Below are 72,089 nucleotides of genomic sequence, written 5' to 3'. Positions count from 1 at the left end.
CCACAGGTACGTTTCAATTGACCATAGGTGATGTGGGTGGGATGTCCCAGACCATGTTCAGCCGTGTCTTGCGTGATGTTTTAGCAGCCATGTTGTGACACCTTGATGAATTCATCCAATTTCCCACTCCAGAGGAGTTGAGAGATGTCAAGGGTGATTTCTATGCCCTGGGAGGGATGCCCCATGTAATTGGGTCCATTGATGGTACACATGTGGCTTTGGTACCACCACAGGCACAGGAGGTAGCCTATCGCAACCGCAAACATTACCACTCGATAAATGTCCTTGTGGCGTGTCGTGCTAACATGCTGATTTCCCATGTCTGTGCACGTTTTCCAGGATCAGCACACGATGCCTACATCATGAGGCGTAGCAGGGTGCCACTAATGATGCAGCGGCTGCACAATGAACGAGCATGTCTTGTTGGTGGGATAGTCTTTTTGTCCTGTGTGTTGAGGTATCTTTGTCTCTTACGGCATCTCCTGACCCACTTCTTTACATGATGTTTCCATGTAGGAGACTCTGGCTATCCCAACATGCCATGGCTGCTGACACCTCTCCGCAACCCAAGAACAGATGCAGATGACCGATACAACAATGCACACGGGCAGATCAGGCGCGTGATTGAGAGGACGTTTGGACTCCTGAAGAGCTGATTCCGATCCCTGGACAAGACAGGCAGGTCCCTGCCTTATGCCCCGGAGAAGGTCTGCAAAATCTTCATTGTGTGCTCCATGCTGCACAACATGGCCGTTGAGAAGGCAGTGCCACTCATCCTCGATCCATATGAGCAGGAACATCCACCCGTGGAGGATGATGGGCTTGGTCACGAGGCTAGTGATGAGGAGGAGGAGGATGACATCCGGAGTCAGCTCATACGCAACTTCTTCTCATGATGGTGAGTGACTGGGTATGGGTGTGGAAGCTTGTAGCAATGAGTGGCATGTGTTGCAATGTGTGTGTCCAACTGAATGAATGCTAATTGACTTTGATGTGTGTTCTGATGTGTCACTCAAGTGATGATGTCATGCCACACAGTTTGGCGAAGAGACTGTCTTTCAACTGTACATGTGTCAAACATTGTTCATGTTTTGTAAATGTCCATGTGTGCAGCGATAATTGTTTTAGGTGACTTCTTGTGTGTCTGTCATTCACAGGGTTTTGTGCCTGTTGTCTGCTCGTGTCATCGTTGTCCTCCTGCTATTCCTCATGAGTATTTCAACGTGTGCTGAATCAGCGTTCCATGCACGGACATGTGGAAATGTCAGTTTGGGTAAGGATTGCAGCAAGGCTATTTGGTGGTGGTACGGGTTGGGACTATGTGGGCCTGCTTCTGTGCATGTTGTGGTACCATGCATACATGTATTCTCACCATGGACAAAATCACATGTAGCATCACTCCCATGACTTGATAGTCACCCTTCTTGACAGTCATCTGTAGTGGAGTGTGGCGTCTGATGAAGGCATCAATGTGTGTAAAACTTGCCTCTGAAACATTGCGGATGCTACAGGTGGACATAGTGTGGGACCTCACAACAACAGACTCTATGGGGAATTGCATCCTCTCCGTGTGCAGCAGGATATGTTTGGCTCATCCCCTTAATCTTGTGTGGCAGTTCATTGGGATTTACATCATCCGTGTTGTGAAGGTGGTGTCCAGCATATGTCCCATATGTTCTGTCAACTGATCTGTGAGTCTGTTCATATGGATGCATATCCCTTTGTGTGTGTATGTGCAATAAAGGTGTTCAGCACAATCCTGAGTGCCTCCTCTATGTCACTGCAGCTGTCTTGCCAGTTTGCATGCGTCATCTATGGCATAATTGTCACAGATTGAGCATCTGTGTGTATGTGTCCTTCGACAACATGCATGCAGTGCTTCATGGCTAATGATCTCTATTGTGCATGTAGTCCCTGGCTGTGTAGGTATTTCTGCAGGTTGCTCCACACAACGGGACGTGAATGCCTGATGATGTTGTGTCTCCTGTGCGCAGCTCCACATTATGTTGCCTGATCTTGTGGCCTTAATTGTGGTTGATTGTTCATATATTTTCTCGTGGTGACCCATGAGTAGCCTGACACTCCTTCCTTTACATACACCTGTTGCACTGTGCCTTTCTGAACTCCTTGCCTTTGTGTGCTACTTTTTGCGTGAATTCTCACCCCTTCCACCTGCTGCTGCCTCAATGTCCCACCTCGCCAAACAGACCTGGGACTCCCTCCCCGGGCACCTCAACATGACCCATGAGCTCTACACCTTCATGATACTGTTCCAAATTGGTCTGTCTGAGCAGTATTGCAAGCCCCCCATCAGCAGCTTGAGGCCATCACGGGTGAGTATTGTGCTCCATGTCTGTATTTGGTGTTGCATTGTGGACCATGTGTGTCCTCTACCAGACTCAGATCCCAGTGTATGGATGGCTGGAGTTAGTTCCACACTCAGGCATACTTTGACATATCCCCACACGTATGTTGTGGACTCATGCTAAATGATGGAAACATAAAATTTGAAAAGTAGATTTTTTATTTTTGGCTCTGGGGTGTGATTTGTGCAAAGAAAAAGGGGCAATGCAGGGACCATAGAATCCAAAGTTCACAGGGGGAGATGGGATCCTTGGCATTTGAAGTAATCAGAGTCCAGCCCACAGTGTTTGTCATCATTGGTCAGACTGTGACCAGCAAGTCCATGTGGTAGATGATGTCAGTCAATGAGGTGATGCTGTCGCACATGAAGGCCAGGTGCCAGACCAGGTGACCTGGGAGATGTGGAAGGGCGGCTGCCTCTCATGGTCTTTTCCGTGGACGACCCACCTTCCTCGCGGGACCCTCATATGCAGGCCTTGACAATGCATGGGACGCTCCGTTGGACGAATCCTCCTCCTCCTCCCTCCCTGTGGCTGGTGCTGGTCTTCACCTGGTGGCACAGGGAGGGTTGCCCATGTTGTCGGCAATCCAACGGAGTGAATGGCTAATGTCCCTTTGCACCGCCAGGAGCTCAGCCTGTCTTGCCTCCATCGTCCTTGGTGTTCCTGTTGACTGGCTTAGAGCTCGGCCTGCTGTTTTTTTATCTCTGTGAGGGTCACCGCTACCTGGCTCAACACCCTGGTGTCCCGCCGGTATGCGGCCATGATGTCCTGTATGTGTGACATACCGGTGCCTTCAGCTGGCTGGTCAGGTTCTTGCCTCCGCTGTCCTCCACTCCCACCACCCCTGCCCACACGAGCCTGGGCTGCCGTTGTGGGCACATTGGGTCTACGGGACCCTTGAGGGATGGCAGTGGCGGGGTTGTCTGCCTCCTCCTGGGTGCCCGTTGCACCTTGTCCCTCCTGGTCAGACAGGCTCAGTTGTTCAGTGTGGGCAGGGCTCCGCGGGGTCTCCTGGGATGTGGCAGTCATGGGGGTGGTGGTTGGCACAGATGTCCCTGAACCAGGTGCTGCAGGGGCTTGGACACCAGAGGGTCCAGGTTGGTCGGTGTCATCCGCGGAGTGTTGAGAGGCGTTGCTGCCGGTGGGGTCAGGTTTCTCAAAATCCTGTGACTGTGAATCTTCCCCCCCATTGTTGGGGGGATGTTCTTCACGTTGCCCTGTGTGTGAGACAGACAATGTTAATGCTGTTTCATGCAACATGCATGTTTCATACACATTCAAGTTGGCACTGTTCCTCCAGGTAGTTGTATGTGCCTATCATTCTCCAGAATGTTCACTTGTGGATGGGTCTGTTGCGGGGGACAGATTGATATGTTTTCCTGAGTCTTTGACATGTCGAATTGCGGCTTGGGTGCTTCTTCGGCTATGTATTGGTCTTATTGTGTTGCATGTCCCTTGTGACAGTGGGTGAATCCATCGCCTGTCCTGATGGTGTTTTCTTGTGTAAGGGGTGTGTGTGACAGGGCCTGCTGGTGGGTGTAGTGTGATTTGGCACTGGGGCTCCCAGGTGATGTAGCTGTCCCCCCATGGAGCATGCTGCCATGACAGTGAGTGTGAGTTCCTGCCCTAGCTATCTGACCTTGTTGTCTTGGTGTTGGTGTTTGCACAAGTCATAGGAGGGCCTTGTGCTGCCTACACCAGGGCCGAGTGTGCGCTATCTTGTCAGTACTTTCCCAATCTCTGTGCATTGCGCATGGTGCATGGGTATGTAGCTGGGCCATATGGGATGAGGGCAATTGTGTCTGATTAGGATTTCAAACAAGCGTTTTGTGGCACCCACCCTCCCTGCATACCGGACATCCATTCTTGGGTTGGTGCTTCGTGTAGCATGGGACATATCATGGCCTTGCTTTCTCAATGGGGCATACACATGTTATTGTCATTCACATTGTTTTTGACTGTGGTTGTGGTAGGTGATGGCTTGGGGGTAGTTGCGAGCATTTGGTGTAGTTGGGGTGTGGATGGCATTACCCCCCTGTTACGTAAGTTGTTGGTGTACTCACCATGCTCTGGGAGTCCTTGGAGTCCATGTACTCCCACCGGCGGAAGCGTGCCCATCACCTTCTCCTCCCAGGGATGGTAATGTACTGGTCTGCAGGGCGCCCCACCTCCAGTGATGTTGCTCTGGGCGTGCTCCTCTGTCATTTTCCTCTTGACAGCCCTCCGCAGATCGTACCACCTGGTTTGGCAATCGTTCCTGGTCCTTCTGATGGGTGCAACAGCATTCACCCTATCGACGATCCTCTGCCACAGGCGTGATTTTTCAGCTATGCTGGTCTGTCTAACCAATGTTCCAAACAGCTGTGGCTCGACTCTGATAACTTCATTGACAAGGATCTTCAGCTCCTCCCTTGTAAACTTAGGATTCTTGTCTGTGGGCATGGTGTGGGGTGAGGGTGTGGATGGTTGTGGGTGTGTGTGTGTGAGAATGTGACGGTGTGGGTCTGAATGTGAAGAGGGGGTATGTGTGAAGGAGGTTGTGTGAAGGTGTGTAAGTTAAGGTGGATGGGTGCAGTTGTTTGTGTGGTGTCTCTCAGCAGTGGGTCTGTTGCAAAGACTCATGGTTTGTGTGTGTGGGCCCTTTTTATTGGTCAATTTGTGGGTGGGGCTCAGTTTGAATTTTTGGTGGGTGTGTTATAAAGGGTGGGTGTGAGTTTGCCCCTCTGTTTGCCTGTTTGGTTGTGTCCAGGTCAGTCCTTTCCATTTTTGGTGCAGTGTAGACATGCTTTGTGGTGTTGTGCGAGTCGAATGGACACTCCTTGTGCTGTTTTACAGTGTCCGTGGTTCAGTACGGTACAAGGGTACAAGTCGTACAGGCACACCCCCCATGCATTGTGTATGTATGGTGCGTACCCCGCCATTGCTAGGTACGGCGCGTACACCGCCATCGCATATGTGCGGTGCGTACCCTGCCATTGCTGGGTACGGTGTGTACCCCGCCATCGCTTATGTGCGGTGCGTACCCGCCATTGCTAGGTACGGTGCCTACCCCGCCATTGCTTATGTACGGTGCGTACCCCACCATTGCTAGGTACAGTGCGTACCCCGCCATCGCTTATGTACAGTGCGTACCCCGCCATTGCTAGGTACGGTACGTACCCCGCCATCGCTTATGTGTGGTGCGTACCCCACCATTGCTGGGTACGGTGCGTACCCCGCCATCGCTTATGTGCGGTGCGTACCCCGCCATTGCTGGGTACAGTGCGTACCCCACCATCGCTTATGTGCGGTGCGTACCCCACCTTTGCTGGGTACGGTGCGTACACCGGCATCGCTTATGTGCGGTGCGTACCCCGCCATTGCTAGGTACGGTGCGTACCCTGCCATCGCTTATGTGCGGTGCATACCCGCCATTGCTGGGTACGGTGCGTACCCTGCCATCGCTTATGTGCGGTGCGTACCCGCCATTGCTGGGTACGGTGCGTACCCCGCCATCGCTTATGTACGGTGCATACCCCGCCATTGTTAGGTACGGTGCGTACCCCGCCATCGCTTATGTGCGGTGCGTACCCGCCATTGCTGGGTACGGTGCGTACACCGGCATCGCTTATGTGGAAGTCATTCCCCGTGTACGAGACGGACGTTTTCCTTACGAATCGTAATTCGGTAACCCGGTTCGGATCATACTTGTACGTTCGGAATCTATTTTTACAAATTGTATGTAAAAGTGTCCGGGTCCGTGTCGTACTACTTTTCCAGACTCGAATTCGTAAGGATGGGGCAGATTCGTATGTATTTTTCACATACGAATCGTACTTCATAGGTCGGACGGGACTCGTACGATTCGTATGTAAAAATTTACAGATGCGAGTCGTACGGGGGAATAAAATACAGGATTGGAATCGGCCCCATAATATATTATATGTATATGTTTAATTTATTTTTACATTATATATATTACTTATCATTTTTAAACATTTTAAAATATTTGTAACTATGTTTATTTTAAATCTATGTATTACTTGCTTTATTTTACATTATTTTTTTAACTTAAATAAAAACGATATTTTTAACAACAATATTTTTGACATCGATATTTGTTCCCGATGTTTATGTACTTACCATAATGTAGATAGGATGTCGATATTCTTGACTTTGATACCCTTGCGTCAATATTTCTGTAGGTCGATATTCTGACCTTCGATATTCTGTCAGTGATTCATTGCAATAGCCCTGTTGCCATCTTCAAGCCACTTCCATCGCAAGCTTAACAGTCTTTTATACCTTTTGCTAAAAATTTGTTATGTTTCTCTTCATAGGTCCTTTTTGATGTACTGCTTGCTGTAACTTTTCTTAGGTACGTCTTGTGTTCTATTTTGTTCTGTACTCATGTTTTGACCCCTTGCCATGTACCCTCCTTTGTACAGCGTCTGATACCCTTTTTGGGTCATGTCCGCGCTATATAAAACTGTTCAAATAAATAAGATAGATAGATATATAGACAGACATACAGACAGACAGACAGACAGACAACGAAAGAGAGGGAGATAGATAGATATATACTGTTGGAAATGTGGTGTTACAAGATTTCTCGCTGCACAGGTATGTGATGTTTGCCTCACAAAGAGGCCGACATCACGCACCTGCAGGGAAAATATTCTGATTGAAACATGCCATGAAATTGAATGACAGAAAGCACAAAATGGAATAATATAGGGGCCGATTCTGATCTGGGTCGGAAAGCTCTCCGACCGAGCCGGACCCAGAGTGTTTTCCGAACGAGCCGGAGTCCTGCAGTCCGACCGAGCGAGTACGATGCGGCCACATGCTGCCGGACTCGGTTCGGTCGGACTCCCATAGAAGTCAATGGGAGCCGGTCGTACGACGCGTACATGGGCTCCCATTGACTGAATTGGTACGTCTCGCACAAGGGCTCCCCCTACAGTGGGTACGCTTCGGTGCCATCCGCACTGTACATGCCTGTGTTGCAGAGACCCTTGGGTCTCCCCCTGTGTCCGAGTCATAAGGCTGCGGGTCACAGAGGGGTCCGACGTGGACCCCCAAAGGCAACTTCCCAGACGTTTTCGGAGCCGGAAACTTCGGCTCATACCGGCTGTCTGACGCGTGCATCGTACTGGCTCGGTCGTAAAGTGCATCCATTGCACAGCACGGTTCACTTACGGACGAGACGTGCGGAGCGGTTCGGACCCAGAAACGGCTCAGTCGGTGAATTTCACGTTGCTCGCATCGTACTTGCTCGCTCGTACAGCTGTACAAGTCAGGCGGAAAACACGCGTACGGCTCGTACTTTTTACGGACGGATCGCATTCGGTGCCCTTCCGAGCGAGATCGGAATCGGCCCCATAGTGTCCTGAAGAAGGAGAAAACACTCTCAAATGTTGTCAGACCCCGTTTATGGAGGCCACAAGGAAGGGGGCATGGGAGTCATGGAATGTCTTCTTCTGCTGTTGCAACCGCCCAGGCCGACTGGCTTTACTCAGGGACAGCGTGCAGTTGCAGCCTGTATGGCTGACCAGGCTCTACACAGCAGCACCTTGTATTCTTTATGGCATAGGCACTGGCTTGTAGCTGTAAGCAAAGACAACCACACTCAATTTTGTATAGGTATTTCTTAGGAAGCACTGTGCTGAGAGACAGGGAGACTGACTCTTGTAATGAGTGGATCCTGGCTTCACTCTCCAAAGCAGGCCGCTTTCTCTGGGTGTTCTTCATGCTGAGAACATAGGGGGTTCCTCCTGAGCAGTCTCTTCTCCTGCAGCGCTACACACACTCCTTCCCTCTCTCAACAGGCAGACATGCTTCAAAGAACTAGGCAGATCTTTCACCATAAAGGTCATCATTAGTTGCAGAGCAGACTTAGGATGTATGCTCCAGGAAAGACATTTTGTTCTTCCAATCAAGGCTCATACTTTATTCAGAGGAACCATAAGCACAGACTGGGTGGACAAACTTTCTAATTTCTTGTATTAAATTATGGAATTCTCTGCTGAAATCTTTGAGAGACCTGGATTTGGAGAAATCTTTTAAACATGTTATAAAAACATATCTGTTCAGGGAATTCTAAAAAACCTTATACGATTGCTTGCTAGTTGGGCGCTGGTACATTTCCTTGAAAGGAGCTGTGTGCTTTATAAAGGACTTCCCATTCATATAACTTTAGCTTTTCAAGCAGAATCTAAGTTTGTCTGCTCACCCCTTGAGGAGACTGGCTGTCAGGAAGACATCAGCCCTAGTTAAACAGCTGCTCTTTAAGTACTCTGCGGAACACTCCATTCCTTGGTCAAGACCAACTTGGGACTGGAACATGGTGTGGTGGTGTGTACCCCGCTTTTACCTATATTTCTTGATAGGAGATGTGGCTCCACTGTCTTATGCCACAGAAGCAGTTTGGGTTAGTTCCTCCATCAAGTGTCCTTCTCTAATTGCTCTTCAGATGCACCTTTTGTGTAGATTGATGCTTCTCACAGATCGCAACATTGGGCTGTCTTCAAGCAGGAACATCTATTACATGGGAACAAGGAAGTGTGCGTTATGTGAACCTGCCTGCCCTCAGCCTTTCAGAAAAAGTGATCAGGGACAGATGAGATAGCAGACCTGGAATAGAAACGTCCTCACTTGAAAACAGAATCTGCAGTTCCATCCTTCAGCCTTACCATCTACCAAATGGCAGTGATCATGAAGGACTAATCGCCGCGGGATGCCATAAACATTGGGACCTGTGCTGAGGAGGACTCCAAGCCCCAGAAGTCAACTTGTCTGCCCTGGAAGAGGGGTTCCAAGCGCTTAAAAGCGCCAATGCACACCCGCAACGCGGGACGCCACAAACATCAAAACCTGTGCTGAGGGGGGCTCCAAGCCCCAGAAGTCAACTTGCCTGCAATCAAGGAGGGGCTCCAAGTGCTTAAAAGCGCCAATGCACACCCGCGACGCGACGCTGGAGGCCAACTAATCAGCAGCTCCTTGCTAACAAAGTCTTCATGACATTTCTACAGATTGTATTTTCTCCATCCTCCACACTTCAGTTTCTGGCTCTCCACCATCCAGCCACAAGAATGCAGGCAGTACACTGGCACTGTTGTGAGAAGCTGTCCTAATTCTCCACCTTGTGCCATGCTAAACCATGGGCATCTAAAATGGATCCCACTGGTTTTAGTACTCAGACTTACATGCACACACACACACACACAAACACACACATACACATGCACACTTTCCTCCTACACACACATAGAATCTTACTACCACACATTTATCACAGGCTCACTGTATATACACACTCACTTGACATTCACACTTGATGTCTGTGCAAAAGTTGCTTGTTTCACATAACAATGGAACATTACACCAGAAAGGTTGGTAGGCCACTCTGTCACAGATAAAGGTTAAAATGTCTGGCACCCTTTAAATTACAAAACACGGTACACTGCCACCACTGCTTCTGTGATACACATAGGAAAGGAACAATAGTCCTCGCTCTACCATGAGGGCATGGTTGGTGCATTCCTCTAGGTCACAGGACAAATACTGGATCTTTCATTGTTAGGGGCAGCCCTAGGCCGCTGCACACACACCAAGTAAAAGGCAGTACACCAGATTCACATGCAGTTGGCCACTCAGGGAAGGATAACAGAGGCCATCCTCAAGATTTAACCTTGTCTTGCATAAGATACATTCTTGTGAATGTTTTTAAAATGTGGTCAATTGTATATCAGTAAATTAACAAACTAATATATAAAAATGCAATCGTTTTTTTATCATATCAGTTAACCATGTTGTGTAAGATATATATTAGCAAGAAACTTGAATAATTAAACTAACTGGTGCATCCTCAGACAGTGAAAGCAGAACTGTCTATGTCTACTATATCCTCGGACTTGATAAAGTGCTACTGAAAAGATTGTGTTATCTGGCAGTCTATCACTCTGAACAGCTGCATCTTTTAGCTACCCAGGTCCTGTCTCTGAAACCATGAGGCTGCTACACAAATATCTTTCTCTGAGTGACATGTGAGTAAGCTCTCGTTTATGAATATAGCCCGATCTGGTGGCTCATTAGATTAATGAGCCCACTGCAGGAACCTGTGTTCGAACTCATGGTCACAAGTTTAAATCATGGTGGGTCCACTCAGCCTCTCACCCATCTGAGGTTGATAAAATGAGTACCGTTGGATAAAAATAGACGTCTGTTATTGAGTGCCAAGATGCCGCCTGGTGAACGTGTGCTTTACAAATACATATGGTATGGTTTACACCTGTATCTCCAGGACTAAAATGCTCCTTTAAACAAAAAAAAAAAGATTCTTATTGGGAATTAGTCGTATGGCAATGTGCGTTCTGTGTCTGTCAGTATCCCAAAAAGATACATAAGTGGTACTTTAAAACGTCTAATGGGGCAATTTCCAACATTCATAGATTTACACCTTCTCAATATCTCTTTTTGTGCCACCTCAACATGCCTAGAAAATATTGCAGATGAAGTACCATTTTGAAGTGGGTGAGAACACCATCCTAGCAGGATTCCTAATCTGTAAGTGTCCCCATTGCGCCAAGAAGTCCTTAATGTCTGAAATATCTTGGAGTTCAACAGGCTGAGATTTCCAGAGGTCGTGAGCAATTTCATTTGTTTTAATTGTATTGTATTGGTGTGTGTCTATCACGCTTCACACTCCATTTTGGAGCACCAAAGAGCATTCTTGAAATTGTAGCACGTTACATAATGGGCGAAACCTCGTTTGAAAGAGTTTCATTTGTTGTAAAAATTAGTGGGAAGTATTTAGTTGTCATGGTCGAGTGACCACGGAGGTATTTTAACACTAAGGGGTCAATTAGAATGTCGGGCGGATCGGCCGCATGCCATTTACCCCCCGCCATATTACTATGGTGGGGGGGACCCCGGCAGACGGAAAGACCATCAGCCGGTTTTCCTCCCGGTCGATGAGTCGACCAGGCGAAAAAGGTTTTAATATGGTGGCGGTGTCTGATAGACACCGCCATCAATATTACGATACATGGTAGGATTTGCCTTTCTGTGGCGGCTTTGCTGCCACGGAAAGGCATGCGGTCCTTGCAATTGGGGGCCCGTAGTGGGCCCCCAGGAATTTTGGGGGCTGAGGTGCACATAGGGGGTACCTATGGTACCCCGTGCATTTGCATGCACAACATGGCAGGCACCGCGTGGTGCCTGCCACGCTATGCATGCAAATGTACAACATTCATTTTTGGCATTGTGGCAGGTGGTGCTGAAAGCACCGCCCGCCGCAATGTTAAAAATGCAGGATGCGCCCGCCAGTGTAGCGGGCGCATCCTAATCACCCCCATGGGACCGCCGCACTTATGGCGGGCGGTCCCTTTTTACGTCGGGATGGCGGGCAGACAAAGTCCATCCGCAATCCTAATGATGCCCCTAACGTTATAGAAATATTTGTGTCTTCTTTATGCATTCTCATCAGCACTGCTTAATCTGGAGATCAAAGTACATGACCACCAATGTTTGATATTTTCTGCTATCGGTATAGTCTTATATTTACACCACCATTCATGCTTTCATTTTTTTATGAAAAACATGTGTGTGATTTGTTACATTTGTTTTTTACAATATACAGAACAATTACTTTCTCTCTAGTGCAGTAACCGAGGCATGGGTTGCTGGTCCTAGCAATTATTGCATGATTATGACCATTTCTTATCACCAATACAAGTCACGTGTGCTGCTTATTGTGTTTTACAGATTGATTGTTATCTGTCTCCACATGTATTTTGGCACCTGATTGTGTTTGACATGGGCATTTGCCAGACAGTTCATTGGCATTGAATCATTCTTGGATCGTGTCATGACTGGTCAAGGTGTCTCGTTTCAGATACGTTCAAAGTTGATTATTGCCTAAGCCATTCACATGGCACATCGCTAGCTTTATCCTAATCAGATTTCCTCTTGTCAGTTTCCTTGTTGGTCTGTACCTTTGAGCTACGCTTTGCTGCTTTCTCTCTGATTAACAAAAGTAGCAAAGTACATTTTTCTGAAAACGCTGCAGCCACGCCTACACAGTGATTTGCCTTTTGTAGCAGATGATCGTTTTAGAGTGCTATAATTTTGTGACTCCAGAGTGGAGATTGACTATATATACTGTTGGTATTATATGGCTACAGACAGCTTTAGCCGCTTGTTACAAGTACTAATGTGATTCGTTCATGGCCACGGCTTTTGCAGATTGTTACACTGAGCCCTTTACATTCTGTTACGTTTTTGGTAATGGATCAAAATAGTGCCTTACCACAGGAACAGCCATCAGAGATCTGCAGAACCTGCTTCTCCAGTCCTGGGGGTGGCCGTGCACTGAAGGCTGCAGCCCCGCTAGCTGCACTCGCTCAGTCCCCTCCTACTGAAGGGCGCTCTCTGCAGGTACCTCTCTGCGGAGCTCTTGCCACAGATGTCTTTACTTCTATTTCAGGTCTTCTGTTAAAAGGAAGGCATAAAAATATATCATACAAGGTAACCTCAGCTAAGACTGACTCTCGCGACTGTTGGTTTAATGGACACAATCTAAGATAATTGAACTATCATCGCCTAACCTCATCTAACGCGTGTTCCTTCCTCTCCTATTTCTCCTTGTGGGCCATTTAGTGAGGCGGTTTGGCTTTGCTGAGCACTTAATGGGACAGGGGTGACCATCAACCTCTGGGTCATTATGGACACCTTTTACCTTCTTGAACTTTTGTGCGATAGCTTGAAGCATTCTAGGTGTTGTAGTCTTGTTTTGCTTCTGTTGAACCAATTAGACTCACACTCCTGAAATCAATGATTTGTAAGTGAATGGTCAACCACTGGAGACAGTGCTCTTAAGACCTCAGTCTGCTTCACAAGGTGTTGATGCATTGTCATAAACTTCTCTTGAAGCTAGTCAGTGCATCCAAGCATACTCCACGTGTGCCATGATAAGGAGAACTTTATTATTGTTAAGGAAACTGCTGGATGCATATCTGTATTATTAATTTCCCAAATTAGCTGCAAGTTCTTTTGTTAATACTGCATTGTTCCAAAGAAGGAGTGTGTCATTTTCTGTAGGAGAACTGTTGCAGTTAATACTTTCTGACATCATTCTCACATCTGATCTTATTGAAAAGGAACAAGTAGTTGTGGAGAACCAATGCTTATAAGATTCAAGCAACACTTTAGGTTTAACTTGTCTTTTTGTAATAGTTTTTTTTTAGAATCTATATTTTCTTTTTAATGAGTTTTTTCCATATGCACTTAACGTAGAAAATGCCCTGCCTTTTTACCCATGTTGCAGGACCCTGCCTGCCCATAAAATACCCTGGTATTTTTCTGCATCTTGACCTCCCAGGAGTAGTGTTTTTGTAAGAGGCATCCTCTCACTCATTTCTGCAGATATGCAGGGTAACTTAAATTTTTTTTTGTTAAATAGTGTGAAATAGACCCGGAGGTATGAGAGCGCTTTACATGAGCACCAGTTGCGTTACGGACGGACAAATTCAATTTTTTGTTAGGCACGGGGAGGTTAAGTGATTTGCCCAGAATCACAGGATGTTGAGCGTCCATGCCGAGAATCGAACCTGTCTCCCCAACACCGCCCTAGCCGTTATTCTGAAAAGGCTTCCCCTAACACTAGTTAAGCATTTATGCCGGCCTCACATTTCATGACATTGTTACATATAATGTGCTCCTAAATTATGAATCACTTTACTAATGGAGTTGTCAGCTGAGTGGACGGCAGGGGCCAAGTCAATGATTACCTTAGAAAGGAGCAAAGAGCCCAGTGAGTACGGGTGGGTCTTTATTTTATTTGTTTGCAGTTTTATATAACCAAATCCGACCCACAGGTATTGGAGTGCTTTACATGAGCACCAGCTACATTACACAAGGTCACATTCATGTGTTTTTAAGGCACTGTGGAAAGAAATTCACTGGATGTTGAGCCGATACCAAGGGGCCTATTAGGATGGTGCTGGGACCGACTGCCAGTGGCAGTGGCATCCTCTATTCCCAGCTCACATCACCACCCACCACAATGCTGGGAATGCACTGTGTGCATTGGCATGCACAAGGTGACAGGCACCACCCGGTGCCTGTCACTTTGTCTGTGCCAATGCAGGGGGGTACCATAGGTACCCCACATGTGCCCCCCCACTACCCCAACATCCAGGGGGCCCATGAGGCAACTGCATGCCTTACCGCGGCGAAAGGCTGCTTCCCGCTGCCATCCTAATATAGATGGCGGTGCCTAGCAGACACCGCCACCATTTCAGGCCCCTTTTCAGCCCGGTCACCTGTACTAATATGGAGGGGGGAAAATGGGTGGCGGACGGGGTATGATGTAGGGCGGATCCACCCTACATCATAATAGACCCTCAAGACTCGAATCTTGTTCCTCAGTTGCAAAGTCAGCAGCTCTGGCCGAAACGCCGCATTCTCCCCAGTCTTCCGATGAACACAACTTCAATTAAGGATACATGTTTCTATATGTGGTGTATTCACACGTAAAAGACTGTAAATATGAATAACCTGTAAATAAAATGAAAGCCAGCACCTCCCACACCCTTATCAGTGAGACATCCAAGATCTACTTATCAAAATGTGCATTGCGGGCGGTGCCTTTCACATTCAACAACTGGCAGTGGGGCCTATTTACAACACTACTGTTAATGTCGGATTAAGATGAATGCATTTAAGTGAATAAAAATATTCCTGCACAGCAATGTGTGCCATACAACAAAAAGAGGACATTGGTGAGAGTGTGTTTGCAAGGCAAGAATTTTGAGTTTTTGGTTATCCTTTGACCTTCCCGGTACGTCATTTTAAACACAGCCCTACTCCATCCTGGTCCATCCATTTGTCTGTGGCCAGAAGTTTGGCGAGAGACTGAGATTAAATACTTCTGTTGGGGCCGAAATTTCTCCCTGCATGGTTCAGTAGAGCATGCATCGCTGTCCTGATTTTCCCTGTATCACATCTCAGTACGGTTTTTGATTTTTCACCTCAGCACACACGGCAACCATGAGAAAGCACTGAGGGACTCTGTGAAAACAGGCCCAGAGCTGGGTACTGCAGTCTAGTGACACTCCAAGCATGCCCGTCTTTTATGAAAGTGACCCCTGTCATCTTGCCGGGCTGGGTAGAACTTGCGTTGATGGCAGCAGCAGTGTATATTGGAAGAAGCTGACATTTTTACCTGTTGCCTTCAGTGAAGAGTTATCCTCATGTTTACAATGTTCTTCCAGCTCCTTTCAATCAGGTCTTCACTCCATCATAAGGGATATGGTTGGCACTGATATGTTTGGTGTATGTGGTTGACACAGGGTTTGTATGGAATATGTATGTGGTGCTTACTGTGTGCAAGTAGGAATCCATTTTGGGATTGTTGTATGCGTGAGACTGGCAAGAGTGAGCTTGAGAATGACTCTGCCAACAGGCATGTAAATTGGTAATAATTCAGGGAACATTCTTGAGGTGTGTCAGGCCTATATGAATGGAGGGTGAGGCACAGAAGCCCTTTTTAGGTCTTGCCTACACAGTGTGCAAGCGTTGCTTAGAGAGACCTCTTGGTATCGCTCAGCACTTTTGTTAAAACTCATGCACGTTTGCACTGCTGTCTATGGGCACTCGTGCATGTGTGGCATTTCCCTTGCGGGAGCAAGCAGCGGGGCCATCTGTTAGCAACTATTGCGCCTTGCTGCTCGCTCCCGCAAGGGAAACGCCAGACATATCCTCAGTGTCTACAGGCGCTGGTGCAGCTTCCCGCTCGCCTCTCAAAGGAAATCGCAGTATAATTCAAAGGGCCCGCCCTCTCTCCCCAAGCACACGCATCCTTGTCTGTACCTTGCTGTCGCCACAGTCTGACTGCTCGGCTTGCACTGAAAGTGGAGCATTTCAGCTCATAACTGGGATTCGCGTGCAGGTGACGTCGCCTGTCAGGGATCAGCTCGCGCGCTGATCATTTGTAATTCTAATGGCGCCTTCAACCCCCCGCTGCAGCTGGATTCCACGCCAACACCGGCTCTTGGTACAGAGAGCGGCCCTTGTTCATTATGGACCAAGAAGGAACTGTCAACGAGGACAAAGTTACAAGGAAATTCGCATTACTCAATGCAAATTTTGTGTGGGATTTGGAACAGAAAGCGGCTTGTTGTGCCTGTGAGCTCCAGTGTTTTCCGGATTAGTCCCCTCTATAGTCCGAGATGGGGCAAAACATGGCAGACTTTGCTAACAAAGCAACCATGGGCACGGCCTTACAGGCTAATCACCAACTCACTAGTACACATACCTCACTGACTTTCACCCTAAAACACCGCAACGCAGGCAACTCTACAACACTCCTTAACCCCAAGGTGCCTATGTAACCATAATGACACCACCTTCCCAATATTCTTTACCTACCCTCGTGGGAAAGGCAAACTCTAGTCTCCTCTGGCACTGCTCATATCTGAAGGAATGTGCTCTGGGTCGTCATCTTGGGCAGCCCGGCCTTAGCAATGGTAATCCCTCGCTGCATCACTAACAACTTTTAAGGTCCCAAAGGCGAGACCTATTGGCTATGCCAATGCTTGTTTGAAGTGCACTGACAGGTAGTTCCCTTTTCATTCTCCATTCTTTCCACAGAGGAGTACTGCAGACAGTTTTGTGTAGTTGCAAGGCAAAGAAGGCTACTCTCATCTTGAGCCATCCTTACAACTCTGGTCAGACAACACCCAGATCCTCTGCCATTCTTGCCTCTTTTGCAGCCTATAGAAATTTGGCAGAATGCCCTATGTGACAAAGGACCACTCCTGTAAAACCAGACTTTGCCTAAACAGAACCAGTCTCTGTGACACACATATTTTTCTGGAAACAAGATATGAATACTGAAGAAAAATGATTGAACAATAGCAGAGGTCCCATACAGGTAGAGGAAGATAAAGGCGTTTCACTGCTGCTGCCCTGGGCTGCCCCTGCCTGGACATACCTGCTGATTCTGTCCCGCGCCATTACTCAGCCACTGCAAGCACCTCCCCCCCTCCCGCCGCCGCGTTTCGGATTTCGCGGTCGCAGTGCGGAGGGAAGGTGAGTGCGACTACAGCGCCCAGACTCCCCAGGCTTGCACTGGCCACAGCGTCATCAGCCCAGCGCCCGGAGGCGCATAAAACCAGCGTCATTCCCGACAGAGCGGGTGTTTCACTGCTGCTGCCCTGGGCTGCCCCTGGACATACCTGCTGATTCTGTCCCGCGCCATTACTCAGCCACTGCAAGCACCTCCCCCCCTCCCGCCGCCGCGTTTCGGATTTCGCGGTCGCAGTGCGGAGGGAAGGTGAGTGCGACTACAGCGCCCAGACTCCCCAGGCTTGCACTGGCCACAGCGTCATCAGCCCAGCGCCCGGAGGCGCATAAAACCAGCGTCATTCCCGACGGAGCGGGTGTTTCACTGCTGCTGCCCTGGGCTGCCCCTGGACATACCTGCTGATTCTGTCCCGCGTCATTACTCAGCCACTGCAAGCACCTCCCCCCCCTCCCGCCGCCGCGTTACGGATTTCGCGGTCGCAGTGCGGAGGGAAGGTGAGTGCGACTACAGCGCCCAGACTCCCCAGGCTTGCACTGGCCACAGCGTCATCAGCCCAGCGCCCGGAGGCGCATAAAACCAGCGTCATTCCCGACGGAGCGGGTGTTTCACTGCTGCTGCCCTGGGCTGCCCCTGGACATACCTGCTGATTCTGTCCCATGCCATTACTCAGCCACTGCAAGCACCTCCCCCCCTCCCGCCGCCGCGTTTCGGATTTCGCGGTCGCAGTGCGGAGGGAAGGTGAGTGCGACTACAGCGCCCAGACTCCCCAGGCTTGCACTGGCCACAGCCTCATCAGCCCAGCGCCCGGAGGCGCATAAAACCAGCATCATTCCCCGCGTCGCGGGACCGCGCGCGGGCGGCGCCGGGCTTAGCCCGGGCAAAGGGCGGGCCCTCTGTAGCCCTCAGGAGCCGATGGAGGCCGGGCCGGGCTCACCCCCTTGACTCTTGGTGGTACTGGTCGTTTGTGCGGTTGCTATTATCACTGGCATTAGTGGTTCTGTATACGCTTTGTGTATTTTACTATTATCTTATTGTTGCGTCCAAGTATTTTTAGATTTTATTTACAGGGGTTGTGTAATACTACTGTGACTATCATGACCAGCAATTCCAATGTGGGTACCCTTGATGGTTATTTTTGGAAAGTTAATTCTGGGTCAGACCGAGAAACTACCCTTGGTGAACTAAGGGCGAGGCGTCGTAGTTCCGTAGAGCATATAAAAAATATGTCTTTAACTTCAAATCCTCTTTATGAAGTAACTCCACCTGACAAAAGTGCTCTTTCTCACCATGATATTTTACATCTTTCGGACAATAACGATGTCTTAACACTCCCTGGTAATCCAACTATGGCCGATTTACCCAAAGATGTGTCCTCTTCTATTTTATCTTCTCCTACTGTGGTAATTACTGAACCAGTTGAATTGGATGAATTACAAGTAATGGTACCCTCATCCCAAAATATTATCTCTCCTGGGGCACCTAAATCATCAGGTCCATTACCTAGAAAGAGGAGGAAGCTGGATTCTGAGGCCCATAAAAATAAAAGCAAAAATAAATCCAGCTATAAATCTATTCTGGCTCACACTGACAATGGCCCTATCCATGGCACCAATGATATATCCATCCCTGGTACCTCGGTATCTTGTTCTGTAAATGATATTACGATTGCGGAATTAATGGGCAAAATAGACAAACTATTTAAAATGCAAATGCTACCCATTGTCGACAGTTTAAAAAGCATTGAAAAAAGGCTGGCGAAAGTAGAATCTTTAATGGGTAGCAAAGGAGATTTATGTATGAATCCTGTAAAGCCAATAATGCCGCTCTCCACTGTTACTGTTCCTGCGGTATCATCTACTACACCAGACAGTTAGACTGGGAGATTGTAGTACTAATAATATAATGAATAATCACGCAGGAAGTTCTAACATTCCCAAGTCAATTCAGTTAAAAAAGGACATAGCTTGCCGAGGAGGAAGCATTCCATCACATGAGGTTGCAAAGCTCGATACAAAGAGTAGCTGCTTGGTTTCTATGGCCAAGATGCATGGATCTCTTTCTATCAATCTTCCACCAGAAGCTGTCCCTCTTGTAGTGGTGCTTGCGGGTGCCCCCACTTTGAAGGATGATGCTATAGAGGGATACTCACAACTAAAAAATAAGGTCATTCATTGGTTAGGACAAAACCGCCCCCTCCCTTCTTACATCAATGGGGAAATATTACATGTTAGGCGCTTACCATGGCTGGGTAATATACCAAAAAACATAAATGGAGACATTATCTTGATTAACTTCAAGGACCCCAGAGCCATCAATCACATCTTAAACTGGCACACAAACCACACGAGGTCTTTTATTACAACCTGGGAATTAACTTATTTTTTTCCTAGACCCAGGCCAGTCTCTACCTTTAATCTTGGGGCTTCACCTTGCATTCAATCTAATGTTCCGATTTCGACGAGAAATCGTTTTGAGGTGTTAGCCAACCTTGAAGATGTAGATTGACTCAATAATAATCAGGTTATGTTAGTGAGTCCTGTTGAGCCATCGTTTGATTCATTTCCTTTTGTTAATAAGATAAGAAATCAACAAAAGGAAATAACCACAGATATCTGTTCAAAGCAAGTCCCCGATCCTCCATCAACAGCTAATTGCCCTAACAACTCTCAGGGAGCTACGGGGAGCTTATTGTCCTGGAATATTGCCGGGCTGACTTCTAAACTGGAATCCGTAGACTGGATCTGTTTTATTAATAACTATGATCTATGCATATTCCAGGAGACTTGGTCATGCCAACCTTGTTTTGTTCAGGGATATTTGAATTATTCCGTGCCGGCTATAAAAGGCCCTAGGGGTAGACCCATGGGAGGCCTAACAATATGGGTTCGCCAGTGTTTCCTAACAATATGGGTTCGCCAGTGTTTAAAGCTGGTCATTAAAGTCGTTGACACCAAAAACCAAGATATCCAATTAATCAGATTGGATTTAGATAAATTAGGTAGATTGGATATCTATAACATTTATGTCCGGAGCAACAAGGGGGGGGAGGTCTGATGTCTTAGTTGCTTTAACTAGTCTTCTCGACACCTATTCCTTAAACAACAATATTGTCATCGCGGGTGATTTTAATAGAGCATTTGAACCCTTAATTAACGATGATGACTTATTCGGTGATGAGGAGGATCGACAATGGGGTGTTCCTAAACTAGAGCTTCCACCGGTTCTGCGGTGGACTGTTGATGTTATTGGCTTAAATACTTTATGCTATGAAAAGGGCTTAAGAGCCCTAAATGGTAGGACTAGTGGCGATAGGAATGGGTCAAGTACATTTGACAATGGCCGACATAACAGTAGAATTGATTATGTGTTATGTAGTTTAAAATTATGGCCTATGATTGGTGACATGGAGGTTGTAGAAAGGATCGAGAGCGACCATAATCCATGGTGCACTACTCACAAATGGTGGTCCTATACCATCTTACCTCCATGTTCTTCTGTGACTGCTCCTTCACGGATTGTCCCCACAAATGATATGCGGAGATTAAGGTGGGAAAATGTAGCAATTAACCATCAGGCGATTGCTGAGATCAATGGTCAGGTGGATACAGCAATATCAGCTATAGAGCACCTTAATCCACTTGGTATTGGCTTAGATAAGGTTGAAGGAATACATAACTCTCTCTTTTGTGCAATTAAGGAGCATTTCCTTAAACCCGTGAAAAACAAAGGTAACAGAGCCCCTAAGCCTGCCAAGTGGTATAATGAACAATGTAGGGAAACACGACTAGCCCTAGGTGAAGCTATCAAGGGGGGGCAATCTACTTTAATTCAAGCCGCTAGAAAGAATTATAAAACTAGTATAAGTAAGGCTAAAAAAGCTTGGGATGAGCACCACTGGATCGAGCTAAAGGCAGCCAGTGACAGTAGGGACTCCCGGTTATTTTGGCACATTGTCAGATGTGGAAAATCTGGTTTACCCGAGTCCCCACATAACAATGTGCCTGAAGAAGAATGGATAAAATTCTTTAAAAACCAGTATGCTGCTCAAATCAATGATAACATGGCCCAAGAATTTAGTGTAGACCTTCCCAAAGTGAATCTTTTTGGTGCAGCTGAGATTATGTTGGCCTTGAACACAGTTGCCTGCGGACGCGCCCCTGGTCTTGATGGTGTGCCAGCTGATCTATTTGTAAATGACAAGGATCGCTGGTGTCAGTATATTCATCTTCTCATCAATGCTATTGCCTTGGGTGCTGCGATACCAAAATCTTGGAAGGGTGCAGTCATCATTCCTATTTTCAAGAAGGGCGATCGATCCCTTCCGGGTAATTACAGGCCAATAAGCCTCATAGATACCATTCAAAAGGTCGTGGGACGTGTGATCGTCAATAGGCTCCTGGATTGGGTGGATGAGACTAATGCTCTTTCACCATTCCAGGCTGGCTTTCAACGATCCACAAGCACGGTGGATCAGGTTTTCCGTTTCACCCTGTTACAATGGAAGACGGTGGCGCTGGGCAAAAGAAGCTTGTATGCGGCCTTTGTCGATTTACGTGCCGCTTTCGACCTTGTCCCCCGATCTAAGCTTTGGATGGCCCTAAACAGGCAGGGTCTTCCTAGCGATTTATTATCTTTGATAATGAGGCTACACGATTCTAACTATGCCAGAATTCAGTGGGGAGGACTCGGCTCGGTAACCACAGACTTCCCTGTAGAGAGGGGAGTCCGGCAGGGATGTTCGATGGCTCCTGTCCTTTTTACTTTATATATAAACGATGTTGTTGCTCGCATGACCTCTGCACAAGTGGACGCTCCTTTTTTAGCTGGGACTAAAATCCCTATTTTAATGTTCGCAGATGACACGCTCATCCTATCTAAAACTCCTAGTGGATTGCAGTGTGCCTTGTCTATCTTTGATCAATTTTGTGGGGAGTATGGATTAGAAGTTAACACCGCCAAAACAAAGCTTATGATATTCAACCCCCACCGTAGCTTTAAATCTAAAATCATTCTAAATGACCGCCCGCTAGAAGTAGTGAATACTTTCACATATTTGGGCATGCATGTATCTAGCGAGAAGAATTGGCGGCATCATGTTGATATTGCTACGCTTAGACATAGGCAATTGGCAGGTGCTATTTGTACAGAGCATAGAAAATCATTGACAAAACCTGTAAAACCCGCTCTACAGGTGTATGAAGCAAAGGCTCTAGGCTCCGCTCTTTACGGTGCCGAGCTCTGGGGCTTTGAGAAGGTTGCTGCTCTCCAAACCTCAGAAAACAAATTTTTAAGGGCTATAACAGGCGTCCCTAAAAGTACTCCATTGTTGCCCCTTAAATATGACTTGGGTAGAAAAGCAATCTCAGACTTGGTTCAGCTTCGCCCTATCCTGTACTGGCGCAGGCTATGGACGACTCCTGCCCTTTCTCATTATGCAGATGGCTTTTTAGACATTATAAGGTTGGATGTTTATCATAAAATAGGATGGCTAAAAGCACTTAGTACATCCCTGTCTGAGCTTGGTCTGTGCTCACTCTGGGATGATCCGGCGAGAGCCTGTTTCCCATCCAAAAGCACTTTAAAGAATATCTATTGGGAGATGGTTGCTCGCCGGTATTGGAATAGTTCGAGTGCTGGCTCTATGACTGCAGACTTCATAGAGGCCAAGATGTATCCTTGTCTAGAACCATATTGGGATATTATAACAAGGCCCATGGAAAGAAAGCTTCTTTTCCAATTGAGAGCAGGCGCACTTCCCCTCAAATTCTTGACATCCAAGTGGGAAGGGAGTTCTTGTGACGGATGTCCCGCTTGTGGCTTCAGCAAAGAAACTATTGGTCATTTTCTATTTGCCTGTAAGTGTTACGCGGTCCCAAGGCGTAACTGGTTGTCCCCGATGTGTAAAAATCTAGGAACAACCAGTGGTAGCGTGGCCTTGCGTATTATACGTACCAGTACTCTGCCCTGGATTTCAGTAGCCACTGCAAAATATCTAGGCTGGGCGTGGTCAATTAGACAGAGACTGCTAGTCGTTTGATTATTCTCATGACCAGGGAGAGACTGCTAGTCTTTTGATTATTCTCTCCTATGTCCTATGTCACTTTTTCTGCATTTCTATTATGGTTTTAAACTATTTTTATTCATTATTTACCTTGTGCTTTTTAAAAAAAAAAAACTCAAACCACTTACCGACAAAAGAACAGTACGTTTATAGGGTCTTATATAAGACAAAAACTGTACATGTATGCTTTGTATTTGATCTTCTGATCATAATTTAATCTTATTCTTAATCATGTAAGAAATTGGTTTTGTAATTGTATTTTTGCTTTTATGAATGATATTCGAATAAAGCATACTTTGAATTGAATTGATAAAGGCTTTGTTGCTTTACTGTTTGGAGTAAATGACTGCCAATTTCCTTTACAAGCTCTGGAACCTGGGAGTCCTATAACCTATCGTAAACCTCTTTTCTAGGAAGGAGAACACTGATTTTTGAGGAGGGGCACTGGAAGTATATAAAGGCTGCCTAGAATAGGAGGGCCTTCAGCATCTAATGAGGAAGAACTGTACATTGGCCTGCTGTAGCCAACAGAAGGATTTGAACTTCCAGGCCTGTGTTGAAGGCATATGACCCTGAACTCCATGAAGTGCACTTGAGACTCCTTGCTCATTGAGACTGTTGTCACAATTGAACTCTTTGATCTCGTCCTGAACAGTTTAAGACAATCTGCAGAAAGCAGTCAGATAGGATCTAGGTGAAACAGACTAGAAGAAGAAGCACCGATGATGGCATGGGCAAAGGAAATCACAGCCACATCCACGGACTTCACAACAACCCCAAACAAAGACTGCTTCTTCAACCTGGTGTGACCTCTTTGTTCGTTTGATTGTGCCAGGGTCTGAGGATGATCTGACCGAGCACAGTGCAGCCTCTGCCAGTGGCGGCTCCTCCGCTAGGGCACAGCAGCATCACCCCACTGCTCAATAGGGAAACTAAAATGATACTAACATATCGTTACTATCATTTTAGTTTTCCTATTAGAGTCAGTGGCTTTTGGGCGGCTGGGGCTGGGCATAGCAGGGAGGGGAGTGGTTTGCAACCCTGAAGTGTGCACGACTGTTTGGCCGGCCCTCTCGGGCCGATTTTACATAATTTGATTTCATACTCTGTTTTATATATATACATTTTTTGTATATGTAGGATCCTTCGAATCCCCGAGTGAGATCAGAGACATTCGAATGCAGTAAAGCATTTTAGCAGCAGCATCACTTGGAAACAAACCTCGAAACAAGCAATTGAAGTATGCCTTTTTAAAGGGATTTTACCCCAAAACTGCACACAATACTTCTAAAAAAACTGCATTTGGAAGACAGATTTAAAGGACATATCACCTTAGTTTCGAGTCACAAAAATGCTATAGGGGGTTTGATGGTTGAATCTCAAACCTGAAATCCAGGTGATTTGGGTTAGGGTGACCCAAGTCAGCTATGACCCCGACTTGCGTTTGGGCCTGGTTTCAATTCGAACATCTGTGTTCCTTCCTGGTGTGAGGCCTGTGCTTCCTCTAGACAAGAGTGAAATATTTACCATGCAGGCTCCGAAACAGAGACAAGTACAATAAAGCAGGCAGGGGTAGGCTTTAAAAGAACTGAGAATGGAGAGTCCAACCCACAGCTGTGGGGTCAGCTTGTGTTTGGATTTCTTTTAATGTATAGCTTGTGAAACACTAACTAAGATAACATGTACTGGAAAGTTGAAAGAGCGATGCTGCATCTATAGTGCTGCATTAGACATTGACAGCACATAAAGACCACCAGGACTGTGTAGACCTCTGACTTCCTTGCCTGATGCCAAAGTGTAGGCCCAATGTAGGTTCTCTTTACAAGTTAGGCTCCAAATGATGGTTCTAGTGCAAACTCCCATTTGTGCCTGAAAAGATTCCAGTGCAAATTGCACACTACAGCGGTTTTGCCTGCGTCGCTTTCACCAGGTAAAATTCTGATGCAAATCAAGCAGATACACAGGGCCGGCCTTTAGCATGGGCGAGCTGGGCCCAGGCCCAGGGCGCCAATATTCTGAGGGGCACCCGGAGCTGTGTGCGTTAGGGTTATGCCAACAGCAGCCCTTGTCCCTGCCTGTTCTTTACGGGCTGATTTGCCAGTTTAAAGTCATTTTAGTCCTTTATTATCAAACAGCGGTAATGTTTTCCACACCCGTTTAGCCCCCTCCTTTGCCCTCCCTTCACTCTCTGACCCCTGCTGACGCACATCAACAAAACCATCATCTGTGTGAGGCAACTAAGCTATCAGTGATTTAGGTGGGCTGGGGGAGGTCCAGGGATGTTTGTGTTCAAGGGCCAGTCCCTGCTCATCCAGGTACTCACCAGTGAACACAAAAGGGACCACCCGCTGCCTCATTAAATTCGGTACCATAAGGGCGCCACATTTCTCTCCGCCCACGCCAGGGCGCTATCTTAGCAAAGGCTAGCTCTGCAGACATACAGCACCAATTTCATGCGTGAGCACCTCAGTACAATGAAAAATGGACAATTAAGGCATTATTTCAGTTTCAGTGGACACTTTTAAATGCACCCGAGCTCGGGAAACAAGTTCCAACCTATGCAGCAGCCTGTGGCCCTTGTAGATTTCGGAAGTTTAATTATAGCGCAAATTGCTGGCGAGAATAGTGCTAAATGCTGTTTTATACACCTCATAATGAGGGAAGATATGCACATGTTTGTTTGTGTTCTCCCTCATTCCCAAGTCTGTAACTCAGAATCAAGTACAAATTGCAAGTCCATCAATTGCAGCACGTTGCACAATTGTGAACAGTCTGCACCCACGATAAGAGGGCCAGTGTAATCAGAACCCTGGTCTCTAGCTCAGCCTATGCTCTGACATTATACATGCTGTGCAAAAACAAAACACTGTCGCCACTAAAGTCACAGAATGTCTTTTCTTGGCACAAATATTAAAACGATAGCTGTTTTTTCTTTCTTGCTACACCTGATCTTAACGTTATTCTTTGCAACTAATAAACCATTTACAAAGGCAGTTGTAGTATATACACATGTACCTTGGTTGTCTCGTGTTTGTATGCCGCGTGTATGTATGAGTTATTAGAGTGGTAGTATGTCATGGGTAGGGATTCTAGGTTCTAGGTTCTAGAGTGTGGGTGAGACGGCTGCTGGAGTTGGAAAGGAGTAGTTGTGTTCCCTGGCGCTCGCCTGTTCCTGTATTCGACTTTCATTTAATAAACAACCTATGTTCTCTCAACCTGCTTCATCTCTTCACTTCAAATGGCGACGATCGGGATTTTGCAGAACCGTGGAATTAAGAAGAGTGGAAGAATCGGCATTTCAACTAACAAGAGTGTGATGGCATTTGTTTTCACACGCTAGTGCTGCGAGAGCTTCGGCACCCGAGGTGGAAAAACGGAAAAAAATATAAAGTAGTACGAAAAGGAAAGTGCAAGACATCGTGATTGAGGTAGGATTACCTTGTCAACAATCTACTGGCTGACGGTTGATAACTGTCGATGGTCGCATCTTTCAAGCTGCAGCCGAGTTCGTGTTCCAAACACGGGCGGATCTTCACTCAGCTTGTGATCGCGCGGTGACAACGTGTGACGCCAGCACGCCGGGTCACGCTACATGACCTTGCGCGACGGCCATTTTGAGCTCGAAAGCACCAATACACGTACGTTGTGATGAGAAGCTGATCGGATGATAAAAAAATTACCGGCATAATGTGCACTTAAAATATAAGGATAAAAAGGAACAGAGATTTTCGTTTTCAAGCTAACGGCAAGAAAAAAAAAAAGGGGGAAAGGAACAGGTGAGGCTGTCGGGGCACAAGAAATATTTAATTATTATTTTTGTTGTTGTCCTTCCTTGGGGTTTATTTTGCGTGACTTATTCAAAAAAAAAAAAAAGGCACACCACACGAAGAATATTAATATAAGGAAGGTAAACAAATATATGGATCAAGGTGATCAAAGTGATTCGGCAACGGAGGAAACAATGGCACAACAGAGTTTAGCATTAGCTCACCCCATCCATTTTGGGTGAGTGGTCCACAGCCTGATATGAAGTGGATTGAGTGGAAAGAGTATTTTATAAATTACGTATGTGCAATTGATGAGGCAGGTAAAATGAAGCCTGATCAGAAAAAAAGAATCCTTCTTCACTCGTTAGGACCAATGGGAATAAAGACTTATTCTCGCATGACAAAGGTGACTGTAGCTGATTTAGATGTTTTTGAATGTGTGCTCAAGGACATGGATAGATACTTTGCCCCAAAAGTGTGTATTGGAGTAACAAGGCACAAATTCTTTCAGAGGAAACAAAATAAAGAGGAATTAGTAGATGAGTGGCTTGATGAATTAAAGAGATTGGCTATAGACTGCAAATTCGGAGATCTCCATGATGACTTAATTAGAGACCAATTAATAGTACACAACAACAACTCACCGATTCAAGATCGGCTATGGGTGAATGGAGATGCTCCTTTGGATGATGTTTTAGCCATTATGAGAAAATCAGAAATGTCGGGCAGGTGTGCCACTGTTTTTAAGGAGTCTGATAAGGATTTAACGAAAGACTCTGCTGGTGTTTTCAAGTTACAAGTTCAACCTAAGGGCAAAACTCAACAGGTTACAGGGTGATGGTCTAACCAAGTACAGAGGAACTTTACAAGCGACAGAAGGCCTGAAACAAGGAGATGTTATCGTTGCGACAGCAGTGAGCATTTAGCTTTTAGTAAAAATTGCCCTGCCTTGAGGAAAAAGTGTGGGATATGTGGACTTTTGGGACATTTTAGTAAAATGTGCCGTAGGCGCAGTAATGTTAAGTATGTGCGTGATGAAGAGTTAGACATTGAAGAGGTTACAGAAAGTGAAGATGTTTGTGTTAAAAACTTGCAAGGGAATTTTGTGTTGAACATTGATGAAAACCATTTGAAGAACAAACCCATTTGTGAGATATCCCTAGGGGGGGTAGTAACAAAGGTATATGCTGACTCGGGGTCACCATATACTATCGTGAATGAAAAGGTGTGGAGAACATGTTTCGTAGATAAGATTGGCAACTACTTAAATGTTTCAGATGTTAATCCTGTGAGTTTCACAGGAGAGAAAATAGACATGTTGGGGTACAGATGGCTTACGTTCCTGTTTAAAGGAAGGTCAGCTAGAGGCAAATTGTATGTTGCTAAGCTTGGACCGTCGGTTTTGGGCTGGCATGACCAAAAAAGTTTACACATTATTTTAGATCCTAATAGTCAAGAGAAAGTTTTGGTTATGGATGAAGGTAGTAAACTTGCTGATGTTTTATGCAAAAAGTACCCTAATGTTTTCAATGAACAGTTGGGAGCACTTAAGGGGTTTGAACACCATATCAAACTTAAAGAACATGCGGAACCGAAAGTACATAGAGTTAGACCCATTCCTATATTAGTAAGGGATGAAGTCAATAAGGAACTCAAAGATTTATTATCTAAAGGAGTTATTGAAGAGATTGATACATCTGAATGGATTTCTCCAGTCGTTGTCGCAAGAAAATCGAATGGAAAAATCCGTTTATGCATTGACTTACGCCACTTAAACAACAATATCGTGGTGGAGAAGTTTCCGCTTCCTAGAATAAATGAAATGGTTTCATCTTTAAAAGGGGCAACATGGTTTTCTACCATTGATCTTTCCAAGGCTTACCATCAAGTGGTATTGGAACCGCAATCCAGGAAGTTTACTGCTTTTATCACCCCTTTTGGTTGCTACCAGTTTCGGCGCATGCCTTTTGGGCTTGCGTCAGCAGCGGCAGTTTTTCAACGTTTGATGCATAAGCTTTTAGGTAACCTAGAAGGGGTTTCTTTTTTTCAGGATGATATCCTCATTGCCACTAAAGATAGGGATGAGCATGATTCCGTTTTACACAAAGTCTTGCACACCTTAGAAGATGCTGGGTTGTCTGTTGAATTATCTAAATGCAAGTTTGCGGAGAGGAGTGTTTCATATTTGGGGCATGTTGTAAGTGAAGAAGGGGTGAAACCGAAGCCTTCTTTGATTAATACCATTATTAGGGCACCTGCCCCCACTTCGAAAGAGGAAGTCAGATCCTTTTTAGGTATGGCAGAGTATTGTGCGAAATTTGTGCATAACTTCGCAGGGAAGGTGTTCAACATTCGTGCACTTTTAAAGAAACATGCTAAATTTGAATGGTCACCAGAGTGTGAAGAAGAATTTTTATTGGTCAAGGCTGATTTACAGCATGTTAGTGCTTTAAGTAGCTTTGACCCATGTCTGGATTGTTTACTAACCACAGATGCAAGTGATAAAGGGCTCGGAGCTGTTCTGTCACAGAGGAAGAGTGAGGGTAGTAAGGAAAAGATTATTTTATTTGCTTCTAGAGCATTATCTCCGGCAGAAAGTAAATATCCCATCATTGAAAGGGAAGCCTTGGCATGTGCATGGGGTTTGGAACATTTTCGTGCTTTTCTATGAGGTAGGCCTGTAGTCATTCGCACGGATCATCGACCTTTAGTCAGGATTTTAACCACGGAAGGCAGTGTGGGAGCTTCTGCCAGACTGGCTAGGATTTCAATGCGCATGAAGGAATATATTTATAAAATTTGTTATGTACCCGGCAGGGATAATGTAGTTGCGGATTGCTTGTCCAGGTTACCAGTTCCGTTGGAGGAATGTGTTGATGATCCTTGGAGTAGTTATAGTATTGCTTTTGTTCAGGACTCTGGTGCACCGGCCATCACAAAGGATGAATGGATGGAAGAATTGAAAAAGGATGGCGATTTAATGTTGGTTTTTGATTTCATATGTAGAGGCTGGCCCAAGAAAGACAGAATTAAAGGGGAGTTGAGACCATTTTGGGAGGTGCGTACAGAGTTGTCAAGTGAAGGAGATCTATTGATGCGAGGAGATCGTATTATCCCCCCTAAATCTTTACGCAAGAAGATTTTACAGTTGTGTCATGAAGGGCATTTCGGTATTCTCAGAACTAAATTAGTCGTCAAGAATTCTTATTGGTGGCCTGGAATTGATGTTGAAACAGAGAGGTTTGTCAGAAGTTGTTCTGTATGTGCATCCGCTGACAAGTCATTCAAGACATTAAGACCTCCAATGTCTGAGGGTTTAATTCCCAATCTGCCATGGGAGACGGTAGCTATTGACATTTTTGGACCGGTTGGTGAGTTTAAAGAGTATGGTCTGGTTTTGATGGATCTTTACTCTAAGTGGCCTTTTGTGAAGATTGTAGATAAGGTGGACACTCAAGTGGTTTTGGAGTTTTTGGATGGTATTTTTGTGGCGGAAGGACTTCCAGTCAGTATCCTTAGTGACAATGGGGTACAATTCACGTCCAAGTTAGCAAGAGATTATTTCGACAGGTGTGGGATAAAGCATAAAACTACTTCATTATATAATCCTAGTGGTAATGGCACTGTGGAACGCTTTAATAGAGTATTAAAAGGAGTAATTCAAGCTGCCATGAACAAACAATTGGATTGGAAAGTACTGATACAGAAAGCTGTTTGGGCGTACAGGATCACTATCCAAACCTCTACAAACTTGTCGCCTTTTGTTATGATGAGGGGTAGAACCCCTAGATGTAAATTTAACCTCTCTTGGTTTTTCCAAGGGGGGGTTCAGCAATGGTCCCCAGTGCAGGTAAAAAATGATTTGGAATGCACTCACTCCAAGAGCAAGATATTTTATGACAATCGTCATGGGACAAAAGTCACTAATGTGTGTGTGGGGGATTGGGTTCGTGTTAAGATACCTATCAAAGTGCCTAAGGGGGAGAGTAGATTTGATGCACCAAAACAAGTCATAGAAGTTCTATGCAATGCTGTAAGGTTAACCGATGGGAAGGTGTGGAATCTTAAAAATATAGCGTTGGATGTTAATCACCTTGATCTGCAAAAGAATCAACAGGTTGTAGTTTCAACTCAGAATGATTGGGTGGAGGATTACTTTCATAACAGTGGTCTGCAATCTCAATTACAGTCTGAAGATTGTCCTGGGGAACGAAACAAAACTACAGTGGTAAATCTTGATTCTACACCTTTCAAGGGTGATAGTCTTCAAGGCAAGTTTGATTCTGCTGTAACAAGTGGGGAAGGGTCTTCTATCATTCAAGGGTCTTCCGTCATTCAAGGCAAGCTTGGTTCTGCTACAACAGGTGGGGTCATTCATGAGTTAGTTCAAGACTCGTTTTCTTCTGACGCTGATAGTGTCAGTTTTTCAAAAAGGAGTAGAAATCCTCCAGCATGGTTAAAGGATTTTGTGATGTAATGTTGTTTGTATAATATTGTAATTGCATTCTTTTTTTTGTTTTGTTTTCTCATTTTGTTCCTTCTCCTTATACCCATGTTCTTCCTTTGTCCTGATTCTTTCTGTTGTTTATTAAGGGAGGGGGATGTGTAGTATATACACATGTACCTTGGTTGTCTCGTGTTTGTATGCCGCGTGTATGTATGAGTTATTAGAGTGGTAGTATGTCATGGGTAGGGATTCTAGGTTCTAGGTTCTAGAGTGTGGGTGAGACGGCTGCTGGAGTTGGAAAGGAGTAGTTGTGTTCCCTGGCGCTCGCCTGTTCCTGTATTCGACTTTCATTTAATAAACAACCTATGTTCTCTCAACCTGCTTCATCTCTTCACTTCAGCAGTCATTCTCCATCAACCCCCTAAACACATTTCCATGCCCCGCACAGAAAGGTGTTTCACTGTTCACAGAAAGCCAGTTCTTCTGCTATGCAGTCTGCTGCTGCATGATTAGCAATTTTGAGAGTATCGTCTTTCCTTTCAAAATCCTAACAATTTATGAGTTAATTCATTATCAGCATGACATTTCTCTGATTACATTTTGCATTTTGTAATGCATGTGGCGCCCTGTCATCTCCTTGCTCTTGGTGAAATTTCTAAAGTTATGTTTGTTTATAACTTTCCTCTAAACAATCTGTATAATTTTAGTTTTATAACTGAACATATGTTTATATTGAACCTTTTTTCTCTTACGAGTAACTTGTGAGTTGTATTGAGCCAAAATCATGTGATGCCAGCAACCATCAATAGATCTGAATTATTAAACTTAAATAAAATGGCAAAAAAAAAAATACAAACATCTCCAGTGCAGCATTCGGTTCATGCACTGGGTGCTAGTTCAGCCTTCAGCTGTGCTAGCCCTAGTGGGGATGTGTCTGAATAGCTGTCAGGGGAACCGAAGGGTAGGCAAGTGTCAGGGGCCTGCTGGGGATTGCCTCTTGCATTAGGCGTATTGTTGCTATAGGATTCAAGCCATTCAAAGGGCAGGGAGCAGCAGGAGGCACACTGGTTTAATTAATGCTCAGTTAGGCTAGTCAATGAGAAAATGAAGACTAGGAAACTAGCCAAGAGCATTCTTTGCCATTTGCGGAACTATGGTGAAGGATGGTAGAGAGAAGTCCCATTGCTGACATTCATCAGCAGTATCCTCTGTTTACCCTACAACACGCATCTGTGCACTTTGTAGTCTTGGAACAGGAAAGGGGGCTATTCTGGCTAAAAATGAGATCTTTGTTCTAGCCCAAATATGTCTGGATACAGAATACTGAATACAAATCAACCTGCACAATTACTAACCAAGTGACCTGTCTGTGTTTGTTATGTTACGCTATGTTATGTTGTGTTGTGTTGTGTTATGTTATGGCATTTTATGTAATGTTTTGTTATGTTATGTGTATTTATAAAGTGCACTATCACCTGCGAGGGTATTCTGGTGCTTGTGCCTAGCTCTGTCTATGGTAGGTTGGTTAATTGAAAAACCCGGACTTCAGCTTCTTGCGGAATTCAAGAACAGAGGAGCAGACTCTGATGCGGAGTGTGAAGTCGTTCCACGCTTTAGGAGCCTTGTAAAAAGCACATGGCCCTTTATGGTTCCATAATGCTGTGAATGACAATGGCACCATTGATGAGTGCATCTGTCATACTGTGCCAATCATTAAAGGCGGCAACTATTTGGGCTGCTGTGCCATATCAAAAGGGTTCAGAATGTTGGCTGTACAAAGGTCAAAACATCCATGTCTTCTATTCGCCATAGGTTGAGTGTCTCCAAGCACAGATATTTGCCTGTCTGATTGTCAAGGTCATCCATAAATTGCCTACCACAAAGAAAGGATTTGTAGTAGAGAGCCATCCAGCCTTTCAATCTATATTAAATTACTCTTTTTCCAAGCATTCGTTTATTGATCATAGGTGAAAAGAAGTTTTAAGAGATACAAATCATTTCAATAGAAATGCCCTTCAATTGTGAAACTCTTAAACTTGTTTGTTGTGGGCTACAGTTGTCAAATGATACCTTCCAAAGGTTGGGCAGTGATTTTCCTTTATTCAGGGAGTAGCACTGGAGTTGTGACATTTTCAAAAGAAAGGGAAGTTGGTGGTGAGAAAGTATGTTGTATTAATAGATGTCTATGGTGGGCAGAACACGTGTTGGCTGGATGTGCATAGGGGACAGGAGACTGGTAGTTGAAATTTACATACTCAGCAATTAGATGGTGAGATGTGTTTATAAGGGTTTTTTTGGAATAGGATGTTGCAGAGGGTCTATTATGAGCATAATAAGGAAATACGTTTATTGTGTGACTAATTAAAACCTTAATAATATCGAACATTGAGCCAGCATTAAAAAAATATAACTAGTTCAGGGAGACAAGTGATTTAATACGAGTATAGTTAACTTATTATCAATACAATTATTTATATTCAATTGCCATTATGTAAAAGTGCAAATTTCATTGAGAGAAATAGGGATCGAGTACCACATGTCCATCACAATCTTGTGGTAATTAAAAACAAAATGTGTATTTTGCAATCAGCAGTCATTACACGAAGGATTCGGCCAATTCCGAGGAGACCGTAGTGGTAAATATCCAGGTTGTGACATCGCTGCAGGTCCTTAAGCCCTGGGTTGTGGAGTAGTGATGGGCAGCAGAAGAGTAACTGTGGGAAAGATTCATGTTTGTAGCCACACAGCCTGCACGTCACAGATTGGAGAGGATCGACAGTTTGAATTAAAGTCTTTAATTTGTAGTGTCATCATCCTCGCAGTCAAAATGTGATCGGTGCAAACTTTCCGAATTGAACAACTAAGGTATGGCTGTGGTTTTAGGCCGACGTGGTGTTCATTGTCATACGAGGCTACCAAGGCTTGTGAGAATGAGATAGTCTTGATATTTTCCACATCAGCAAGTTTCGAAAGAAATCCTGTCTGTGTCTTCTGTATGGTTTTCACTGCTGTGTGAGGAAGTGATGGAGAATTTAAGATGCTTGAGTCATTTTGGAGGACGTCTTCGGATGCCATTAAATATGCTCTCCAGGGGCTATTTTTGGTTTAGAATATATTTTGAAGGATAAACTCGAAGGTGCCAGGCGTGGCAGAGATGCATATAATTATAGTATTTCATGATGGAGCCCATGCTGGTCAAATGTAGGGCCTCTAGGCCAAATTTCAATCTCATCAACGATCCCCTGGTATAGTATGGCAGCCTAAATGCACTTTTGTAGGCTTTTAGATGTCATTTTTCATACTTTTGATAAAAGTCCTGGGAAAGCCTCACTGCCATAGGGGATGGTGGATGGTAATGTGGCCCGGAGTACTTTTCAAAGTGGCGCTGATGAAGGTTTTTTATTAGCATCACGGGTTATAAATACAATTGCATTACGAACTGTAGGTATGAGGATGTGAACACAGTGGGAGTGTATTCAGATCAAGGTGTGGGTGCTGCAAAGGGTGTTATGTGTGGCAGCACAGTAAAACATGAGCTGCCAGAGAGGGGCTTGGTTTGAAGTGGCAGTGTCGTTTTGGATATGACAGCAGAAGCTGCACTGAAGTTTGTGCAATAGATCCTGGCTATGTAACAATTTATTTAACATTTTATTTCCTATGCTTTAATTTGTAGATGTCTTCATGCTGCTGTTGGCCACCCACAGCGCTTTTCAGAGAGAGAAGATAGAGAGAAGAGTGGTCTGTTGTACAGCTAAAATGTCCAAAGTCGTCACAATTATGGGTCAACAAGAAAAACTAAAGTCATAGAAGTTGATGATTTAGAGCTGTCATGGGATTTGTGAAGACTCTGGAGAGGGAATGTCAGGCCACTATGAAATGTAATTTAATTTAATTTAATTAATTTAATGTAACTCATTTTTAATGTAATTTAATTTGGCCACTATGAGGTTCAAACTGAGCACATGGTGTGGTAATTGAGGTGTGTGTGTTAGTGTGTATAGCAGATAAAGTCAGATTGTGAATATCACTCACGGGTGATTGACCAAAACTCAATGCCAGAGGAATCGATCAGGAAGGAGTCAGAAAGCAGAAGTGGCCAAAATGATTCCCGATGCCTGCACTTCCTGAAAAAGTGCAGTTTCCCAGCTTTGCAGGAGGCGTAGCTTAACTTCACCACCCTATTCCTACCAGTTGTATGTCCTGCCAAACATGCTTTTATTTTATTTTTTGTCCTCTTACCAACATTGTTTGCAAATTCAAGCCCTATATCCGAGCTGTACCACCCCAGGCTATTTGCAATTAAACATATAGTCCTGCGATCCAGTCCATCCAGTTTCCTGGTTATTGGTCCCATGCATGTGTACTCATAGGACATGGGAAAATTAAATTCCTATTGTTTCCTTTCAATTCAAATAATCTTCCCAGATCTTACTACGTAGTCCACCCTCAATTCCCATGTCCATTTTGCAAATAGTTTTAGCAGCCTGAAGCCATTCAAAACCATGTGATGGTGCAGAATCGATCCATCTCTTGCAGATCTCTCTTCTAGCAAGGAGAATCAGATAAAAAAGAAAGTCCCGCCTGTTTGCTGATAGAGGAAAAGTCGTCTGATCTTCCAACCCTATCAGAATCAGTGTTAGGCTCATTTTTATATTGGTCTGCAGAATTTCATTAATTACTTTTTCAACCGAAAGCCAATACTCCTGGAGCTGGGGGAATTCAAAAAACATATGCCGATCATCCGCACTTAACATACCACATCTGTGGCATCTTGGGGCTGCTGCAAATGTTGCCAATTTCTGGGGGGGCAAATAAAGCTGATTAACTGTGAAGAATTGTTTTCTCTTCAGGTTTGCTGGTTTAACCACCTTATAGAGTAGTTTGAGTGAAAGTTTCCATATTTTCTGAGGCTCTGTCATCTGAATTACACCATCCCAGATCTCATATGGTGTTTTTAACTTCTTATCTTCCGAGAACACCAATGACCAGTACCAGTCACTGACTTCCTTACTTCTAGGGGCCTCATTCTGCAATTTCTTTTCGAAATCCCAGACTCGCCGATCTCCCTTCTGTTAGCCTTTACCCAAGATAGCACCTGCAGGTATTTGAACCTTGAGAGAGAACCACCTGTCTTTACCTTCAAGATTTCCCATGGCACCACCTCCTAAATTGCTGAAAATAGGGAATAACTCATGAAAATTGTTTCTAAATTGCAGAAAGACATCCAGAAATTCTCAACTGAGAAAGTCTACCCCTATCTTAAAGCGGACTATACGAGTTCCGTAACTGGATATTCCTCAGACGAAAGCTCCAACACTTCACGGAGAGGATCAACATCTAGTAACGACTCCAATACTGGGAGTTGGAACAATAGAAAGACACGACCCTTCCAACCACCCATGTTTCCTTCTTACAATGTTCCGCCCTACCAGGGACCACCCTTCTGGCAGTACCCATTATATCCACAAGGCCCACCACCCTTCTACCAAACTGGACCTGTACCTCCTTTTTTAGACAGAGGTTGGGGCAGAGGAAGAGGGCGCAGAAGAGGCCAAAAAAGAGTGCAATGGCAGGATCAACCAATAGGATCAGTGGAAACCAGGAGTCAAACCAAGGGGAAAAGAAATTGATTGTCAATCTTTCATCCAGGGCCATTTCGCACACTGAGGAACAGGTTCTGCAGAAAGGATTAGGCTTTGTCCCCACTCCAAGAACCGACACATTCAGGTACCGTTGCGAAATACAAAGTTTCTTTCGCAAGATTCGTCTTCAGGCCTTCTTCAATGACCAACCGGCATACACTACCGACGATTCAGGCCTATGGTTCCCAATGAGGTTCTTACTTTTGAACAAGCAGTATTGAAAGATTTCAATATTAAGGGAACCTCAGCCCCCTTTCATAATCTTTCCACCGAGGAGACCACTGCCATCAAGTCTTTGGCAAATGATGTAGCTATTACGATCAAACAAGCTGACAAGGGTGGGTCTACTGTAATTATGAACACAGAAGACTACAATACTGAGTGTGAGAGACAATTGAGTGATAGAAGGTACTACACTCTGATAAGAGAAAACCCCATGCAGAGATTACACATCATCACTGCTATGACGTTTTCAGCTGAATCAGTGGGTTGGATCTCGAAAAAAGAAGCCGATTTCCTAACAACTAAAGATCCCATTGTACCCTATTTCTATTGTCTCCCTAAAATCCATAAAGGGACGACACCTGTACCTGGACATCCAATCGTGTCCGGCATTGGTTCTGTACTAGTGCCCCTCTCTAAATTTGTCGATCATTTCATCCAACCTTTTGTCCAGGAGACCCCTTCCTTTGTTAGAGACACAACTGATGTGTTACGTCTTCTTGAGGGGGTCCAACATCCAAATGAGGTTAATCTGTTGGTTACTTTGGATGTTGAGGCCCTCTACACCAATATTCCCCAAAGAGCGACCTTAGATGTCATTGATGACATCTTAAACAATGTCGAGTGGGATTCCCCCACCCCAGTGTCATTCATCATGGAATGGCCCACTATTGCCCTCACAGAAAATTACTTCCAGTTTGGTACCCAACTTTTCCATCAGACCCAAGGTACTTCAATGGGTAGTACCTTCGCTCCCAGCCTGGCATGTTTGTACATGTCGGCTTTTGAAGAGCGCAAGATTTTTCACCCTGATAATCCTTACTTCTCCAACATCTTACAGTGGAAACGGTTTATAGATGACATTCTTATCCTTTGGAGGGGAGATATTATCAAATGCAATGAATTTTGCACCTGGATTAACACTCTCAATCCGTTCTTGAAATTCACCAACACAATTTCAATGAGCGAGATTCCTTTTCTAGATCTCTTGATCAGGTTGGAAACAGGGATAATTTCCACCACCCTTTATCGTAAACCTACTGACAGAAACAGTCTCCTCCTTTTCAGTAGTCATCATCCCAGGGCACTGAAACACAATCTTCTGGTTGGCCAGTTCCTCCGTATTAGAAGGAACTGTAGCACCCTGGTTGACTACAAAAGGGAAGCTAACACGTTGAAACAAGATCTTCTTCAACGCGAATATCCTAAAGAGGTTATTGACGTAGCTTATAAAAGGGCGAGAAATAACAATCGAGAGGGTTTGCTGGAGGACAGGATTAGAGAACCAGACACGACCATCACGTGTGTTACCACATACACCCCTGATTCCAATCGATTAAGGAACATCATTCGGAAGAATTGGGGTATTCTCAACACCGGCACATTGAACCTCTCCACACCTAGGTTCGCTTTTAAGCGAACGAGCAACATAAAAGATATGTTGATACACACTAGACCCAAGAAACACCATAACTTGGTACAGAACGCTCTTTGGGACTTACCACCAGTCCAGGGACACTTCCCTTGTGGATCGTGTTCTGTTTGTCCTCAAACCAAGGTTACAAAACTATTGGATCTCCCTAATGGTGTTAGCTGGCGGTTGACAAAACACACCAACTGTAACACAGCCAATTGCATTTATATGGTGAGGTGTATTTGTAACCGCATTTACATAGGGATGACAACAAGACAAGTGAAAATACGAATGATGGAGCACAGGAGCACTTTTAGATGTGCTAAGACCAACACAAAAATGACCACTCACTTCAAAGAAAGACAACATCTTCCTGATTCTTTTGATTGGTGCGTTCTGGAAGCGCACCCGGGCATGTCAAGGGACACCTTGTTCCGTTTAGAACAACGGTTGGTCCTTAGACTGTCTTCTGATAAATCAGGACTTAACAAAGACATCCCTTGGAGTCTGCTGACTTCATAACTGAGCGTGTCTTCTAGTGATTCACCTTTATCTGGAAACCGGATAAACGGTCAAAAAGCCCTTGCCTTCACCTCTGTGGCTTTGAATAATTATTATTTTAATAATTATTATTTTGATAATTATTTATCCTACAAACACCGATTAATTCTTCACATGACACTTTATAACACCCTTTACAACAATACTACCCATGTGTATTTAGGAATTACCCCTTTCCTGTGATTACTCTATGTTCGGGTTTCTCCATCATCCACTTGGTTACTCGAGATCATACTCTCCAGTCACCCTCTCATATCTAACGACTTGTGTTACAAAACGATCGCATCATCCAGATCGCTAGGTCCCAATTGGACCTACCCTAGATCACATGACTCTTACGGGGTCACGTGATTACCCTCCCAACATGGTGCCGTCCTTTGGTCGGCGCTCTAGTATTCCACGCAACCACCCGGCAGCCTTGTGGTAACGCCCACCTCGCTCTACCTTTCCTTTATACCTTCGATAGTTTGACTCTGGTCACCAGACCGTGTGGACCGGCCGATCCGTCTGGGTAGGACAAACTTCTTGACACTGCCTAGGGAACCGTGAGTAAACACACCGTGTTCTTTTCCTGACATTAAGATACGCATCAGCGTTGCCCCACTTCGAGGCCCCGCGGCATACTCTGCCAAGTTTGGTGACAGACCCCCTGAATAGTAAACTTTGTTAACTTTGATGATAACATTGCTTGCTGGTTACTAAATACCACATTGTATGGGCTCTTTTACCAGAGTTCTACTTGTACTTGTTTTGCCTTCGAGTCAATCATAGGGGTTGTATTAACTCTAACGGCCTCTCCAACTCATTGTACACTATATATTTTTTTGACCAACTTCGTATCTTTATTTACCTTATTGTTCGTGACAAAGGTGATTCGCGCAATCAGCTCTCTCCCCAATACTATCGGGAGATTATCACCTATGCCGATCTCTTTCAGTATCTTTCCAAGAACTAACATTTTCTCACTATATATCAGGGCACTAGTATTCAGTGTCGACGGCGACCGGTACTGTTATGGCCCGGAACAGACTCAACAACGGTGAGGATTTTCTCGTGGTTTGTGTTTTATCCAGTTTATAAACTGCTAAACCTTCCTATATTATTATCCCTTGTGACAATACACTACTTTAATCTTCATCACCCGATTGCTCATTCACTGATTGAATACAGTTTGGATGCATAAAGCATGTCACTGCCTATTGGCCCCTTGCATGCGTTTGACGCACTGTCACGAATTGAACCAATAGCATTGGTCCTTATTGAAACGTCATTGTATTGCTTTGGTTCTGACTGTTCTAACTGTTTTTATCATTAAAGGTTAATACTTTATAATCCTTGTTGATACTAAAGTTACCCCCACATTTTTTAGGGTGCTGTAAGGGTGGCCGCTTTTCACTGGCAGTGTTGGGTGACCACCACCAAAAAATGTGTAGGTAGTATTTGATAAGGTCCTCAGGAATTGCCATCGATTTTATAATAGGGCAAGAAACATGTCGACCTCAATTTATAAGCGTATAAATGCACAACATTGAGTGACTATACGCGATTTTCTCATTTTAATTAGGGGAGTAGCCAACTTCATTAAAACTATTTTGACTGGACTATTTTTCCCTATTTTAGACTTCACTTTACACTCCACATTCACCTACACTAGGACCCTCACTCACACTTAACCCGTCGGCCTTAGAATGAAGATCTCTGCTAAGTAGGCCCCATCACAGGCGCCTGATCGGGCATTGCAGCGCTGGCCCGCGTAGGAGAAGACCCGATGATGAAGCAAGACACCCACTTGTCGGGTGTGTGAGGGTCTTTTTCCAAAAAAAGGAGATCACTCTCCTGTGTTTCACTTATTTCAATCCAACAGTTATGACCTGTCATTTTTCTTTTCAATAGGAACTGCATACTCATTGCTTTCACATAGTCTATTGGGTACGTATGCTGGACCTCATTATAAAAGCCCTCGTTTTTCTTCCCCCTTTTTTGACTCTACCACCTCCTTAATCACCAGGAGATCCCCCACAGTTCAATTCCCGCCCTTCTTAACGGGATACTTAGGTGGTCTTGTAAGAAATCTGGCGTGCCTGTTGAGTCCCATATTGGTGCCCCATCTGAAAAGTAGCCCATTCCAAGTATATTTCTTATGCCAATAAGATAAGTGCCGGCTTAAGAGTCTTCAGTCTGACTTTTAAAAGAAAATTCCTTGCCCCAAACTTATAAAGAAACCCCTTTGAGCGCTGCTCTTTAACCATTTCCTCCAATAGCCCACCCCAGTCCAAGGGCCCTGGTTTGCCTAGAAAGATTTTACAGGTTTTAAACTGAAAGGCCATGCAATATAGTCTTAAGTCTGGGAGTGCCAGCCTGCCTTTTCACAGTTTTGTTTTCCAGGACAACCTTACTCCCGTAGCTGCCCAGACGAAACTACCCAATTTCCCCTGTAGTTTAACAATCATGCCATTGGGGAACGTGAGAGGAATACAATTAAAAAGGTATGTCAGCTTGGGTAGTAGCATCATTGGAATTAAATTTACTCTTCCATATAATGACAGGGGTAAATTCTTCCATCTGGCAAGTGTTTTTTCAATTTGCTTCGCTACCCTCTCTAGATTGAGCTGAGGGATTACATCCAATGAATTGATAATGCGTATTGCAAGATACCTGATCTCTGTCTAAACCCTTCCATTCCAGTCTGGAATATTCCAACATAGAGTCCCGGTTTTTTCGTTATTTACCAAATAACCCGAGAATGCCCCAAACTCTTTGGCTAAAAATTCCACTCTGGGAATCGTTGAAGTAGGGTCTGCTGTGTAGATGATAAGATCATCTGCATATAACGCAATTTTTTTATTATATGCGCCTGCACAGAAAGCGATAACCTGATCATCTGCGCAAATCCCTCTAAAAATCGGGAAACTCCTAGTGAGGGCGCCATTGAGCAGTATTCTAGCTGTTGTATGATGATATAAGGCTTTTAATGTTGTTACAAAACATGGCCCGAACCCCATGACCTCCAATACTTCCCAAAGATAGTTCCAACAAATACGATCAAAAGCCTTGGCGGCATCCAATGTAATTACCACCAAGGGGACAGACCTTGTTGTTGCTAGGTCAATACTACCTATTAGCTGCTGGGTCAATTCGTAAATCTGCCACCCAGGAATAAATCCCTTCTGATCCGCTTAGATAACCTAATTTAGACAGCCTGCCTGCCAAAATGCTAGCAAAGATTTTATAGTCTGCATTTAGCCGGGATATTGGTCTATACGACTCAGCTTTCCCAGGGTCCTTTGCTGGTTTTAAAATCAAGACTATGGAGGCCTCTCTCCATGATTCTGGAAGTATGTCGCCCTCATATATACCATACTAAAAAGGTGTTCCCAGACAGGGAGGACTTCCTCTATTAGAATTTTGTATACTTCTGAGGAGACAGTATCTAGGCCAGCAGCCTTCCCGTTCTTAGCTCTTTTTATTGCCCTCCTAATTTCCTCCTGAGTGATTAAAGCTTCCATCTTCTTTTCCCCTTCACCATTCAATGCAGGGAGACCAAGTGTCCTAAGCAAACTTTTGAGCTTTTGGGGCTCTACATGCCACTACATGGTTCTGCAAGTCTTCTCAATTGTCAAGCACCTCCCCTGACGACCCCCTCAGCTCCTTTATCTAATTTCTAGTTCTTTCTACCCTGGACTTCCATGCCAGCGAAGCCCCTGCTTTCTCTCCATACTAAAACTCCCTAACATTTGTGGCCTGCCATCTTTACTTTCACTATAGCTCCAAATTGATCTTGTATTTTAGTTGGGCATCTTCCAACCTTCTTACCATTTCCTCTATTTCTTCTCCCGCATTTATAGAATGCAAGGCTTCTTCAAGATCCCCAACTTAACTTTCGATCTTTACTAATTCTGCCCTATCTTCTCTGCTTTTGGCACAGCCAAGATATTAAAAACAAAACCCGTATGTATGCCTTAAAGGCGTCCTATACTATTCCAGGGGAGGAAGTGTCTTTGTTATGTATAAAGTATTCTGATGCAGCCTTTTTCAAGGCAATCACCACCCCCTCATCTAAAAGAAGGGTGCACTTTATTGTCCATCTCTTGCAGGGCTGTAGTCCTGGGGCCTGTACAGTCATAGTAACTTCTGAATGGTCTGATATGTGGGCTGGAAGATGCTCAATCCTTTTAATATTGGACACGAGACATCTATCAACCAAGAAATAATCTAATCTTGAAAAATTGTGGTATTTTTTACTATGAAATGTATACCCTCTCACCTTCCCTCTCAGATGTCCCCAAACGTCTACCAATCCTAGATCCTGCATCAAACATTTCAAGGTATACCTCATTCAGGGAACTGGAGCACTATCCCTTCACGTAGATCGATCTATTACAGGGCCCAACAATACATTAAAATCCCCGCCCACAATCACAGGAACTGAAGTGTCTACCAATCTTAGTTCCAATTCAATAATGTGCTGCAGGTCATCCTCATTAGGTCCATAAAAACCGGCGCATATAAAATCACTATCTGCCCAGCTAGGACCCATCTACCCGAGCTGTCTGTACTTGAGGACCTAAGCTCGATCCCACTGCCTCTTCTAATTAAGATGGCAGCACCCTTGCAACATTGTGCTTGGTCAGAGGCTATGGAATTCTGAACCCAACCACACCTGCCAAACAGATCCTTACTTTCGCTTGCTAACAGGTGTGTTTCCTGTAAAATCATAATTTGTGCCTGACTATCTAACGAGATACTTCAACACTACCCTCTGTCTAGGTTTTGACCTAAGACTATTCACATTCCATGTGAGTATATCAATACTAGGGATTCTAGCCATATTGCTTCCTCTCTAATTCACCCTTCTGCCTCATTTCTAACTTATACGAACCCTCTTGAAGTTCTGAGGACTTTGTTTTGTTTTTTTAACCCACTGCTCACTACCCGTGCCCACACTCCCCCACCACCATTCCCCCCACCCCCTTGACCAATCCCGGGGAACCCTTCCTATCTTTATAGGCATGACAATGCCTAGTGGGTGCACCATCAGGGAAATTTAAACTGATTTGAGATATATAAGAGAGCTAACTATCCCAATACTCCAAGTTGGTCACTTAGCGATATCGCTCTTCTTTTTCATCGTATTGAGTAATGACTCAACAGCTTCTATTGGACGATAGTTATACATTTGATTTTCCCACATAATATGCAGCATTGCGGGGAATTTGAATCGGACCTTAGCTCCCAGCTTCCTTAGCTCCTCCATCTTATTTCCTAGCTCCCATTGCCTCTGTTCTGTGGATTTACATAAATCAGACCTAACTAGCAATGAGTAGCCAAACATGCACATTAATGAGCGTGCAGACACCTGTATTTCCCCACGGACACCTGTGTAGCTAAGGGGAAACATTGAAGCCAAAACCTGGCCATTACCTATCTTTTCCCTGCTGCCAGGAGTCCTGTACAGGAATTTTTGGCAGCTGAGAAAGGAGAAATGTGTGGAACTTCTCTGAAACAAAAATAAGCTCCTGCTGAATGGCCCACAGGTGGCTTCGCAGAGCGACATTCCCACTTTACCACAGGTTCACGTTTTTGCCCCCAAAGAATATTTTTAACTAATGTTTGGTGGCTTTGAGGACTGCAAAACAAGCATAGTTAAAAAATTAATTTATGAATTTGAAAGACAGGAACTTGCCTCGACAAGACAAGATTTGAGGTAGCCCACCATCTTTGGGATGAGTATATTAATAAAAACACAGCCATCAAGAGACTGGCCAATATTTGTATCATACACTAAGGAATTTCAATCAAGACACTACAGATCTGCAGTTGGGTTGTTATTTTATCTAGAGTTTGGGGCATCAATGCTAGAAAAAAACAAAAGGAATGCGACCTGGACAGATTGACATCATCCGGCATATTGTATCTGCAAATTCACAGCCTCTCTGGCTACATAACAAAATGGCAATGACAAGTACTGTACTATTTACATTTTATGGGGTACGCAGGGTACATCATTGCGAAAGTTAAAGAAAAAACAGCTAAGCAAATAAAATATTGCTTTTTTCGGGAACTCTTATATTCCAATATTCAAAGAACTGTATAACTGAGCCCTGATAATTTTCTTGGTGTGGCAAAATGAAGTCCAACCAAGGGCTCCTATATCATTGCAATTCTATGTCAGGACCAGAGGCAAGGATTATGCATTCTTTCTTCACTTTATTTTCACAGCAGTCTTGTAATACATATGCCTATAAATTACCTTTCCAAACAAACATCAAGAAAGAAAGAAAAAACACATACAGCCCATGGTAACGATGGCAGTTCCATAATAGTCCTTCTTTGACTATCAGGCCTGCTGTATCTTCTCTGCTTGCAGCCACAAAATAAGTCCCATTTCCTTTGTGTACTTTATTTTCTACTGTATCAAATGGGAAATGTGCTGATTTCGGTCTTATTGGTTTAAACTCTTTCTCCCCTAACAGGGGTGCCAAGGAAACAAGTTTCAGCACTCCTTGTGTGGCACCAATTTCTCACTCCAGCGGGCCGCGGTACCCACAGTCGTGGCCTCCACCCACTATCGGGTGCTCTTTACTAAAGTAAAATGGTCATAAGGACACACTACAAGCTACTCTGGCATGCAATCTGCGATCAGCAATGCAATCAGCGCAAAGCAAGCCTTGGCCCCTGCACCACCTGGAGCGTTCCCTCACAGGTCACCGACTCATCACAGCTTTCAACTGCTCATACTATTATATTAAACTGCCTTTGATACCATGCAGCATTCAGGGCAGAGTATTCAGAGGAAGACAATGCAACACCTTACATACCTTTCAATGACTAATCTTGTGACATGGTAGATGCGTCCATACACCAGGCTGTCGCCTTGGTTATAGCTCTCTGGAATACAAATTAAAGCAATTAGCCTACTGCTATCCTAAACATCTGTATTTGTTGGACCCTATTATAGGTCCTAAATATAACCTGCAACAAACAGGGACCCAAGATAAAATTTCAAATAAGGGGAGGAGTAAAAGCAAGCCTATGCAGGGCATGGACATGTATGCGTTTGGCCGTCTATAAAGGGCGTTCTTGTCCCACTCCCTTTTTCCCTCAGATAACTCTGGCACCCAAATTCCTATCTTAGTGTGTAACGTATTGGAGGAGGCAACAATTCTGCCAGATGTGGCATTTCCCCCTGACCCCTTGTACACAGGCGACTCTTATGGGGATTCTGACAGGGAACCAGGCCCCTCTAGAACATGGCATCCTACTGCAGTCGCAGGGAACTCGCCTGTGCCCACTATTACACAGGGGAGAGACATGTAACACATGTTGAACACAGATGACCTGATACATCCCCGTTCTTCAGAGTGATCTCCAGCTGAGAAAGTAGCAAACAATGTTGCAGGTAGACTGAGGAAGCCATTGGAAAAGGAAGCCCGAGTTCGCTTTAGGGAGGAGTGTCCTCTTCCCTCTCTGGAAGGCAAGGTGACCATGACCCCAGAGACTGGCACACGAATGTCCACCTTCCTAGGGAAATACATCCGACATCCCAAGAAAGGAACTAACTGCTCACGGCAGCCTTGCCAAGATAAACTGCTGGACATCTCAAGGCGACTCACTTAAATTCTGGATATGGCTGAAGAAGCCAAACAATCGGGATCCCTAATTTCCCCAGACATCCTGTTGGGAGGGGTCAAATGGGCCATCATCTTGCTAGGAAATGCCAACTGTGCATTGTCTACAGAACTCATTAAAGTGGTTCCCAAGTTGGGAGACCTAGCTTCCTCGGAAGCAGGAGTCATTGCATAAGGGGAAATCTTCTGAGAATCTTTTGTCAAGGAACTGGGGATGTTCGTAGCCACCTTTACTTCTGTGGAAAAAACCAAGGCTTTGATGAATAGTATTTTTGCACATACGTTTTTCCTGAGTACTGATTGTGGTAGAGGGTGCTTCATGGCCTGTGGCTCCTTTGCAACAGCTCCCACTAGAGGCCAAGGTTCTTGCTTGGACAATGGCAAACCCAGTCCTGATCTGTAGGCTTTTACCCATTCAGAGGGCCACTCCACTGATGTGCCAGGGGAGGACTTCATAGAGGTTTCTGGTAGGTGTTCTCCCTTCTTCAAAATTAAGAGTGGGAGAGCAGCCAGCCCAGTGTGTCCAGAATTGGGAAAGTATTACTTCAGACACCTGGGTCTTCTACTCAATATAGGCCTTTCATATTGAAATCTATGGGACTCCCCATCAAAGACAACTCCCTTGCCCTCTCCTGTTCTTGAAACAAGATTCCCTCCTGAATACACAGTAAGCGGAGGACCTACTAAACAAAGAGGCTATATCCCCCATCCGCAATCCACCATCGGGGCTTTGTAAGTCATCTTTTCTTGGAAGAAAAGGGGGATGGAGGCTAACGAACCATCATCTATTTGCAGTAATTCAACAAGTGGCTAGTTTGTAGCCATTTCAAAATGGAAGGAATTCACCTTCTAAAGGACATCTTGAGGCCGTACGAATGGATGGGATGTCTGGATTTGAAGTAGGCATACCTCGCCATCCCTATTTTCTCACCAACTGACCAACTGTACAAGTTCACTTCCTTGCCTTTCAGCCTTACTTCCGCTCCCTGTTGCTGCACCATGGTGCTACGTCCAGCCATGCAGACCCTATAGACTCAGGGATAGTGATAGTCTAGATGGAAGACATCCTCATCATGGGCTAATGTCCAAAGAAATTTTGAGAGCATTTCCAAACAGCAGTATACCTTTTGAAAGGCTTAGGGTTCTTCCCAGCACAGCAAACATTTCTAGGTTTCGTAATCGACTCCTGCAAAACCACTCTATAAAGATTGAAAAGGTCAGACAAGAACTCCACAAGACTCTATAAAACAATGGACGTCTCTGAGGCAAATTTAAGCAATATTTCTGGGTCCTCTCCTCTACAGGGCCCTTCAACTCGAAAAGGCTCACAACTTACACAAAGACTTGACATCCTCAGAGAGGGTTCCTTTTGTGGAAGTCACATAGGAGGAAATAAGTTGGTGGCAAATGCATGTGGAGGCAAGGAGTGCACAAGCAATCTTTGGTTCCAATCCAGCTATTGTTATAGAGTCAGATGCCAGCAGAAGGGCTGTGGTGCCCGTTGCCACTGGAGAGAAATGGCCCGCACAAGAATAAGGTTGTACATCAACTGTGGAACCCCTGGGGGGCTCATTTTACGTACGTTGCTCGACAAAAGAGACAGCACAGTGTTGTGTGCTGCTGAAGATGAACAATGTTTTGGTAGTATGTTACATCAACCATCTAGAGGGGACTTGATTGAAAACCCTATCGGAGTTAGACAAAGATTTCTGGAACTTCTCCCTGGACAACAACATCTCAGTGATAGCGGAACATCTTCCTGGCAAAGCCAACAAAGTGGCAGACTGGAATTCCAGACTTCTCCAGCTTTAAACATACACAATCCTTGCCTCCGGTCCTGAATTGGGCCCTAATTACATTCGGAGGACTCATCTGCCACATTAGGATGCGACCGTCACTACGGCTTTTGGAAACATACCCTTTATTATTGTGGCATGTTCTGGCGCTGGGAAAAGAGCTGCAGCACAAGCCGCAATCATGAAGGAGATGTAAACAAACATCCATGCACTTTGTGTCAGGTACCACATGGTGCCTGGCATAAAGTGCATGGATGTTTGTGGAGGCACCACAGGTGCCCCCTAGGACTCACAGCAGAGGATGTGGAGGTATGGAAGCCCTGCTAGGGGCCCCCAAAGTCGGTTTCCTACAGCCTTTCAATAGCAGTCGGACCGCCATTGAAAGGCTGTCAGAAATGGACATCGTAATCCCTACGGCGGTGCCTGAGCACGCACTGCCCCTATTGTAGGGTATTACATTACGACCGATGGTCGGATTGGCTCCTTGAGCCTATCGGAATCATCGTCGGTCTCTCCGCAGCTGCCTGTGACCACCATGCATCATAATGCGGCAGTTGGAAGGCAGCAGGTGTCGGTCAGATTGCAACCGACAAGCTGTCAGTTGCGATCCGACTGGCATCGTAATCGGCACCAAAGAGTGAAATCTTTCCTAGCTTTTGTAACAGAAAGTTTGAATTCTATTAAGAACTTCAAAGTGAGGATTATCCCTCCAAATGGTCAGTGGATCATTATTCAACTGTGTTCGGGGAGCAAGAAAACTGACGTGTTGCAGATAAGTAGAAAATGGGTATGATTTGAGATGTTATGTCACACATTATATGTTATCGTAGAGTTGTACTTGAAATATTAAAATGGCATTGCAATAGTTTCAAAGTGGACTTAAATCGGTGTTGTATACTGGTTATGGTAACTTAAATGGCTGGGTTCTGAACTATGTTGTTCTGTATTCTTCACAGAAATTGAAGTGTTTAAGCAAGACCAAAACGTGAGATGGAGATGATATTGGCTGCCCGAAGAAAGAGTTGGACTAATAATCAAAGAAGGACTATGATGAGACTGGCAGTGTTACCATTGGTTGCTCATGTTTTTCTTTCTTTCTTTCTTTCTTTCTTTACCACTGTTTCACTTGAATGGTAGTTTACAGTTATTTGTTAAACAAGGAGGCTGTGAAAATAAAGCGAAGAAAGAATGCCCAATCCTCGCTTCCGAGTCACTAATATAATTGAAACTTTCCGTTATGAAAGCTGGGACATTTTTCATTACTTTCTATCTGACAGCTGTTTAAGCTGCTATTCTTAATAAGGACTCTAAGGATTGATTGAGCAGTGAATTAATATAATTTCGTACTCTGAAGAGGCTTCACTCCAGAAGACTGGGCAAGGATATTGTTGGGGTTAATTTGAGGAGTCTTGCATTAACACTTCCTCTGGCTTATCTAATAGAAATCTCCATGTACTGTAGATGTCTCTGGCCTAAAGCTATTTAAAAGACACAAATTCACAATTTATTCATACCCAGATTGCTCAATCTGCCACTATTCCTCAATCAAAATAAATACAGATTTATGTTCCAAGTACTTTGTTACTTTTTTGAGAAATTAGTGCAATCATACAAGTTTGCTTTGTTATAAATAAAGTAATTCGATTCATATCAGTAATCTTCATTTACTCCAAATCCAAGTCTCTCCCATCGCAATACATATAATAAGGTCTTTGGTGAGGAGATACTTGCCAGATTACTTAAAGATAATCCTGCAAGTCTCTATGAAGAACTTTGAGAAAGAAGATTGAGTAGTGGTCCGATTACCAACAGATATATTTTATTACTCCAGCGGCTAGTCTTCCTCATAACAGAACTACACAGAATGAGACCTGTGATGAAGCAGTATCAGTCCGATTACTTACAGGTAATATTCCAAGTATCTATTCAGAACTGTGAATAGGCAGACAAAAGAAGGAGTAATGTATTCTTGAAATGAATACCATTCACTGATCTTGGCAGAACACGGATAACAAATGTGAATGAGTGTTAATTTGGTGATTGATGTGGAAATCTCTCCTCTTTGAAATACAAATGCTGAGGATATACAATAATGGTTTGCAAATGTTTTAATATATTCCATTGATAAAGAATAATTTTATCTTTTGAAATGTACATTTTTCAGAACTAGTTATGAAGCATTTAGCGTTGATAAATGGGATTGGGGCTTTGTATTGCTTTTCCAGCAGTTGTCAGCTGTTTCCATAGCATTTACTCCGCAAACCCCCTTACTCTGATTTACGGCACATACAGCTACAGGCTCTTGCATAATATCTATAATAAAGTGGCACTGCATCCTATCTGTAATGATTGAATTTGAAAATACTTATTTTTCTGAAATGCTAAAGGATTTCTTTAATAGGATTTTCTCACATTTTTGCCCATGGCAAACATGCTGTCAGAGTCTGGCCATAAGTTATTGGTAAGTGAATAAGAACACATTTGTATCCAGCCATTGCATTGGTAAATAAATATACTTTTCAACTAGGATCGCCCATGGAGTATTTACTATTTTAACAACAAACGCACTTAAAAAAAATCAAAATGTACATTAATGTAATTATAGAAAATTACTAAAAAAGTATATAAAATATTTCATAGCTTGTGCTGTCTAGAAAATGTTGATTCAGGGCGTTTATATCATTCCTTGCATTATTAGTTCTCAGTTACAGATGACCCCTTGTGGACTGTACCATAAAAGGACATTAGGGTTTGTGCCAGCCAATTGCTTATTATCAATTGGCTTCCTTGTCACTCTCAATTCCTTGCTTCCTATTCAAACGCTTTCCATCCTCAACTTGTTTTAATCCCTCCTCAGGAGCATAACTTAGTTACTTTCTTTTTTCTGGATGACTTGTATCCCTCCACTGCTCACATTAAGGGAACTGCTTTTTTCTTTTTCATTCAGGATATGAATGTGTGCATTTTTTTCTCTCTCCCTTGTGTGCTGTTTACTCCTTCAAATACCCACCAGGCATTCTCAGTGCTGCTCCCCAACCCTTCCAGCTTGTCTGTAAAAGCACAGCAACAGATATATTTCTGACAGACATTAAGGGTTATGTTTGTTTTATCTCCTGAATTCCAAATACTATACAAAAGCACAGATTTTGCCACACAAAGGGGTATATTCACAAGAACGTTTGCTAAACATCACCAAAAAATGCTAACGCAACTATACACATCGCAGCCCATCACGGGACAATAACCCCATGTTAACGTGGAATTCACAACAAGGCCGTAGCATGCGGTAGTCCGCCGAAAACGCGGCCAAGGTCCGCGATACAACTACCCCAACAGAGATAAAAACACAAACCACAACACCAGAAAACTTGTGATGAGCCCATACGCGTTGAGGAAAGCATGGATAAGCACCGCCAGGACCGTGAAACACACGGCAGGCAGGAATAAGCACAACAAAAGCCTGCAAAAGTAAGACAGACCAAACAGAAAACAACAGCCAACCACAATGGAGGCAACCCTAGCCAGCAGACAACCCAACCAAACCCATTGGCAACAAAACATTGTACATGGCAGGCCAACTTGGACAATATGAATGCCGCCTGAGAGCGGAGGAGGACAATGGCAGAAAACCAGAACTCCAGCAATGATGCGAAAGGCACAAACAAGCAGAAACATGCCAACAACAAGAAGGCAGCAATGCACACCGGAGGTGGCAGTCCCGCGACCCACCATGAGCTAGATGACATGGAGGAAATGGTCTCCACCACATCAGTCTGGAGATGGTGGCAGGACTCGGAGACCGGAAACTGCACCAAACAATAGACACAACAGCAACAGAGAGAGGCACAAGCAGGGACCGGTGGGACAGGTGGAGATGGGCACAATGGCACACATGTCCAACTAAGCACAACACAACTGCAGACAAACCATGCCCAAGAGTAGCAACACCAACCAGGAGCACAAGTCACACAACCCGGCAATGTCACACCACTGAACAAGCACAGAAGTGAAGACACCACCGCCTGAAAGGGAGAAGGGTGAGCCAAATCAGAGCTGAAGGGACATCTCAAACACAATGCAGCACACACACATAGGAAGCAGAGCACCCCAACATCGAACACAATGTGGTACAAACACCAACTTGTGCACAACCAAACACAGGACACAAGGTCACCCGCCTTTGGCCGGTAAACGGCCATGTGCATCTCGCAAAGCATGAAACAGGGACATGATAATGCACAAGTACAAACACACAGTCCTGATGGGGTAGCAATGCACGGATGGCAGGGAGCCAGAGAGTCTGTGACACACACATTGGCATCCAAAACAAGACACAACATAGTTGGAGACAAGTGAAAGTGCAGAAACTTTATCAACAAGTGCGAGTCAGTATAGACAAGAGAAGTGCCACGATATGCAGACAAATGCAGCAGCATGTCTGAATGAGGAACGTAGGAAAGCGCCCATGTTCACCTTTGGGGAGACCCTTACCAACACAAGGCAGTGCCAACCCGCGTTGGTTTTCCGCGCCTGGAACATGAGTCCTGGCTAATGCAGCCATGTTCACTGTCGTCTCGGGACCTGTGACCATATCCACAACATGCAACCATGTGTCGTGACAAGTGCAATGGCTCACATCCAGTTGTGGCTGCAGGTACCTTGTCACTCGCCCATGAACGCAAGTGCAGCTGCTTAGGCCAACATCTTCAATGAGCGATCGTCGTACACCACATCTGACCTGTCGTCGACGAAATCCATCAGCTGACCCGGACAGATGTGCTGACTCCAACCACTGGACCCAATGTGCACCAAAGCCCAATCGAGTAGTGGCTCAATGTGCTCACTGCACACGACAACTCCAGCCTGCATGCCAAACATCCATGCATGCCATAAGCGGTCATCCTGGTGACACTCCTGGTCATGGGCCAACAGGGGGCGCACACACACGTCGAAAGCCAGGTCAGCTACCGTTACGTTGGAGAGGCAGACATCCATGAACCACTCGAATATGCACGAGCGACAATGCAACACAGGCTGCACGCAGGTGACGTGCGCAAGGCGGAAGCTCAGCCAGTAACTGATCCGCAGCACTGCCAACGGCAGTGCCCCCGGTACATGCAGCAGCGTGCACGGTACAGCTCCACATGACTGGAGTAGACCATGTGTCCGGGATGGTCTGCCATTGCATCAGTGGCTCTGCTTGAAGCGGCACTGGCTTGCCCTGAGACAGTCCTGTGGATGAAATGGCACAGCTCGGTGCAATGAGCAGTGTCTGTGTGCAACGGGTGCAGGCCTTGGGTGGGGTGGGAGTACGTGTGAAGACCATATCACGCACGCCAACTACGACCAAGGACTACTGCATGTGGGATGTGTACACGTTGGTCTCACGCTGGGCAGTGCGTAGTGTGAGAGTCGGAAGCAAATGCTATTGTATCTGTCAGGGAGTGCTGGGCATGCTGGGAGCTGCAGATGTGCTACCGCCTGATAGTACAGACAAAGGACCTTTCGTCCCTACAGTAACGTCACCAGCTGCATGCATACAGGAGATGTACAGAGGCCGGTCATGGGTGTGGTGGGACATCTGCGACCCTGGGAATCATGGATGATATGCCCAGCACATGGCACATGAGCGGACTCACTGTGTGTCACGTTGCCACACAGCTGCTCCTCCCTGCCACGAGCCTCCACACTTGTGTGCGCTGCGTGGTTGCATCACGTGCACTCCTACGGGACACCGTTCCAATGCCTGTTCGCGCATGTCCAGCGCCATGCAAACAACACCACGATGCTGCCCTTCGAAGGTGTGCGCCCACTTGGGTGTAGGCCAATGGTCCGAACAGGGCGGACACAGGTGTCCAGCCCATGGCTGGCTGGGATCGCGCTGCAAATGAGGCACGGCAACAGACTCATGCATTCGCAAGACTGAGACACATCACACCTGGCATGCATTTGCCAAGACCCCAAGAGTCCTTGCGCTCCTACATGTCCCCATACCTGCAGGCCCACCCTCCTGGTACATGCTACATTGCAACATTGTGTACTGTGGCCTTGGTGGTGACAACAACCCAAAACAGAGACACACTTACTGCACTTCCTGCACCTGGCCAGGTCTGGACCATGCCCTGCCCCCCCTGCTGAACCAGCACACGCAGCCTGTGCATGAAGGGGGGCAGGTGGGGCGGGAGGGTGTTTATGCATATAAGAGCGCTGATGGGTACAGATTATCTGGATTACAGTGAATAGGATTGTATACCGCATTGATTTCTGGCAATCGGGTATGTTCATCCGCACAAGAGTAATTACTGCAAGGTGTTTGTAATTGAAAATATGCAATAAAAGTGTTTTTGCAAAAAATGAAGGGGGGCAGGTGCGGGGCTACATGTCCAGGGTCACTGTCAACACTGAGGTGACATGGCAACGTCTGCAGTAGACAGCACACTGTGATGTTGCAGGGCCCGTGCCCATCAAGCTGACACAATGAACACATGGACACACTTGCTCAGATGGTGTGATGGGCTAAGGGCACGTGCGTGCGGCCACATTTATTATCAGGTACACTTACCGAGTGACACCTGTGTTGGATGTGTGTGGGCTGCCTGGCGCAGTCGGAAATCGACAACAGTGTACATCGTAAAGGACACAACCATACAACCATAAAGGCCCCATGATTTGTGCTGCAGAGTCAGTAGCCCCGGATGCACAGCATCCTCCACGGGCCTGCCACCACGGGCCGCTGACTTGCGGTGCACTGGGGCAGGGTCACGGGTGCAGAGCAGGTTCACGGGATCACAAGGGGCCTTGTCACGGAGTGTCTCGATGGACAGTGGAAGGTGTACCCCCAGGGCAGGATGCAGAGGGCAGGCCCACGCTGATGCAGTCACTATTGTGAATGCAACAGACACATGTCGGACACCAAGTCCGGTCCAGCCAGAAGAAGATGCAGAAAACCACCAGGCCATGGGCTCTGACGCCTCCAAAGTCCAACTAGATGGTGCCCATGACTCATTGTGCACAGAGTTAGTGGCACCAGTGCACTTAGGCGATGCCGCCTGCGATGAGGCGTGTCCAATGGTGTGGATTTCTCCACATCTTACCCAAAATACAGTTCCACATGTGTGACCTACTGGACCGCAGTGCAGGCCTGAGACAGCGGTCAGCATGGGCAATTAACCGAGTGTCGCCGGCATAGGTTGGATGGCCCCACCGGCCTGCGTAGTTCAGGTTCAGTGGCACCACGGGACGCGGACTTGCGATGAACAGGGTTGATGGCACCAGGTCAGTTGTTGATAGTGTTCAGTCACCTCCGTGACTGTGACCCGGCTTTCGTCCGGACTGAGCCGCATCTTCCTCTTACTCCTCTCCATGTGACCACTGGTGTGGACTCTGACATTCGTGATTCGCAACTAGGTGCTGAATGTGGGACCTACTGGTCCGCAGGGTAGTCCTGGTCCCTCATCCACGTGTCGCCAGCTGGCATTGAACAGGGTTAGTGGCACCACATGTCGCCGGCTGGCATTGAACAGGGTTAGTGGCACCACGTGTCGCCCTCTGGCGTTGAACAGGGTATGTGGCACCACGTGTCGCCGGCTGGCGTTGAACAGGGTTAGTGGCACCACATGTCACCGGCTGGCGTTGAACAGGGTTAGTGGCACCATGTGTCGCAAGATGCCCATATGGAACTATGCCTAACTAATCGGGGGGGTCTGGTGCTGTAGCCGCTGTCCCGGCTTTGGGGTCACTGCCATTCAGGACTCAGGACAAAGTTTGACATATGGGACCTACTGGGTCAAAGAGGACGCCGGTGTAGTATGTGCATGAGGAAGGAGTAATGTGGGTCAACGTCGGGGCCCAGCGATGGTCTGCGGAGGTCACGGAACTGGTGCTTGGAGCTTGCACCGGTACATGGTGGGCTCTCCTTGACACACAGCGGTGTCAGAAGGTGATCAGTGTAGCCTGGCTGCGCACGTGCCGGCCTGACAGGTTCGGGGTCCAGCGGGCCGGGGTACGGCAGGCGCACAGGATCGCAGGCAACTCCACTCACGAGGACGGCATCCGCCTTGTGGCGTGGTGAGAGGCACCGCCCTGGCAGAGACATTGGGCATTCCAGAAGAGGACCACGCCCTGGGCTACGTGCTTTTTATTCACACCCCTATGCTGGCCTGGTGTATGTTGGGCCATCCCACTCCGCTCACGCTTACAGGGGGACGTAATAGGCAACATTTCCGCAAACTCCCCCACTGGCCGGGGTGACATGGTTGCGTCCACAGTCCACTACACTCCATACTGCATACTGCGGTCTGTCCAGCACATCTCCGCCACTCTTCGCATTGTGTGCTTTCCCAGTCATGGTTCTCCTGCCACCTTTACACATGCCTGGTTGCCACCTCTCCCCACATTGGGCTAGTGTGTGGCTGAGGTGCCATGCCGTTGATGGCTCATGTTCACGGCTTGCCCAGGTTACCATTGTGAGTTGTTCCATCGTGTCTGGTGGGTGGGCATGTGGTTTAGCATGTTGATTTTGATTTTGTGACGTGTGCATTGCCACAGTTGTGAGTTGCATGGTTGTGGAGTTGAGGTGAGTGGGGTGTTCATTTGGAATTTGCCAAGGGGCTGTGCATTTCCCTTGGTGCCATCCTGGGGACGCTGGTTGCTGATGGACTGTCGGAGGATGGAGGAATCGTGCACAGTGGCTGGGGATTTGGAGGCGAGATCGGTGGAGGTTCCACGGTGTTCGGTTGTTGCCTGGACATTGATGTGAGACGTGTGCTTTCTGTTGTGGTGATTGTGTGCTGTGCCGGCATGGGGCACAGGTATGACATGTGTGCTGTGGATTGCCCCCGACACGTGCATGCATCCAGCCATGGCGTATGGGCCTTGCTTGGTGTCCAGCAGATCCTGCGTATTGTGTTGGACGTATAGGGACTGAGGTAACAGGCTGATGGTGATGTCCAGGTCAGGTGTGAGGGACTTGGATGTGGCTGGCTGTGTGACTCCTCTGACTGTGGCGGGTGTTGGTTGGGAGGTACCAGGAGCCAACAGGTGCAGCACAGCCAGCAGCTTTGTGTGGGGTGGGATGTTGGTTGTCTGCTGTGTTGGTGCCGTCGGCCTGTTGGGTGTTGTTGGTCAGGATGCGTACGATGGTTCTCCTTTTGAGCCTGTAGTGGGCAATGACATTGTCAGGTGTTGGGTCTGTGTGGCTGGTGTGTTTCCTGGGGTCCACTGTCTTTGTCTGCGCTGCCTCTGTGGTGGTCTGGGGGGGGTGTTCCAGGTGGGGGTTGGGGTCCTGGGATGGTGGTGGTGGGTATTGTGGCCCTCTTGGGTGTCCAGGCCGCGTGACCAGTGGCTCCATGGCATCTGTTGCCCTTCCATTGTGGCTGTGGGCTGGGCTCCCTTTTGTGGTGCAGGCTGTGGTCTGACTTTGCACCAGGTCAGAGCAGGTGTTATTTTCCTGCTGCTAACGCACCTTATTGCCTGTTTTGTGTGCTTATCACAGTTCTGGCTGGTCGTTGTGAATGTTGTGGAGTGGTGTTGTCACGGCTTTGGGCATGGCAGCGCCTACTCTGCATCTCATTAGCGATAGTTGGGGGGGGTCTTCTGTGGCAATGTTTTTTGCAGCTGCTATCGCGGGTAAACTGGTGCTGTGGGCTGTTAACACCAGCTTGTGAATGGGGCGATAAATTTATCGCACCTTTGGCTGGGATAAAGTGCTGTTAACTCGGCGATAGCTCCTTGTGAATATCCCCCAAAGGCTTTTATGGTGCTGGGGGAGGGGGGAGGGGGAATGCTGCACTTACTCGGCTGGACTTCAAGACAGAAGATGTCTTCCTACTCTAGAGACCCATCGACCTGCTGAGGTTACTGCTGAGGAGAAAATGGTTGGATCATTTTTTCAATTTTTTCAAGTTTTGAGTCCTGTGGAACTTAATCTAGGCCTGCCAACCATTTTCCTTTACATACTTGGATTCCTTAACTTTCTTTTTAATTCAGTTCAGAGTATTCTGAGTGAAAAGTATCTGAAAAATAAGCCAGTCTATTCATAAAGTCTGAAAATATCACATTTAATATACAGTTTTTAAACACTTTACAATGTGTGTTTGCTTTTCCACCATCATTTGATTGTTATTCTTATACTTTTCTTAATACAATACTTTTCATATGAGCATCAGCAACGCCAATAGCTCGGTACTCAAATTATAGAGGTGATACTTTTTGGCTTTGCCTATTCTTGTCCGTAGTCTATTTTCCCAAAGGTTTTAATAGACTGATTCCTGTACATAGTGAGCCCATTGAATGTTGAGTTAAACACATATGTAACTCATTTTGATATTAAAACTGTTTGAGCAAAGGGGATTATGCACTATGAGGCCCTAACAGCTTGAACCTGGTCTTCTGGTCCTTTAAGTTTTCATCTGTTAACCATGATTTTAAGGCTCTTTTTAGACACATGGTGGACAGACTCGAAATCAGTCAATGGCAGTTTTATAAAAAATCAGTGGTGGACCATAGTCCAGTATAGCAGTGATCACTCAGGCCAGAACTCATTTGAGTACCACCACCAACTTAGTCATGGGGAGCTAGAGAGATCCAATTGTGTCTTTTTTTTTTTTAGATGAAGTGCAGAGATGACTTAAACTATGTTACCAGCTACATGTAACCAAAAAGTTAATAAAGAAAAAATACATACACATAAATAGATATGTACCTACAAGAGGGTCTTTGCTCTGCACTCTTCTTTCATGGTTCTCTCCGACTGTCAGTCTCATTTGACTTCTTCCCACCGCAGCACACACCACAGGGCAAGGTCAGACCATCCAGTCTTTGGTTGTTGTGCACTGTGATTGACATCGTTTTGCCTGTTCACATGCACACTTCTACCTTAGAAGATGTGCTCTTTATTACCAGGGCTAGTGAATCAATACTTTACTTTGCCACCACTTTTTTTTATTTCCATTCTTTATGAATGAATGAATGATAATGAATGATAGATTTTTAAGGTGCACTGATACTCAGAGGAGTGTACCAGCACTAGCAGGAGAGGCCAGGTGCACAGCCCCATACCGTAAGGACTACTTCTCCCCAGAGAGTCTTGCATTTTTTAAGGAAGACGGGCTCAGAAACAGTCCGCCCCAGCTCACAGGAGGGCTCATTCCAGGCCTTGGCAGCCAAAAAATGAAAAGGCCTTACTGGCCCTTCGAACCAGCTGAAAGCGAGGAATAACTAAAAGAGATGCGGAAGTAGAGTGCAGTATTCTGGGGGGAATATGCTGAGTGAATCTACTGGCCAAATATCGAGGGCTAGAAGAGAACACTGCTCTATGGACCATCACCAGGGCTGTCTCTAGGGTGGTGCGATCGGTGGCGTTGCACCGGGTGCTGACTTCTGGGGGCGCCGTGTCTGCAAGTATGTTATAGTTTAAAAGCACCTGCTGCCGCTTTCCCTGCGTCCAGCAATATTTATACAACAATAAAAATATCTAGATAACTCCGGTGATTAATGTTCTGCCTGGAGTGAGATCGGAGTTTTGTTTAGTGGAAGTTTTGACTCCACCAAAAGTAGCGCAGTGGGCTGATATGCCTGATGCAAAGTACGTGTACCGTGCAGATCACAAAGTGCATATAATGTAAAGAGGTCAGTGCTTTTATCAGAGAGATCCTTTTGTTCCTTGCAGTTTATAAGTTAAAATCCTAATATAGAACAGTGAGTTAATAACTGACATCAAAGAGCTGCATGCAAACTGCAAGGTATATTATTATTATAGCAATATGCTGTTTTCCCCCTGCCTGTCATTATTCTAACTTTTCAAAATAGGTTCATTTCTGTAAAAAAAAAAAATATATCTATATATATATATATATATATATATATATATATATATTCACTGAAAAAACCATAGGTTTCCCACATGTTATAGTTAGCTGTACATTTTACTGATAAAAAACCAATGAAATTCCCCCGTTATAGTTACTGTAGGCAACTATAACTCACGCGACCGTAATCCTCTGCTGATGCTAATACTGTATTTAGACACTTATTTGCCCATGTCTTCTTCCATTAAATTTTAGCTATACATATATTACAAAGATTTTTTTTTCATAAAGACACATCAGCAGAGCATTACGGTCGCGTGAGTTATAGTTGCCTACAGTAACTATAACGGGGGAATTTCATTGGTTTTTTATCAGTAAAATGTACAGCTAACTATAACATGTGTGAAACCTATGGTTTTTTCAGTGAATTTGCAAGGTTTTTTAAATGCTAATTCCTAACTATAACGTGTGTGAAACCTATGGTTTTTTCAGTGAATTTGTACGGTTTTTTAAATGCTAACTTACTTTACGCCATTCGTGGCGTGCGCGCCCAGTTAACGCAGTTCGTTCCGTGCGCGCACGGTGCGCTTCGCGCACCGTGCGCCCACTTTACGCAGTTAGTGCCATGCACGCACGGTGTTCACGCGGTGCGCGCAGCGCACCGCGTGCCCCCATTATGCGGGATGGGCCATGTACGCACGATGCGCTTCGCGCACCGTGTGCACATGGGGGACATATTATGCGCATCGTTGTGAAATGTTTTGTTTATTATTTTCGTTTAGTTGTTAAGCCATGCACAAATGGTGCCATTCGGGCACCATTTGAACATGGGGTGGGGAGAGTGTGGATAATTTTTTTTTTTTTAAACAAATTTTTACCGTACGCGTACGGTAAGTGTAATCGGCGATTTTTCGGCCTTGGGGGTTGTTTGGGGGCCCGTATATCACTGCTGGGTGATTATTATCTCAATATACTGCCCCTTTACACATTTTTGGGCTTCATTTATGCTGCCCCACTCAGAGTGCGAGAGAGAAAATGGCGGCCGCCGCTTCCTGGTTTCGGACGATTCGAATGTTTACTAAGATCTAAGAGCCAATCAGAATCGCGCTCGCGCACGTCACCGTACGCGTACGGTAAGCGCACCGTAAGCGCACCGTAAGCTGGCTCAGATATATATATTGATTTAAAGGCTATTTTCTCAGAATCTACTGAACAGATTTACACCAAACCTACAAAAGGCACTTCCTTGACCTGAGGACTACCTTTCTGCCAAATTTCAAGTAATTCTGTTCAGCCGTTCGGGCTGTAGCTGTGTCTAAAGGTCCTATGGAAAAATGCATGGGAAAAACGCTTTTTGGGACCCCCCTTTTATCTCAGCCCCCGCTTGACGAATCCCCCCGAGACTTTCAGGGTAGGAGCGGAGCGTACCGCCCCACCTATTTTGAAAAATTCGCGAGGATTCGTCGACCGGCGCAAAAGTTATTCAAAATAGAATGTTGCGGATTTCCTATGGAAACGTGGTCCTAACTATAACTACCTACTGGCGACCGCCAGTAGGTAATATATATATATAGACTTGTAGAAAAGAATTGGAAAATTCTGCAAACTGACACTGTTATCGGGAAAACCATCCCCGAGCAACCCGAGGTAACCTATCGGAAAAGTAAATCATTGAAAGATCTACTAGTGCGCAGTCATTTTTCTGATAAAATTCCGAAAAAGACTGTGTCTGGCTTTTACCCATGCCTTGCATGTAAAGCTTGTAAAAACAGCAAAAAGGTTAAAGAGTACATGGTCCCCGGTAGGAAAGGAATGTGCACTATTAACAGGTTCATGAATTGTAACACGAACTTTGTGGTTTATTGTCTGACTTGCCCGTGTGGTCTCCAATACGTTGGAAGTACCATTCACCCAGCGAAGAAACGTGTGTTGGAGCACACACGGGCAATCACCAACCGGGATACCAATTACCCGGTGGCCAGGCATTTTGCCGAAAAGCACGAATCTCGCAGTGATAAACTGAGCTATTTCTGCCTTGACCACGTCCCCGTCACTGATAGGGGTGGAGACAGGGTCAAAGAATTGCGTCAACTGGAGGCACGCTTTATTGTTGAACTCCAGACACGCACTCCGGGGGGCCTAAATATGGAAGAAGAACTGTGGTCCTTTATTGGTTAATTCAAAGTTTCAATCCCAGGGGACACTGTGGAAATTTAGCTTGCAAACTGAACATTATCTGCGCCATCTTGCCCCTCCCCAGCACCACGCACAGCGAACGCACGGCTGCCATTTTAGGCACCCCACTCATTGTCAATCGCCAGCGCGGTCCCCCTGGCGCTGCGAGCATCCCCCCGCGCGCCGGCCACCCCCGCTCTCTCATACAGGCCATAAACCCTCTCCTTCTGCGCGACCCTGCTACGGAACCACTTCCGACCGACAACCCATACATGGTCATGCCTCTCCTTTGATAACCCCCTTCCTCTGCGCCCCATTGTCTGAACTGGTCCCAGGCCATCACCTAGCCCTGCGGATGCAGTTTATTGCCCCTACTGTAAGGGAAACACCCCACATCAAAGGGATTACAGTAGATCAAAGCCCCTACCCCCTGAGACCCGGCCGGTTGCACACACCCCCGGGAATTAGCGGAATTCCCTGCTGCGCGATAGCCATCTCCCACTGCGGGTAGGGTGGGAACCTCTACTGTAACCATGTGTGGGATCAGATCTGAGCCGGGGGCTTCAGGGGATGTTCTTTCAGGCATCAAGGGAATCTCAAGAATATACTATGTATAATAAAGCAATAAACCAGTGTATAAGAGACCAGGTCTCAGAGATGCAGTTAGAGCACCTCGTGACGATACCTTGCTGTCTGATCTGATGTGTTCTGCTCCGACGGAATAAAACTTTGTTTCCTGCCTTCCAGTCTCCGGCGCCTGCCTCTTTTATTGGTAAATTATCGAGTGGTATGAGAGGCGATTACCGCCGGGCAAATACTTGAAAGGTTATCGACTGAAACTGCCGCTACCATTTAACAATTGGCGTCCCAAACGTGGGGCCCATCAGCGACACGTGGATCCAGTGGGAGAGGTCCCGACGACAGAGTGAACGACTGCAACGATCGGGAGAGCTCCTGCCCAATAGACCCTCGTCTGGCAGCCGATCATCCGAACTTCACTGGTTCCGAGCAGACCTCTCTCGAGTGATCTACGGTCCTGACTGGGAACCATCAGGAGTGCCGCGGCAAATACGGAGAGTAGAGGACGATCGGGCGCTGGAGGCGGAAGACGAGAAACTGTCCACGCGGTCCGGGTAAGGTCGTGAAATACGACAAAAGTGCGAAATAATTGATTGATTGTTTGAATACTAGTATTGCTCATCGATTGTTCTCTTTGAGATATTCGCTGTCTACAAACGGGGAGGAGTAGAAACTCTCTCTCTCTCCCTTTGCAGATAGTGAAGGGTAGGTAACGCAGACTTTTGTCCCCGTTGAAACCCGTCGTGCCTATCTTTATCTCCCCATTGATTGATTGTCCGAACATTGATTGTTTTGAAGAATAGTGCTCTTTGAGATATTCTCTGTTTGCAAATAACGTAGAATAGGAATATTCTGTCTAGTCTTTGCAAATAGTGAAGGGTAGGTAACGCAGACTTTTGTCCCCGTTGAAACCCGTCGTGCCTATCTTTATCTCCCATTGATTGATTGATTGATTGATTGTCCGAACACTAGTTGTTCGATATTGGTTCTTTGGAGGTATTCTCTGCTTACAAATAACGAAGAATAGAGATATTCTGCCTAGTCTTTGCAAGCAGTGAAAAGATAGGTAGTGCTGACTTTTGTCCCCGTTGAAACCCGTCATGCCTATCTTCTCCCCACTGATTGGTAGTTGGTTCTGCCCGGACCGCTTATTAGAGGTGAACCACCCGGCTCCACTGGAAGGCACCCCTAATAAGGACATGTTCACTAAATATGGACTAGTCGCCGTAGCTTATAGCAAGCTGTGGCATAAATATACCAAGAAGGACCCCGAAAGTCAGTGGCCACTGATGGGATCCTTCGACGACCGCAAGATAGAAGCGCTAGAAGTAGCTCTGCGTAGCAATAAGACGACGCCTACTATGCTTGACAGTATTGGCATGTGGCGCAAAGAAGCGACGCAACGGAAAAAGAGGGAAGAAGTAAAAGCAGAAAAGGAATTACGAAAGGCAGCTCACCTTGCCGCTAAAAAGTTAGAAGAAGACATAAAGGAGAGAAGGGAAACTAAACTAAGACAGGAGCCCGAAACCTCAGGCCAGTACGCTGTTAGGACCCCTTCTTTGCTCTACCCTGAGTTGTCCTCCAAGCAGCGAACGAATGACGAATTACTGTTAGGTCCCCCGATCATTTACATGCCCCCTCCGTATGCACCCTCCCAATCAGTAATGCAACACCCACAACCCCCGAACACGAGCGAAAGCAGTACAGGGGCCTCGGCCCTCACGGCCTTCGCGCCGGCTGAGCCTCTTGTACTGAACCCAATATCGACTACAACGCTAGATGACCATGAGATGGGAAAGAAAGAGTCCACCAGAATGAATCGATTAACTAAGGATGAACGAGCAGGAATCGATAGGATAGTAGGGACGCTGGTGGAGCGAAAAGAAAGTGAGGAGTATATAACAGACGTCTATAGCTCGTATGCCGACAGCCGCAGACGACACTTCGTCGTACGGCTCTGTTATCACGCCCTGAATGCATATGAGGACAGATACCACGATAAAGGTCCCGAAGGCTTAGCGGCCCTATATAGGAAGGTAGACATTGGGGAAGAAGGAGAGGGCGATGTAACGAACCTCTTCACTCGTACACTCGAGGTCTACCGACACCTTAAAGAACATGGACAGACCACCAAAACAGAAACCCCCATAGCAACTAAGCCCCAGGGAGGAAGGGCCGATGCCATGATGCCCATTAAAGAAGCTGCCCCCTACTGGGTCCCCCCACGGGGTCAGGGAACACACGACGACATCAACCACCAAGATGCGAAGGGAAGGGTTGTATATAACTGGGTCTACCAGCCGTGGGACCGGCAAGATATTTTGACCTTTAGAAAGACTCTACCCGACTTGAGAAAGAACCCGACTGCCTTCTACACTGAATTGGGTACAGCCTTAGGCTCAACGATAATGACGTTGGCAGATATCGACTTGTTCTTTGGGCTATGCCTGCCGGCTGATGTGTGGAAACAAATCCGGAAAGTTGACCACGCTGAGCCGTTCGGATATACCTGGATACAACTCGATACCATAGATAAACAGCGAGAACCAGGACAGAAACCCCCGAAAGCCATCTTAGAGCTCCCAGACAAGATTGTACAAAAGCTGAAGACTCTAATCCCAGAAAGAAAGGTAGACTGGTCGATAGTGACGGCTTGCCGCCAGAAACCCCAGGAGGATGTGTCTGAATACTTCTCCCGATTCGAGACTGTGTTTTCCGATTACAGTGGCCAAGACATGACCACCGCAACCGGACACCACCTCTTTGTCCAGAATTATGTAAAGGGTCTGTCTCAAGAAGTTTCCCAGAAGCTACAGACCAGCGAGAGCAGTTAGGCAGCCTCCAAACCCGCAGCAATTCTCCAGATGGCCCAATACTACGAAAACCAGAAGAACGAGAACGATAGGGCGTCAGAGAAGAAGAAAAAGGAATTAAAGGAGAGGGTGATGATAGCACAGTTGCAAGGGGTGACCATAGGAAGGGAACCCCCAAAGGAGAATTACCAACCAACCGCCCCTAGAAAGCTACCCCCTAGAGACCATACACCTACACCCTACAACGGACGGAGAGACTTAGATGGGAATCAATGTGCGTTCTGTAGAGGGTTCGGACACTGGAAATCCCAGTGCCCGGTCCTTTTGGAACTGAACAAAAATAGGGACCCCAATAGACACAACCGGAAGTTTGTTGATACCCACCATCAACGTCACCACACTTGATTAGGATCACGTGCAATCAAGCAACGCCATTTTTTCCGAATACGCTAACCAGATCGCTGATACGTACAACGCTCCAGCAAAATAGTATGGTCAAACATTTTTAATAAATTATAAGTATAACAACATTCCGGCAAAATGAACAGGTTAGAACATGTTTTAAACAACTATTTACATGACAGTCTGCTGCGACCTGCATCCCAAAGCATTTACGTCCACGTGACACCGTCCTCGCCTCTCCTTCCTCGAAGTTGCAACATTGGCCTGTTTTGGGCGGTCCCTTTTAGTTGATTTTGGGCTATAAAAGCCATGCAAAAATCCCTTGACATCAGTGGCAGGCGATTGTGCGAATAGGCCGGAGGCTATACGAAGCGCCGGAGGGCTGGTGCCCTGACGGGGGGAGGCGACGCGGACGGACCTCCCCCACCTCCCCAGGTGGAGGCTTGCCAGGCACCCCGACCGCCTTTTACTCGCCGGCCAGCTAAGCTGCACCCAACCGTCTTTTACTCGCCGGCCAGCTAAGCTGCACCCAGCCATCTTTTTCATCGGCCTGCTGAATTTCACCCTGGCACGCTGTGCGGATCCTCCCAGTCACTTCTTCCTTCAATAACGGAGGGTGCCCTGGCGGGGGGGAGGCGACGCGGACAGGCCTCCCCCACCTCCCCAGGTGGAGGCTCGCCAGCAGATGAGGGCACCCCAACCGCATCTTTCACACGTCAGCCAGCTGAGTTGCGCCCTGCCACTTCATTCGCCGTTCGGCTGAGCCGGCACCCCTGCACGCGGCCGCCAGGCAACCACCCAAGCACCGGGTTCACCAGGACTGCCGCTAGCACCCGACGTGAGGAGTGGGCCCCCGCAGCAAGGTAATCGGGGACCCACCCCGGTGGTGATACCATCCAAACTGCTGTCGTCACTGCTACTGGAATCACCCCGGTGGCAGTACCATCCGAACTGCCGCTGTTACTGCTGCTGGCTCCTCTCCGGTGACTGTACCGAAGAGCTGCTGCTACTACTGCCCTTGAACTCCGGCGGTTGACCCCTCCGGTTCCAGGCCTGGCCCACCGTGAGACAATTCTGGACTCGAAAGCTTGTTTGCTAGGGCATGGGCCCCACCCTTGACAGAACGCTCCCCTCAGCCTTGCAGAATTGGTTGGAGTCATTTGACGTTCGACTCCTGCGGACTTCCGGTAAGGACAAAACCACCACCATTGCTCTTTTTGCCCCCGGGCGGCAGCCACCTTGCCTCCGCTTGATACAGTGAGACAGTAAAGCGTCAGCGGAAGAACCCGCCTGCTGCCCCGCCCTAAGGACAAACCATGGCATTGCTACAAGGTTGCAGTGACGCCATGCTGACGCAAAGTTGACGCTAACGAAAGTTCTCGAACTACCGAAAGGAATTCTGGTTCAACTGCTAATTCATGGAAAGACTTAGACTGTGCACTGGCCCGACCCCGCCCTAAGATGGCGCTGATGTAGGAGTGGCCTACAACTCCTTGTGGCGTTCCAGTCACGTGACATTCGTGTTAAAAAGAGATATATATACATGTATGCGATGCTTTCACACATGACGATGGGGGAGAGGGGGGAACCGATTTTTATGTTAATCTAGTGTTGCTCATGTTGCTCGACGCCTCTCGCACCGTGGCCGGCCTATAGCGGCTGTAGGCCCGTATTTCTACACTGACATTGTTTTAAATAAAGGGCTTCTTAAAAAGGAATTACGGAATCAGTGTCATGACTAATCATCTGGGTTGTTGAAGGTTTCTCTTTTAAATAAAAGATTGTCACTCCTAAGCAAAAGCATACAGATAATACGGACTCAATTTGCCTAAAATATTTTTGTTTAACGGAACTTGTACCCATCACGCCTGCCCCCTTTTTCCAAGAATTGTCGAATCAATAATGAACTATAACTTAAGGTATATGTCGCACGCAAGGTATGGTATCCTGCACCATAATACACGACCAATTGAGAAATACATGCACGACCAGGGAACGCGAATTTAGGAGATGAATGAACTAGAGCATCTTTGCCTCGAACTAAAGAATAATGGGTCCGTGGTATTACCCACCCCTGCGGCTAGCCTGGTACAGGGTAGGTAGAACCTTTCGTGTCTGCGCGCGCTGGGGTATTTTGAATACTGCACCTCCCCTCCCCTCTTATTTCCCCTCTATAGGTCACGACGAAGTTCCGACTGAAGAGTGGAGTGGACATGGACCGCACCAAGTTCAATATCAGGAAAAATATAGACAAACGTTGTGAGATAGTGCGTAAAATTACAGACCACCATTGGGAACATGAAAAACTGTATGATATGATTGTGCGTGTGTACTACGATTATACGATATGAATGTGTATGCATTTCATGTTCGGGTCACTTGAAGAGAGCGTCATTGTATGATTGAAGTGCGCGTCCACCGATCAAAGGGAGGAGAATAAAGGGTCAGACAACCCATAAGATGAACTACAAAATACTGAAGGTACGCAGCATGCATAGGAATAGAGGACAGGAAAGGAGAGGTCCCCGTGCTCGACGCAGCCCTGAGTCTCCGTCTTGATGCATGTACTGTCACACCCTATCCGGCATTTGTGTGTACGTGGTCACCGAATTTATGTCTTTTCCCCGCTTGTGTTTTCTTACCTGGAACAGACCCATGCTACTCCATGTTGTGTGTGCACCAAGTGGCCTATTATCTTACCCATCTCTCTCTCTCTCGTTTTGTGTCGTATGTATGCCAAAATAGCCTACTTGATGCACACGTCTCTCTCTCTCTCTCCCTCTCTCTCTCTCTCTCTCTCTCTCTCTCTCTCTCTCTCTCTCTCTCTCTCTCTCACTCTCTCTCACTCTCTCTCCCCCTCCCTCGCAAAAGGCTCTTTTCTTGCCCTCTTTTCTTCTTGAATAAATTAACGACATACACCTCTTTGGTAAGTGTATAATTGGCCTGAACACAGTAGTGTTCGAACAAATTGACAGAAACAAAAACGACCATACTTTACCACGTTACTACCTCTCCTTTTTACAAACATTAAGCCTATCGGCTGAGAAGGAAAGGACAGGTAAGACGACTGATGTCTCCCAATCTGACCCTCAACACGGGGACTATATGTCAGTGGTTTTTGTTCTTAAAGGACACCATCTCCACCACCCAGAATTACTCCTGACCAATTAGCCCGAAATAGAATGTCTAAAGCACCCTGTTCTCCCAGAGATAACTCCAGCCCTATACTAAGCCGTCTCAGAGTATCCCGAACGAAACAACTGATGGCCCTGTTTTAAACTGATAAAGGGTCACCTACTGTATGAAAAGGATACTCATGAACGCATGACAGTAGCACCTCGCACTTACGGGTACTACCAAACCTTGTATTATAAGGCGCAGAAACCGACACCTAGAAGGCCAGACGATGGACAGGGACACCCACAGAACCCTGCACCACAGCAGTAATTAATAGATTAGTAACACGCACATTAACATCAGAGTTAATAGGCACCAATCATGTAGTAACAGATAAGAGCATTTCCGCAACTACTCAGTGGTTGGGAGAGAGAATGAAGTATGTAAATGTCTTCCCTGCCAAGATCTCTAAGACTTTCGTTTCTTATAACCTATTCAAGGATAACCTGCAGCCATCGGAAGAGAGGGGTCGGACGTGACGCACAGTCTGGCTGCGGATCATAAAACATCTATGACATCGACCAAGGGGGAAGCGACGAAGCAACAAGAGTGTGAGACGAGACACCATTATCAGAACGATGAGCGCGAAGGGCTACATCGAGGCCCCTGCTCACTGACCAGCGTGCCTGAAGTCTCAACCCGTCGGGCCCGATTGATGGGCCCAGTGCTGAAAGGATTCTGCCCCCCCCTTGGTCCGCATTTTTGATCCGATCCCATGCCACCCCATTCTCTCTTCCTCTTTCATTTGGACTATGACTTTGACCTACTACCGAGGAACAAAAGGCCGGCACCCTGTCTCAAAAGTACCTGTGGTAAACTGTGTTAAGGAACAGGACTGTGATCAAAGAACAGTGAGTGGTCACACCCTGCCACGTGAAGAAATCGGATTTGAGCTGGACCTTAGTTCCACCGCCGGTGCTCAACAGTGCCAACGAAAGAAGAACAACAATGAGAGCTTACCAGTGATAGCTCTTTATAAAACAAGGACACTGGAAAGAAGAACCCATGTCAAAGTTGAAAATCCTCTCCCAACCACCTTATTATATTAACTATCTTCTTATCAAGTTTTCATGATGTTGCATCAATCACTTCCGACTATACACTGAGAAGTTAAGAAAATGTAACTTTGTATAGTAACATTCATACAACACCAGCCATGTACACGACTATACTGCAACTTTGAATGTACTTCCTCCTCGCCTACTTTATCAAACTGTATGAGACAATGTACAAATGTGTCAGATTACTCCTGCCTACCCTAACGACTCTGTATCTTTAAAATGTGTGACGAACATTGACGATACTGTAACTGAAAGGCTAACAAAGGTGAATATTGGCCGGACAAGCTGGCGAGATATGTTAAAAGGGAGGACTGTGGAAATTTAGCTTGCAAACTGAACATTATCTGCGCCATCTTGCCCCTCCCCAGCACCACGCACAGCGAACGCACGGCTGCCATTTTAGGCACCCCACTCATTGTCAATCGCCAGCGCGGTCCCCCTGGCGCTGCGAGCATCCCCCCGCGCGCCGGCCACCCCCGCTCTCTCATACAGGCCATAAACCCTCTCCTTCTGCGCGACCCTGCTACGGAACCACTTCCGACCGACAACCCATACATGGTCATGCCTCTCCTTTGATAACCCCCTTCCCCTGCGCCCCATTGTCTGAACTGGTCCCAGGCCATCACCTAGCCCTGCGGATGCAGTTTATTGCCCCTACTGTAAGGGAAACACCCCACATCAAAGGGATTACAGTAGATCAAAGCCCCTACCCCCTGAGACCCGGCCGGTTGCACACACCCCCGGGAATTAGCGGAATTCCCTGCTGCGCGATAGCCATCTCCCACTGCGGGTAGGGTGGGAACCTCTACTGTAACCATGTGTGGGATCAGATCTGAGCCGGGGGCTTCAGGGGATGTTCTTTCAGGCATCAAGGGAATCTCAAGAATATACTATGTATAATAAAGCAATAAACCAGTGTATAAGAGACCAGGTCTCAGAGATGCAGTTAGAGCACCTCGTGACGATACCTTGCTGTCTGATCTGATGTGTTCTGCTCCGACCAAATAAAACTTTGTTTCCTGCCTTCCAGTCTCCGGCGCCTGCCTCTTTTATTGGTAAATTATCGAGTGGTATGAGAGGCGATTACCGCCGGGCAAATAC

This window comes from Triturus cristatus, chromosome 4_2 (genome assembly GCF_964204655.1).
Source record: "Triturus cristatus chromosome 4_2, aTriCri1.1, whole genome shotgun sequence".
Classification (NCBI taxonomy): Eukaryota; Metazoa; Chordata; class Amphibia; order Caudata; family Salamandridae; genus Triturus; species Triturus cristatus.
Note: the sequence above shows the minus strand (reverse complement) of the source record.